The sequence below is a fragment of the Saccopteryx bilineata genome, chromosome 1 (genome assembly GCF_036850765.1).
Source record: "Saccopteryx bilineata isolate mSacBil1 chromosome 1, mSacBil1_pri_phased_curated, whole genome shotgun sequence".
Taxonomy (NCBI): Eukaryota; Metazoa; Chordata; class Mammalia; order Chiroptera; family Emballonuridae; genus Saccopteryx; species Saccopteryx bilineata.
Window position 1 is genome coordinate 393,060,372 of NC_089490.1, and position 72,089 is coordinate 393,132,460.

At 36.4% G+C, this 72,089-nt stretch overlaps 1 protein-coding gene and 3 pseudogenes across 2 annotated transcripts; 2 read left to right on the top strand and 2 right to left on the bottom strand.

Moving 5' to 3' along the window:
* Positions 1-7,302: 7,302 nt before the first annotated feature.
* LOC136320849 (olfactory receptor 5B2-like) lies at positions 7,303-14,848 on the bottom strand (annotated as a pseudogene).
* Positions 14,849-20,211: 5,363 nt separating this feature from the next.
* LOC136319711 (olfactory receptor 5B12-like) lies at positions 20,212-21,180 on the top strand (annotated as a pseudogene).
* Positions 21,181-31,425: 10,245 nt separating this feature from the next.
* Positions 31,426-36,840, top strand: OR10Q1 (olfactory receptor family 10 subfamily Q member 1). Of its 2 annotated transcripts, none has more exons than XM_066253991.1 (2): positions 31,426-31,582; positions 35,421-36,840. In XM_066253991.1, the coding sequence occupies exon 2, from the start codon at positions 35,481-35,483 to the stop codon at positions 36,438-36,440; it is 960 nt and encodes a 319-aa protein (XP_066110088.1). In that variant the 5' UTR covers positions 31,426-31,582; positions 35,421-35,480; the 3' UTR covers positions 36,441-36,840. The 2 variants fall into 2 exon arrangements, with proteins under 2 accessions (XP_066110088.1, XP_066110089.1); XM_066253992.1 differs by having other exon boundaries at positions 35,476-36,840.
* A 27,812-nt stretch (positions 36,841-64,652) lies between these two features.
* Positions 64,653-65,582, bottom strand: LOC136320851 (olfactory receptor 5B2-like; annotated as a pseudogene).
* Between the last annotated feature and the right edge of the window lie 6,507 nt (positions 65,583-72,089).

Here is a 72,089-nt window from a genome sequence, read left to right on the forward strand (position 1 = left end):
CACCTGGTACGGTTGCAGAGCGAGCACCGCCCACACTCGGGTTCAGCGAGCAGCCGCTGGCGCGCACCCGGTCCGGTTGCAGAGCGAGCACCGCCCACACTCGGTAGCCGCGAGCAGCCGCGGGCACGCGCCCAGTCTGGTTGCAGAGCAAGCACTGCCCACACTCAGGAACAGCGAGCAGCCGCTGGCGCACACCCGGTCCGGTTGCAGAGAGAGCACCGCCCACACTCAGGAGCAGCGAGCAGCCGCCGGCGCGCGCCCGGTCCGGTTGCAGAGCGAGCACCACTAACGTTCCCAGCGGCCCGAGCACTGCGAGTGAGAGTCGCCAGCCACCAGTGCCCGGAGCACCCCATTCGCACGCGTGCCCTGGGCATTCCACACGCCCAGAGCGCCCTACTGGCGCGCACACCCAGGGTGCCCCATTATCCTGCGCCTGGTGCGATCCAGCCGCCAGCGGCAGGGCAAGCGGGAGAGGCACAAGGGTGGTCTTCTACTTGGGAGATTCTCTCCGTGGGCGGGGCACCTCACCCACCCATTCAAGCTAACAATCAAGCGTTGGGGGAGGGGCGTGCGCAGGCAGCCTAAAATACCTTCAGAAGCACAGCTGCGACCCAATCACTGAAATTAGCTTAACCCATGAAATCTGCGCACCCTCGGTTCTAATTGATAAAATCTCTCTCAGTTCAGTGACCCAAGACAAGAGGCGTGATATTTTTTAGTGCCTCTCGCTAAAGGGGCGGGGGCAACTTCTGATTGATAGAGCCTCCATATTCAGGGATAAACGCTAACAAGAGGGACTTGGCAGATAATAAGATCTATACTACACTAGTTGCAAGCAGAGACTACTGCCTCTTCTTCCCAGCCAAAACAGGCTACAAAGTGTGGAAAGCCTGGGTTGAGAAGTCCAACTGAATGCTAGGCGCTGAACAGTCACCTTGACAACAATTGACTCCCACCCCCGCCTGATTACACTGGAGGCCCTGACTGCCAGAGCCTTTCCCAAAGCCTTGCACTGAGTGGGGATAGAGTGGGGATTTCCCAGCTCTTTGAGCCTCTTACTCCCCAGGCAGAAGCAGTTGCAGCCTTATAGCTGGATCACCAGGCTACTAATTCAGGAAGGGGGGACTAGGAGAGAGAATCCAGGAAAGCAAACTCTCTCATCATTGGACCCTGCAAACACCAACAAGCCTTGACTACCAGCAAGACTAAAGCCAATTATATGACATTGCCATAGAATCCCATCAACTGCAAATCCCTACCTAAGTGTGACACAGGGGCAGAGCCTGGGGTACAGAGTCACCGACCAGGAAGAGGGAGAGAAAAGAAAAAGGAAGAAGTTAACCTCTCAAAATCAAGAAAAATCCACAAACTTTACAACTTGTTCCACTAATTTTTTTTTTGTTGTTGTTTGTTTCTTCTATCTTATTGCCTTTATTTCCTCCACCTCGGTCCTTCTATTCTCTGCCCATCTTATGCTTCCCTTTTCTTGAACTACACTACCCATGAGTGTTGCATTTTATTTTTCTTCTTCATCCTCACCCTCCTTTAAGGTTATACTCCAAAACACTTAACTCTCACTCTCTCCTCTTTTGTTTTTTTTTTTGATTTGCTTTATTTTGTTTTTTTCTCTTCCTTTTTTATTTCTTCCTTCGTTTTTCTCTTTTTCTTATTTTTTCCTTTCTATTCGTTTTTTCTTTTCTCGTTTTACTTTCCTCCCATTTAATCCTCAATCACGAACAAATTAGTTAATTTGGGACTCAAGGCTTTTCTAGGCTTTATTTTTCTTTTTTGCTTTTGTTTTTGTTTTTTTCTTGTTTGTTTATTTTTGTGGCATTTTGGGTCCTCCCAACCCAAGGTCTCCATTGTATTTAGTCTTCGCTCCACTTAATACAACAGATTTTTACTTATTATTTTTATTTTTTTCTTCTTTATTATTCTTTTTTTGGTCCTTTTTTCTGGTTCCCTCTTATCCCTCTCATTATATCTCTTAGTTGACCATCACTTACAAGCAAATCATCTTATACTTGTCTGAAATTTTCTTCCTTTTTTTTTTTTTTTGCATTTAGTAGGTCCCTACTCCCTTTTTTTGCCCCTTGAACTCTTCACCCCAAATCAGGCTCTCCATTATAGGCATGATATTTCCCTGAGGAGGGGAGAGGAGGGAAAGAGAAGAAAGAAAAAAAGGGGGAAATAATAAATTATTACTGTTTTTTTTTTGTGGGGTGTTTTACCTTTTTTTTTTTTTTTTACTTTTTACTCTTTATTAATTCTAATTAGTGCTATCAACAAGACCACCCTCAGATGCCAATAAGAAAGAGGAAATCGAATATAATGGATACAAAAGAAAGAGAGGTAACACAAATAGATGTGGAAAAATCTATGGAGAAAAGACTTAACATATTGGAAGCCTTGGAGCTAAATGACAGAGAATTTAAAATAGAAATCTTAAAAATACTCAGAGATATACAAGAAAACACAGGAAGGCAATATAGGGAGATCAGAAAACAACTCAATGAACACAAAGAATATATTACCAAGGAAATTGAAACTATTAAAACAAATCAAACAGAAATGAAAAACTCAATTCACGAGCTGAAAAACGAGGTAACAAGCTTAGCTAACAGAACAGCCCAGATTGAGGATAGGATTAGTGAAATAGAAGACAAACAACTTGAGGCACAACAGAGAGAAGAAGAAAGAGACTCAAAAATAATAAAAAACAAGAAAGCCCTACAGGAATTGTCTGACTCCATCAGAAAGAATAACATAAGAATAATAGGTATATCAGAGGGAGAAGAGAAAGAAAATGGAATGGAGAATATACTCAAACAAATAATAGACGAGAACTTCCCAAGCCTGTGGAAAGAACTAAAGCCTCAAATTCAAGAAGCAAACAGAAAACCGAGTTTTCTTAAACCCAACAAACCCACTCCAAGGCACATCATAATAAAGATGACACAAACCAATGACAAAGAAAAATTTTCAAGGCAGCCAGGGAAAAGAAGAGTACAACATAAAAAGGAAGGCCTATTAGATTATCATCAGATTTCTCAGCAGAAACTCTACAAGCTAGAAGAGAGTGGACCCCAATATTTAAAGCCCTGAAAGAGAGGAACTTTCAGCCAAGAATACTATACCCATCAAAGCTATCCTTCAAGTATGAAGGAGATATAAAAACATTCACAAATACAGAAAAGATGAGAGAATTTATCAACAGAAAGCCCCCACTCCAGGAAATACTAAAGGGGGTTTTCCAACCAGATTCAAAGAATAAAAGAAAACAACACCACAAGTAACAGCTCCACCAAGAACACAATAAAACCAAACTTAAACTGTGACAACAAAGGAAAAAAAGGGGGGAGAGGATGGAGATTAACAGTAGCAAAGGACGATGAAGTGCAGAAATACTCATAAGATAGGGTACTACAATGAATATGGTAAGTACCCTTTTCATTACTTAATGGTAACCACCCTTGCAAAAACCACCACAAAAACACTTGACTTAAAAAAGGTAGCAACAGAGGAAAGAAGTATGGAACACAAACAAACAAAAACAAATGATAGAAAAACAAAAGAGAAGAATCAAACTAGATACAAAACTAACAGAAAGCAATTTATAAAATGGCAGTAGGGAACACACAAGTGTCAATAATTACACTAAATGTAAATGGATTAAATTTACCAATAAAAAGACACAGAGTAGCAGAATGGATTAAAAAAGAAAATCCAACTATATGCTGCCTACAAGAAACACATCTAAGCAACAAGGATAAAAACAAATTCAAAGTGAAAGGCTGGAAAACAATACTCCAAGCAAACAACACCCAAAAAAAAGCAGGCGTAGCAATACTCATATCTAATAATGCTGACTACAAGACAGAAAAAGTACTCAGAGACAAAAATGGTCATTTCATAATGATTAAGGGGAAGTTGAATCAAGAAGACATAACAATCCTTAATATATATGCACCTAACCAAGGAGCACCAAAATATATAAGACAACTACTTATTGACCTTAAAACAAAAACTAACAAAAATACAATCATACTTGGAGACCTCAATACACCGCTGACGGCTCTAGATCGGTCATCCAAACAGAGAATCAATAAAGATATAGTGGCCTTAAACGAAATACTACAACACCTGGATATGATAGACATCTACAGGACACTTCATCCCAAAGCGACAGAGTATACATTTTTCTCTAGTGTACATGGAACATTCTCAAGAATTGACCATATGTTGGGCCACAAAGACAATATCAGCAAATTTAGAAAAATTGAAATTGTACCAAGCATATTTTCTGATTATAAAGCCTTGAAACTAGAATTCAACTGCAAAAAAGAGGGGGAAAAACCCACAAAAATGTGGAAACTAAACAACATACTTCTAAAAAATGAATGCGTCAAAGAAGAAATAAGTGCAGAGATCAAAAGATATATACAGAAAAATGAAAATGAAAATACGACATATCAGAATCTCTGGGATGCAGCAAAAGCAGTAATAAGAGGAAAGTTCATATCACTTCAGGCCTATATGAACAAACAAGAGAGATCCGAAGTAAACCACTTAACTTCACACCTTAAGGAACTAGAAAAAGAAGAACAAAGACAACCCAAAACCAGCCGAAGAAAGGAGATAATAAAAATCAGAGCAGAAAGAAATGAAATAGAGAACAGAAAAACTATAGAAAAAATCAATAAAACAAGGAGCTGGTTCTTTGAAAAGATCAACAAAATTGACAAACCCTTGGCAAGACTCACCAAGGAAAAAAGGCACAGGACTCAAATAAATAAAATCCAAAATGAAAGAGGAGAGATCACCACAGACATCATAGATATACAAAGAATTATTGTAGAATACTATGAAAAATTATATGCCACCAAATACAACAATCTAGAAGAAATGGATAAATTCCTAGAACAATACAACCTTCCTAGACTGAGTCATGAAGAAATAGAAAGCCTAAACAGACCAATCAGCAGGGAGGAAATAGAAAAAACTATTAAAAACCTCCCCAAAAATAAAAGTCCAGGCCTAGACGGTTATACTAGTGAATTCTATCAAACATTCAAAGAAGACTTGGTTCCTATTCTACTCAAAGTCTTCCAAAAAATTCAAGAAGAAGCAATACTTCCAAACACATTTTATGAGGCCAACATAACCCTCATACCAAAACCTGGCAAGGATGGCACAAAAAAAGAAAACTACAGACCAATATCTCTAATGAATACAGATGCTAAAATACTAAACAAAATACTGGCAAACCGAATACAACAACATATTAAAAAAATAATACATCATGATCAAGTGGGATTCATCCCAGAATCTCAAGGATGGTTCAACATACGCAAAATGGTTAACGTAATACACCATATCAACGAAACAAAGAACAAAAACCACATGATCTTATCAATAGATGCAGAAAAGGCTTTGGATAAAATACAACACAATTTTATGTTTAGACTCTCAACAAAATGGGTATAGAAGGAAAATATCTCAACATGATAAAGGCCATATATGATAAACCATCAGCCAACATCATATTAAACGGCATAAAACTGAGGACTTTCTACCTTAAATCAGGAACAAGACAGGGTTGTCCACTCTCTGCACTCTTATTTAACGTGGTGCTAGAAGTTCTGGCCAGAGCAATCAGACAAGACAAAGAAATAAAAGGCATCCATATCGGAAAAGAAGAAGTAAAGCTATCACTTTTTGCTGATGATATGATCCTATACATCGAAAACCCGAAGGACTCCACAAAAAGATTATTAGAAACAATAAACCAATACAGTAAGGTCGCAGGATACAAAATTAACATACAAAAGTCCATAGCCTTTCTATATGCCAACAATGAAATATTAGAAAACGAACTCAAAAAAAAATCCCCTTCACGATTGCAACAAAAAAAATAAAATACTTAGGAATAAACATAACAAAGAATGTAAAGGACCTATATAGTGAAAATTACAAAGCATTGTTAAGGGAAATCGAAAAAGATACAATGAGATGGAAAAATATTCCTTGTATTTGGATAGGAGGAATAAATATAATCAAAATGGCCATATTACCCAAAGCAATATACAAATTTAATGCAATTCCCATCAAAATCCCTATGAGATTTTTTAAAGAAATGGAACAAAAAATCATCAGATTTATATGGAACTATGAAAATAGCCAACGCAATCCTAAGGAAAAAGAATGAAGCTGGGGGCATTACAATACCTGACTTTAAACTATATTATAAGGCCACGATAATCAAAACAGCATGGTATTGGCAGAAATATAGACACTCAGAACAATGGAACAGAATAGAAAGCCCAGAAATAAAACCACATATATATGGTCAAATAATCTTTGATAAAGGGGCCAACAACATACAATGGAGAAAAGAAAGCCTCTTCAACAAATGGTGTTGGGAAAACTGGAAAGCCACATGCAAAAGAATGAAACTCGACTATAGCCTGTCCCCGTGTACTAAAATTAATTCAAAATGGATCAAAGACCTAAATATAAGACCTGAAACAATTAAGTACATAGAAGAAGACATAGGTACTAAAATCATTGACCTGGGTTTTAAAGAACATTTTATGAACTTGACTCCAATGGCAAGAGAAGTGAAGGCAAAGATAAATGAATGGGACTACATCAGAATAAAAAGTTTTTGCTCAGCAAGAGAAACTGATATCAAAATAAACAGACAGCCAACTAAATGGGAAATGATATTTTCAAACTACAGCTCAGATAAGGGCCTAATATCCAAAATTTACAAAGAACTCATAAAACTCAACAACAAACAAACAAACAATCCCATAAAAAATGGGAAGAGGACATGAACAGATACTTCTCCCAGGAAGAGATACAAATGGCCAACAGATATATGAAAAGATGCTCAGCTTCATTAGTTATTAGAGAAATGCAAATCAAAACTACAATGAGATACCACCTCACCCCTGTTAGATTAGCTATTATCAACAAGACGGGTAATAGCAAATGTTGGAGAGGCTGTGGAGAAAAAGGAACCCTCATTCACTGTTGGTGGGACTGTAAAGTAGTACAACCATTATGGAGGAAAGTATGATGGTTCCTCAAAAAACTGCAAATAGAACTACCTTATGACCCAGCAATCCCTCTACTGGGTATATACCCCAAAACCTCAGAAACATTGATACGTGAAGACACATGTAGCCCCATGTTCATTGCAGCACTGTTCACAGTGGCCAAGACATGGAAACAACCAAAAAGCCCTTCAATAGAAGACTGGATAAAGAAGATGTGGCACATATACACTATGGAATACTACTCAATCATATGAAATGATGACATCAGATCATTTACAGCAAAATGGTGGGATCTTGATAACATTATAAGTAGTGAAATAAGTAAATCAGAAAAAAACAAGAACTACATGATTCCATACATTGGTGGAACATAAAAATGAGACTAAGAGACATGGACAAGAGTGTGGTGGTTACCAGGGGTCGGGGGAGGGAGGACATGGGAGGGAAGGAGGTAGGGAGGGAGAGAGTTAGGGGGAGGGGGAGGGGCACAGAGAACTAGATAGAGGGTGGCGGAGGACAATCTGACTTTGGGCGAGGGGTACGCAACATAATTTAATGACAAAATAACCTAGACATGTTTTCTTTGAATATATGTACCCTGATTTATTAATGTCATCCCATTACCATTAATAAAAATTTATTTAAAAAAAAACAAAACAAACTCTGAAACGAAAAAGGGGAAATTACCACAGACATCATAGATATATGTACAAAAGATCATATTAGAATATTATGAAAGATTATATGTTACAAATTTCAACAACCTAGAGGAAATGGATAAAGTCTTAGAAGTATACAATCTTTCTAAACTGTGCCTTGAACAAGTAGAAAACCTAAATAGACCTATAAGCAGGGAGGAAATAGAAAAAACTATCAAAAATCTCCCCAGAAACATAAGTCCAGGACCAGATTGTTATAGTAGTGAATTTTACCAAATTGTCAAAGAACATTTGGTACCTATACTTCACAAACTTTTCCAAAAATAAGCAGAAGCAATACAATCCAACACATTTTATGAGGTCAACATAATGCTCATACCAAACCTGGCAAAGAGAAGACAAAAAAGAAAACTACAGACCAATATTTCTAATGAATACAGATGCAAAAACTCTAAACAAAATACTAGCAAATCAAATAAACCAAACAACATATTAAAAAATAATACATCACAATAAAGTGGGATTCATTCCAGGAGCATATGTATGATTCAACATTTGGAAATTGATCAAAGTAGTACACCACATCAACGGAGTAAAAAACAAAAACCATATGGTCCTATCAATAGATACAGAAAAGACATTCGATAAGACATAATGTTTCTTTAGTTTAAAACAATATAATCGGAATAGAAGGAAAGTAACTCAACATAATAAAGGCCATATATGACAAACCGTCAACTATTATCATACTAAATGATGAAAAAATGAAGGCTTTTCTTCTAAAATCAGGAATGAGGCAAGGTTGCCCACTCTCTCCACTCTTATTCAACATAGTTCTGGAAGTTCTAGGCAGAATGATCAGGCAAGAAAAAGAAATAAAATGCATTCATATCAGAAAGGAAGAAATAAAGGTGTCACTTTTTGCAAATGACATGATCCTGTATATAGAAAATCCCAAAGACTGCACCAAAAGGCTATTAGAAACAATAAAGCAATAGAGTAAAGTTGCAGTATACAAAATCAATATACAAAAGTGTAGTGCTTTACTATATGCCAACAATGAAATTTCAGAATATAAACTCAAAAAATAACAGCAACAACAACAGCAACAACAACAAATCCTTTTAAAATTGCAGCAAAAAAAAAAAATACCTAGGAATAAACAGCAAATAATGTGAAGGACCTATATACTGAAAACTACAAAACATTATTGAAAGAAATTTAAAAAGACAAAATGAACTGAGAAAATATTCCATGTTCATGGGTTAGGAGAATCAACATAATGGCCATATTACTCAAAGCAATATACAAATTTAATGCAATCTCCATCAAAATCTCAATGACATTCTTTAAAGAAATAGAACCAAAGATTTCCACTTTTGTATGGAACCACAAATACCCCCAAATAGCCAAAGTAATCCTGAGGAAGAAGAATGAAGCTGTAGGTATCATACTACTTCAATTCAAATTATACTATAGAGTCACAATAACCAAAATAATATGTATTGGCAGAAAAACAGACATATAGACCAATGAAACAGAATTGAGAGCCCAGAAATAAAACCACATATATCTGGACAAATCATCTTCAACAAAGGACCCAAAAACACACAGTGGAGAAAAGAAATCCTCTTCAATAAATGATATGGGGAAAATTGGGAAACGACATGGAAAAATATAAAACTGGACTGTAGTTTGCCTCCCCGCACAAAAATAATTTCAAAATGAATCAAAGACCTAAATATAAGACCTGAAACTATAAATTACATTGAGGAGAACATAGATAGTAAGCTCATGGACCTTGGCTGTAGAGAAGTATTTATAAATTTGACCCCAAAGGCAAGAGAAGTGAAGGCAAAAATAAATGAATGAGACTCTATAAAACTAAAAAGCTTCTGAACAGCAGAAGAAACTGACAACAATACAAATAGGCAGTCAACTAAATGGGAGGTGATATTTGCAAACTACAGCTTTGATAAGGAGTTAATATCCAAAATGTATAAAATACAAAGCTCAGCAACAAACAAGCAAACAATCAATTTAAAAATGGAGAAAGGACATGAATAGACACTACCACCAAAAAAACATACAAATGGCCAACAGATATATGAAAAGATTCTCATCTTCACTAGCTATTTCAGAAATGCAAATCAAAACTACAATGAGATACCACCTCACACCTCTTAGATTAGCTATTATCAACAAGATAGGTAACAACAAGTGTAGGAGAGGTTGTGGAGAAAAAGGAACCCTCATTCACTGCTGGTGGGAATGTAAATTAGTACGATCATTATAAAATAAAGTATGGAAGTTCCTTCCTCAAAACATTAAGAATAGAATTACCATATGACCCACCAATCCCTCTACTAGGTATCAACCCCCCAAATGCAAAAACTTTTGTACATTAAGACACATGTACCCCCATGTTCATCACTGCATTATTCAGATGGATCAATTCATGAAAACAACCAAAGTGTCCCTCTATAGAAGACTGAATAAAGAAGATGTGATACATATATAACAATAGAATACTACTCAGCCATAAGAATCAATGACAGGGCCCTGGCCGGTTGGCTAAACGGTAGAGCGTCGGCCCAGGGTATGGAAATCCCGAATGAGATCCCAGGCCAAGGCACACAGGAGAAGCGCCCATCTGCTTCTCCAGCCGTCCCTCTCTCCTTTCTCTATGTTACTCTCATCCCCTCCCGCAGCCAAGGTACTACTGCAGCAAAAGTTGCCTGAGTGCTGAGGATGGCTCCTTGGCCTCTACCTCAGGCACTAAAATGGCTCCAGTTGTAGTGGAACAATGCCCAGATGGGCTGAGCATTGCCCCCTGATACACCCGCTGGGTGGATCCTGGTTGGGCACATGCGGCAGTCTGTTTTCTGCCCCCTCACCTGCTTCTCATTTTGGAAAAATACAAAATATACAAAAAATAAAATATAATAAAAGTAAATAAAAAATAAAGAAACAATGACATAGTGACATTTACAACAACATGAGTGGACCTTGAGAACATTATACTGAGTGATCTAAATAAATCAGAAAAAGTTAAGAATTGTATGATTTTACCCATGGATGGGATATAAAACTGAGACTTATGTACATAAAGTGAAGTGGTTACCAGGGGGAAGAGAATGTGGGGGTGGGGGGAGCAAACTTGATTAAATTGGGAGGGGTGAGGGGGTAGGGGAAGGGTGTAAAGAGGGACAAATATAAGGTGATGGAAAATGATTTGACTTTGGGTGATGGGTATATAACATAATCAACAGTTCAAATGCTATAGAAATGTTCACCTGAAATCTATGTATTCTTGTTGATCAATGTCACTCTGTTAAAGTTAATTGTGTAAATAAAACTTTAAAAAAATAATGTCCTTAACTGTAACGTTAGAATGTATACTTTTTGAGTCTGTAATCTTTCTCTTAGTTTTTGAAGCCCAACCATATTATTACTGGTGTCATAGTGAAATATATTTTATTGCAGAGCACTATTCTCTGCACTGATATTACACATCATTGATTCTATTCCACAGTCCAGGAACATTTGTGTTAGGTCTAGTGTTTGATGATTGCAAATAAAGCTGATGTAAACATCTGCCTAAACATTTTTGTCAAATCTTAGGTTTTCATGTCATTTGGGTAAATATCTAGGAATAGGATTGTTTGGTCGTACAGTAAGGACATGCTTATTTGAATGAGAAACTGCCAAACTGTTTTCTGAAAGGGCTATACCATTTGGATTTCCCAACAGCAAAGTAATCAAATTATTTTATATCTTTCTTAGCATTTGGTATTTTAAAGGTTTAAAATTTGAAATGAAATAAACCAGTCAGAGCAAGTTAAACACTGTATGATTTCACCTATATGTGGAATATAATGAACACAACAAACAAGCAAACAGACAAACAAAATAGAAACAGACTCATAGACCCAGAGGACAGACTGACAGGTGTCAGAAGGGAAGGAGTTAAGGGGCTGGGTGAAAAGGGTGAAGGAATTAAGCAGTACAAATCAGTAGTTGCAGAATAGCCAGAGAGATTTAGTTTGCAGTGTGAAGAATAGAGTTAATAATGTGGAGATATCAGGGCTTGGGTGGTGCTTCAGGCAAGAAGGGGATCACTCTGTAAGGTGCATGGTTTTCCAGGCACTTTGCTGTACATCTGAAACTGGTGTGAAATGGTATTAAATGTAAACTGAAATAGAAAAAATTAAAATAATGTAATTTTACTTTTATTTCATTTTTATTTTTTTCTCTATCTCAAAATCATCTTTAGAAGTCTCCTTAGCAAATCTCTTTCAAAAAGAACCAACCAAACTTGCCATCGCTGTTCTGGACTGGGAATTTTTTTTCCAACAAAGGAGCTACATCCATTTCTTCCTTTGCACAGATATCTCTAAACCCATAATTCTATCCTGACTTATCACACGTTTATTACAACAGACAAATGTCACAGTTACCATGTTTTCTGTGCATACATTTGCACAATTCCAATTCGCTTCACTTCAAATTAAAAAAAAAGAGGCTAAGTCATTTAGCCTCTTCAAACTTCAACTTCTCTTCCGTAAAGAAGAAAGGAATAATTATCCTGTCATTCTCATAAGATTTCATGAGTAACATACGACATATATATTAAGTGTATCAATAATTCTGTCACATATTAGTTGTTTCATAAGGTTACATATTAATATTTATTGTAATAGATATTGATATTGCATTGATCACAAGAACAGTGGTACTAAAACAATACACCTGCTTACCTATATGTACTTGCCCCTTTTCAGCTAAGGAGAGACATGCAGTAGTTCTAGACAATGGACTTTGGGAAGAATTGATATATTGGTTGCAGCATACCCACTTACCTGCACTTGTCTTTTCTCCTACCATGATAATTAGTAGGTTTACTGTCCCACAGATAAAGCTTCTCTCTTTCTGGAACACGTACAATGCTTATACCTCATTATGGTTTCTCATAAGAACTTAAGGTTTAAAAAAATTTTTTTTGCTACTCTGTCTGGATAATTTTAAATAACTCATTTTCAAGTTTATTTATTCATTCTTCTGCTTCATCAAGTTCGATTATAAAATTATTTATTAAAATTTTAGTTAATCACTGCATTCTTCAACTCTAGAATTTGTTTGGTTGTTTTTTATAGTTTATATCTCGTTGTCAAACTTCTCCTTTTGTTACAGATCATGTCCTGATTTTGTTTAGGTGTCTATGTGTTTTCTCTTATAACTCACTCAGATTCCTTAAATATTCATTTTGAAATCCTTTTCTGGCAATTCACAAATTTTTCTTTCTTTAACATTAATGACTGATTCATTCTTTTTATTGTGTCATATTTTCCAAATTTTTGTGTTTCTTGTATTCTTTGTGAACTTGACTAGGACAAGGTTTCCTCCAACTAGCATAGCTAGAGACACTGGGAGATTCCTATGCTCTTTAAAATGGCTGTGCACTCCACCCATGTCTATCTGTCCTGGAGGGGAAGTCATATGTTTTCACTTTCTTCAAATCTCACAGAAAAGTGTTGACTTTAGTAAAAAGTTTACCCCTTTCTCTCCAGCAATGCACTAATAGGTTGGAACACTGGATGCATATTTCACTCCTTTCTATTACTTTTGGGAAAGAGATTCAGGGTGTACACCTTCCCCTAAGATAACAGAGCCATGTCCATTGTAGTAAACCACTTGTCTCTTTGTCCTTGGGCACTCTACTGCAAGATGTTAGACACACACTCACTTCCCCTCCCTTCTCCTGGGGTAAAGTTTCCAGAACTAGCAATATTGCATTTACTTATGACAGTGTCCCATTCCAATAAGAGTGCTTACATGGAATACACAAATGTACCTTGGTCCATCACCTTGTTTGTGCCCTTCTTTAACATGCATATTTGTATTGGGATGTGGTAGAGATAATGTAAATGGAACAAGTAAATAAATCAGATATCATTAGTGACATATGACAAGCAGGTCTCAGAATTTCTAATGCTTTCTTTAACCATCCTCATTTAGTTATTACATTTCTGAATATGTTTGTTTTTAAAAGACAAAAACTTTTGAGAAGCTAAAGATGTCATCATAGAAATTTAAGTGCAGTGTGGGGCTTAAAATGTAATTCACTGCATGGTAAAAGTCTGAGAGAAATTAAATAGTGTTATTATGCATACTGTAAGGTTAAAAACCCAATCCCTTTGAAAAATGTGCCTTTTCAACAACAGTTTTAAATGCACTCTTGACCTCCTTGTTTCTCAGGCTGTAGACCAGAGGGTTCAGCATGGGGATGACCATAGAATAGAAGACAGAGGCCATTTTATCTGTGTCCATGGAATGTCTGGAACCGGGCTGTATGTACATGAAAATGACAGTCCCATAGAAGATGGAGACAGTAGTGAGGTGAGAAGTACAGGTGGACAAAGCCTTCTGGTGGCCTTGAGCTGAGCGCAACTTCAAGATGGTTTTAAATATGAATAGATAAGAAATCAATATCACCAGAAGAGCAAAAAAGACATGAAAGCTAGACATAAAAACAAGAAATACCTCACTTATATGTGTATCTGAACAAGAGAGAACCATGACAGCTAGAACATCACAGAAAAAGTGATTGACCACATTAGACTTTCAAAAGGAAAGGCTGAATATATCTGCAACAAAAAGGGAGGCAAATAAGAAACCACCGATGTAGGAGCCTATGGCCAAACGCACACACACGCCTGTCGTCATGGTGGTGGTGTAATGTAGGGGTTTGCACACTGCTGCATAGCGGTCATAGGCCATGGAGGACAACAGGTAAAATTCCACAACGACGAAGGCACCAAAAAAGAACATCTGAGCAGCACAGGCATTGTAGGAGATGACTTTGTTGCCTATAAGTAACCCAGTCATGACTTTGGGAGTGACAGCTGAGGAGTAACACAAATCCACCAGAGACAGGTTACTGAGGAAAAAGTACATGGGAGTGTGGAGACGAGAGTCCAAGAGAATCAGTCCAATTGTCCCAAGGTTCCCAACCACAGTGATGAGATAAATGAGAGTGAACATGATAAAGAGGGGGACCTGTAGTTCTAGGACATGGGTTAGTCCAAAAAGGATGAAGTATGTCACTTCTGTCCTGTTCTCCATCAATGCTTTTTGGGAATCATAAGATATCTTGTAGAAGTAAGAACTAAGGGAAAGAATGAAATAAAAATAAGAAATTATTGTTAAATTAAAATGTGTAAATACAATGTGCATTATTTTATTAATCATTTATACCTCAAAATTATCTTGAACTAATGTTAAGAGCCTTACATATAAATGTAAGTACTATTAATATTTTTATTTTACCATTTAAAATTAAGAATTTGGGAACTTTGTGATACTTTACAATTTTATCACTATCAAAGAAGAGTCAAGATGCAAATTGAATCCCAGTTCAAACACAAAAAAGTTCTGTGTGTGTTTAGCTGCCTTAGGGTCAACATATTTAAAGGTGCCAGTAGTAATAAAAATAACAGCATGAGAAAAAGGTGGAACTACTACTGTTCAATCCTGTAAATTAATTTTGTTTCTTTTGTAGCTTAAAGAACGGTCACTTCACATCTATGCTTTTTCTATAACCTCTGGTACACCAGTTGTTATTGAACAGGATGAAGTTACCAGCCTACCCAATCAGTGCATCATTTATCTTATATTTTTATTCATCTTCTTCAGAGAAACAGCAGGATATTACAAAAGTACCATTAAACTCCACACTAATAGAAATATTAACATTTATACTCCACCCTCAACTCACTATTTAAAAAATAGTTTAAAACACCTATTTTTGTACTGATATAACACACAGTATTTATTGCTGCACTAATAGTATATATAGATTATTTACCTTACCTTGCTCCTTGAAGAGAAGGGACAGTTAGTCCTGAATATTGAGTGTAAAATATGAAATTCATCCATGAAATAATAAAGAAATAGTGATAAATATGCAATATTTAAGGAGTTACTGAAATTTTCCAAGTTCTCTAAAATGTGAAAAGTTAGAGGAAAATACTCTAACAAGGACCCAGAACCTGGGGCTTAAGTCCTGAATCCATGATGAATTCTTATTCTGCCATTGGAGGCATCCACTACTTTGTCTTGTTTGTAAAATAAGCAAAATAAAATTGCTTCTCCTATATAATTTACAAGATTGTGTCTGTAAATAGCAAACAATAGAAAGTCTATAAAACAACTGTGTAAGGGGTTACCATTTAAAATTTTTTTTTTATCTTGGGGTGATTTTCTTGGCCATGGTTTCAGGTTTATAGCCATTCACAGTAGATAGAAGGCCTGTGTGTAATGACAACTATAAGCATTCAGATGAATATATAATGATCAAAGTCCCCAGCGTGCACTGTGGTCCCTCTAAAATAATGTTGTGTGGAGTGTTGTTTGTATTTCAGAGGATAACACAGGGGACCAGGAGTGAATTATAGGATATGGAGCTCAGAGGGAATGTGCCCCCTGAGGGCATCTATAGCTCCTCATCCTAGCTCCTTAGGGAAGAAATAATTTACCTGCCTATGGGATCCAGCTGTATAATAAAAGGGCATGCAGATTTTGGTGTTACTTGTTATTTTTTTTGTATTTATAAGTGCATATTTATAAACTGTATGATCCACACATTTTGTGTGTGTGTATAGTTCTAATAATTTGTTCAAATGTATATGGCAATGTAGCTACTACCAGAATTAAGATAATAGAACATTTCCAACATGTATACAAAAACACAAGGTTCTTAGTTGTTAACTCCTTCCCCTACCCACTGCTTCAGGAAACCACTGAACTGTTTTGTGTAGGTAACAACCTTTGCAATATCTTTCACTGGATTCTAGCGTATGTAGTCTATGAGTCTTGCTTCTTTCACTTGATATAATGCATTTATGACCCTTCAATGTTGCTACTTTTACTGGTAGTGCTAATATTTTTTAGTAGTATTCTATTTTAAGGATGTTACAGATTGTTTATCCATTCTTCAGCTGAGAGACATTATATTGGTTCTAGGGTTTGGTAGTTATAAATAAAGCAGAACTATACATATGCCTAAAGGTTTTTTTCTATGGACATAGTTTTATTTTTTTTCCAAAGAGAGAGACAGAGAAAGATAGACAAGAAAAGAGAGAGATGAGAAGTATCAACTGGTCATCGTGGCACATTAGTTGTTCATTGATTGCTTTCTTCTATGTGCCTGGGAAGCAAGGCTACAAGCAAGTCAGTGACTCAAGCTCAAGCTGGTGAGTTTGTGCTCAAGTCAGTGACCTTGGGGTTTTGAACTTTAGTCCTCAGTATTCCAGGATGATATTTTCTGCGGTAAAATGTCCTTTAAAAACCTGAAAAATTCTTATCAATTTGCTTCCGTAGTATAGTCACAATTCTCTAAATTATTTCCTATATATGACTCCCTTTCTTGCTTTAGTAATTATCCTTTTGACACCTATATCTTTATCTTTGAACTCAAAAGTGATTATTTGAATTATACATTAATGGTAATACACTGCTGAATAGTGACTTAAATAGTTTCTTTATTTGTTCTAGGTTTATTAAAATTAGATCATGACTGAAAAGATCATTAGTAAAAATACTAGTGAAATTTCAATAAACTCTGAAATTTAGTTAAGGATAAAGTAGTAATGTTAGATTCTTTGTTTTGAAAAATGCAGCCCAGTAATATATAATGATAAAACTTTAGATGCTAAGTTATAGGGGAAACTGAGAGAGTGGTGTACAGGAATTCTTAGCGCTATTTTTGAAACACTTGTGTAAACAGAAATAACTCCATTATTAAAGTTTATTAAAGGTAATTTTAGTCATAGGCTTTCTGAATGACATTGTAAAAATCTGATTAGATAGTCTCTTCAGTGAAACAACAATATCACTGGTAAAAAAAATTTAAAAAAACCTTCAACAATTTGTATTTGTCCTAAGGACTTATAGAACACCAAGAAGTTATGCAACTTGTTATAATCAGAAAGAGTGGCATTTAGCTTTGACCATGCTCCTTTGTCTTCTTCCTCAAGCTGTATGGTAGAAGTTCTACTTCAGGGAAATGTGTCCAAGAAGTCAGAAGTTCCTTCTAACTCCAGGTATCAGTGTAGAGCTACAGTTTCACCTTATGACAGGCAGGCACTGGCATCTCTTATCTTCCCCAGGTCTCTGTTGTAGAAACACTATTCCCATCAGGCAAAGCTGAGTGAGTAAGGGCTGCCATTTTCCGCTTGTAGTGTTGAAACTTTGCTGTGACTTTTTTGTTAGACAGTGATTTCACAGTTGGAAGAATAAAAGTGGTCATACAACCCCAAAATAGACTTCAAGTCCAAAACCATATGAAGGAAGACATTACCTAAGGATTTAAAAAGGTCAATTCTTCAGGAAGACATAACAATTATAAATATATATGCATCAAATACTCCTAAAATATGCAGTAAATATAAACAGAGTTGGAAGGAGAAATAGTAACACAATCATAGTGGGAGATTTTAATACCTCACATTTCCATAATAATGGAAAAACAGGTAGAAGATTGATAAAGAAACACTGAATTCTATTCAATAAAAAATACACTTATCATCTGACGAAGCAAGCCAACTCATAGGAATTATGTACATGAAATACAAACTTCTGTTTTCAGAAAACAACTTTAGACCAATAGTTAGTAAGTTTATTCAAAATAACCAAAAATTTTTAAAAAACTAGAAGTGCACTACAAGTGGAAGATGTAAATATAATCTGTGATATCTATGTAATGTAATACTATTTAGCAATAATAAAAAATATTTTATCACTGATATATTGTGGATTGCATTGTTTTTTTTAAACACTCATTTGTTGAAATCCTAACCCTCAGTACTTCAGATGATGATAAGATTTTCCACCTTTTAATTAGTTATAATTAAGTAACAATGGGGTAGGGCAAACTTTAAATGTAGTATGACTCTTGTTTTTCTTTTTTTTTTTTAATTTTGGGAGGTGTTGTTAGAAGAATGGCAGTTGAGAGGTACTCTTGACTCTCCTTGGAATTTCCAACAGTTTGAACAGATTTAACTCAACAAAGATTCCCTGCTCAATGCACCAACATGTCTGAGAGATCTGTGTATTGAAACATCTGAAGGTGAGCAAGTGGGAGTGAACTGGAGGTTGGAAGGGAGAAGAGTTGACAGGGATATAAAACTAAAAGCTACAAATGACCAAAAAAGAAGAACAAAGAAGCAAAAACTCAGAGACACAGACAATGGTGTGGTGGTTACCAGAAGAAAGGGGGTAGGTGGCAGTTAATTTTAAAGGGGTTCAAATAGATGGTGATTGAAGATGATTGGACTTTGGGTGGTAGGCTCCCAATTCAATCTATTGATCATGTATCATAGAAATGCATATGAAACATATATGATATTATTAATCAACATCACCCCAATAAATTATAAAAGAAATAAAAAATTACAAAGGAAAGATTTGAACAAAAGCAATCACAAAAGAAAACACTGTGTGAAGATGAAGATAGAGATCATGGCCTAGCAGCAACAATCAAGAAATGCCAATGACTTCTGGCAAATCACCGAAAGGCTCAGAGACAGACATGAAACAAATTCTTTCTGAGGAAATATTCACAGGGAACCAACAGAACAACCCTCCTGACACTTGTATCTCAGACTTCTAGCCTCCAGAAATATGAGTTATTAAATTTCTCTTGTCTAAGCCACAAGTTTGTGGTACTTTTCATGTCCTAAGAAATTAATACATGTAATGATATGAATGAATCTCAAATGTACCATGCTAACTGACACTAAGATTTTATTTATAGGACATCCTTGCAAAGGCAGAATTATATGGACAGAACAGTTAGTGGTTGAGGCAGTGGATAGGGTAAGGGGTTGAACACAAAAAAAAGCTCAGAGGTTTTGTTTGGCTGATGAAACTCTTCTATATGATGATTGCAGTAATGGTTACATAACCACATCTGTTTAACAAAACTTGAACATTTGTACACAAAAAAACTATAGATATTATTATTGTTTATAAATTGTATTTTAATTAGAATATAGAAAAAAATAAGAAAATAGCTGGTAATATGAAAGCATGTGTATACTCTCATTCTTTACAAAATGTTTCTTATGTTTTACTTTCTGTTGAATAAGTTTTCTATCTACATCTTAGACAAAGGTGTGAAAAAGAGTTCTCTGTTGTTTAATGTAATAGAGTATACCATACAGCAAGCAAGCTGAAATATATCCTAGAGTCATAAGATGGTAGCCACAGAGAGCAGAGACATTTTAGTATCCTTCCATAACTCTTGTAGATGCACGAACTTGCTCAAACCACCATTTAGTCCCAATTCTGGCACATGTGTTCCTGACCTTGACAGAAAGTTGATGCATGTCAGCAAGAGGCTCTGCTGATACTTCAATTCTCATGATAATCATCAAGCAGCGTTATTTGCTCATTTTTTCAGAGATGCCTCTCTTGATAATTCCTAAATGACTTTAATGGAGAACATTTCAGAGGTGACTGAATTCATTCTTGTGGGGTTAACAGATGCCCTAGAGATGCAGATTCCACTCTTCATAATCTTCTCTCTCATCTACCTTATCCCTCTGGTTGGAAACATGGACATGATCATGTTGATTCTGTTGGACTCTCAACTCCACACCCCCATGTACCTTTTTCTCAGTAACCTCTCCTTGTTGGACTTGTGTTTATGCCTCAGCTGTCACTCCTAAAGTAATTATGGGGTTTCTCACAGGAGATAAGATTATATCATACAATGCATGTGCTGCCCAGATGTTCTTCTTTGCAGCTTTTGCCACTGTTGAAAGTTTCCTCTTAGCCTCAATGGCCTTTGACCACCATGTAGCTGTGTATAAACCCCTGCATTATACCACCACCATGACAACCACTGTCTGTGTCTTACTGTTCACTGGACCTTACATCTGTGGATTCTTGGAATCTTCCATCCACATTGCCTTCACTTTTCACCTTTCCTTCTGTCATTCCAATGTTGTGAATCACTTTTTCTGTGACATTCCCCCACTGCTGGCTCTCTCTTGCTCCAGTATCAACACAAATGAGATTATCCTCTTCACGTTAGCTGCATTCAATGTCTTACTCACTCTCTTTGTTATTTTGAACTCTTATCTGCTTATTTTTATTGCTATCCTGAGGATGCACTCAGCTGAGGGACACACACACACAAAAACATCTCCACCTGTGTATCCCATCTAACCACTGTTTTCATTTTCTATGGGACAATCATCTTCATGTACTTACAGCCAAATTCTAGTCATTCCATGGACACGAACAACATGGTCTCCATGTTCTACACCATGGTCATCCCATTGCTGAACCCTCTAGTCTACAGCCTGAGGAACAAAGAGGTCGAGAGTGCATTCAAGAAGGTGATCGGAAAAGCAAAGTCTTCGTTGGGTTTAGCCTACGAATTAAAATAGCATGCAAACCATTAAAACTTCTAATAGAGTCCTAGTGTCTATAAATAATTTTTGAATTTTAATTATTTCTTGTTCATTTTAAAAAGAAGTAAGCCTTCATTTCCTTGTTTCACAAATAAAACTGGTTGAGCTGGTAATTATTTCTTATCTTTATTTTTTCTGAGCAGTTCCCCCCAAATGATATTGGTTATATTTATGCTTTGAAAATGTGACTATGCAGAAGAAAATTTAAATGTCTTTTTCCAGAAATACAATGTTACTTCTATTTTAAGATCTAGATTATAATCCCAGTTACTAAAGAATCCCACACTATTATCATTTTAATGGTCTAAAGTCTAAAACACTTTGTAGGTAAACCTCTTAAATATATGAAATCACATTTACATTTACTAAAATGCAAAAGAATTCCATGATATATATGTTATGTAATTTATTGTTTTTAGAGGACAGAAAGGAGAAGGAGCGGTGGAGTGAGAAGCATCAACTCATAGTAGCTGCTTTTCATATGTGCCTTGACTGGGCAAGCCGGGGTTTCAAACTGGTGACCTCAGCATTCCATATCAATGCTTTATCCACTGCTTCACAACAGATCAATCAAGAACTCCATGATTCTTGTACCTAGCATAGGAGCTTGGTTTTCCAACATTCTTGCTCTTAAGAATGATCTTGAGACTGTTGAAATATTGATTCCAAATAATCCAATTTAGTATATCTCTAGTGAAGCCCAAAAATCTGTATCATGATTATTCCTTAGCCACATGTACCTGAATACTGAGCGGAGATAGTAAGAATGCCAGTGGTGAGTTTGGATAATGAGGGATACTATAAAAGCAAATTTTATTTATTTCCTGAATTTCAAGAGAAAAACAAAGCTCAGAGGGCAAAAATATATCCATACTTATTCCTTCCTTGATTTTATATAAGAAAGTCTGGGTAAGGAGGACTGCCTGCATGCTTAAACTTCACCTGTATTTCAGAGGGTTGGTATGCAGATTACACTTTGAGAACTGTTACCCTAGAGCAGTGATTCAAAAGCATTGTTGCAAGACCAACAAAATCAGCATCACCTGAAAATTTTCATATACGTCAATTGTAGGAACCCCTCCATCCAGACCTACAGAATCAGAAACTCTAGGAGCATGACCCAGCCTTTTGTGTTTTAACAAGTTCTCCTGGAGATTTTAAATCATTGAGAACCTCTGGACTCATGCAACCTAGAAACATTAGCCTAGAACAATGCATCCTTCCCAATTTAGTTCAGCTAATGATTGTTTGGCCTTATAACATACTATAGTGGGCATGAAGATATTAGGATTTTAAAAAAAATCTCTTTTACCAAGGATCACTAGTCTTCTCAGTATAACATTGTTAGCTCTTTGTTAGGAAAGCATTAGAAAGACTGTGTATCCCAGTCCGATGCTCTACCCACTGCGCCACCGCCTGGTCAGGCGCATTAGAAAGACTGAAAGAGACATGGAAAAGATGAAATAAAATTGATCTAGCATTTTCCTTGAAACTGTTAACATTTTCTTTAGTATTGATATTCTGAAGACTCTCCATCACTCACCAGTTTTCAGTAGGAGCACCTTCAGCCACGTAAGTTTTTGAGGGCATTAGAAGTATATACAGGGGCTAGAACACTTCTGTTCTGTCCACGCATTGCTGCTTACAACAAAGCCCATGTTATCATGTTACAACAAAGCCATGGGAAGACTTGTCATCCCTGTTTTCAAGGAGTTGGTACTACGCAATGACAGGCCTTACTTAAAGAAAGGAAGCTGGAAAACTCACATGGTCTAGTGAACATCCACTTTTAGGAGGTTTGGAGACCACACATCTCACTTTCCAGAGGATTTCATCTAGTCTTATGGTTCAAAATTTATCTAGAAGGCTAACACTGAATGTTTTGTTTCTTATAAAAATTACAGTTTGGGTTATTTCCACATACATCACTGACCACAGGTAGGTTTTATGCTGCCAAACAAGACAATTTGGTTGTTATAACTGCAGGAGAACATAACTAATTATGTCATGTTTAAAGCATTATGGATATTGTAAAGTATCTAGTATTTTGAAGAAACCATGGTTCTTTGAATGGTATGCAGAGATGATGTGTTCTTAACCTCTATACGTACTTGCCTTGTATATGAGTTATATATATTATTCCTAAGTCAAAGGAAGTCTTTTTCAATTTACCACTGTAATAAAAAGTCAAGTTTATGTGTTGTTGTTGTTTTATATGTAATGTAGTACATGAAAACCTCTGATAATCCTGACTTAAATGATAAATTTTCAAGAAATTACAGGATTAATTGGAGATGTTGACTTTGTCTTTCTGACTTAATTCACTTAACATAGTGTCCTCAGGATCTGGCCATGTTGTCAAAATGGCACGATTTTACTTATAGTTAGAATCTAAAAAGCTGAGCTCAGGCAGAGTGTAGAGGGGTGGTTGCTAGGAGCTGGTGGGTGGGGGTATAAACTTCCAGTTATAAGATGAACAAGTTCTCAGGATTTAATGTACAGTATGATGACTACAGTTTTGTCTACTTGAAAGTGGCTATAAGAACAAATCCTAGTGTTCTTGTCATAACAACAACCACAAAATATGGGAATTATCTAAGGTAAAGTTGTGTTAGCTAATCTTGTTATGGTAAACATTTTACAATATATACATGTATCAAATCATCACATTGTACCTTAAACTTTCACAATGTTATATGTCTATTATAGCTCACTAAAATTCGGGGAAAAACATTTTCTTTAGTAAATAAGGAAATAATAAAAATAAGTTGAGAAGGCCCGGAGACAAGATGGCGATGGAGTAGGCAGACGTACTAACTTCCACTTCCCAGAACCAAAGTGGATTACAACCTAATTTTAAGAACCATCATCTGGAAAAACCAACTTTGGACTAAACTAAGAGGACTCTTCAACCAAAGAACACTGAAGAAGCCACACTGAGACTGGTAGGAAAAGCGGAAACATGGAGAGGGCTGTCCAGCTCCCCAGAGTGAACAGCAGACAGAAGAGACTCGTGTGGCAGGAAGTGAGTTTAGCAGAGAGAGAGGGTCCTGAGTCCCAGGAACAAAGCCCCAGCCTGCAGCCCCAGAGCCTGGAAGAGGTGAATGGACAGTATTTAGCTGAAAACAAGTCAAGATACTGTTTGTGAGAAAGAGACAGATTTCTCAGACCCAGGATTCTTCTTAAAGGGACCTCGCAGAAAACCTCTCTCACAACCACTCACCAGGGGTTGCAGGGGGACGGGAAGAGAGGAGAGGACCAGAGTAGCAGGAAGAGAGTGTAATCTAGGAGGCACAGGGAGAAACACTTTCAGAAACAGCCACCCTAACCCCTGAGATGAGCCACTCCCCAAATCTGAAGTGAATATTTTCCCTGGAAACAGCAATACCAGCAAAGGCAAGCAGGACACCAGCCAAACAAGCTCTCCCACAATACTTAGAGCAGAGTCACTTAGAAGAAGAGAGCTTTCAGGACTACAGTAGTACGTCTTAGGGTCTGAGCTGCAGTGCCCCCATCCACACGGCTGAGGGCTCGCTTGAGGGCAGGTAGTGGTGGGACATGGAAGAACCATTCTGTTGGCAAGGGCAGAAGCCAGCTGGTCACAACTGAGGCCCAGGTGTGAGCTCGGTCTTGGCCTGGCTGGGGAAGAGGGGAAGCGTGAAAGTGGTCAAGCCCAGCTGTGGGCCACCTAAGGGCAGGGGCCTTGGAAGGGGCAGAGACCCGTCCTTAAGCAAGGGCTCAGGAGTGCAGCCTTGCCCTGCCCGCCTGTGGAACCAAGACTTGTGGCCTGATGCGGGAGTCGACTCCTCTTGCAGTGGTGAAGCCAAAGTCCAGAACAGGTGGAGTCCCCCGACTGAGCATGGGCATGCAGCCCTGCCCGGCCTGTAGAGCCAATGCATGAAGCAGTCCCATGAGCAGGCTCCTCTTGCAGGAGTGGGGCAAAAGCCTGAATTCAGGTGGAGACCTACAGCTGAGCAAAGGTCAGGGCCGTCAGGACCGAGCATAACCACACCCATGGGGGCGGGGCGAAGGCCTAGGACACTGAAGCTTGTACACCTTAGCACATGATTACAGCCAATCCCATGAAGGAGAGGTGGAAACCACAGCAACAGTCCCAGTGGGCTGGCACCGGCAATGCCCATACCACAATGCCCTAGGCAGCAGCAGCAGAGGGGGTGACGGACCTGCAGACACTCCACTCCTAGGGAACACAGAGGCCACACTCAGTGGACTCCAGAGGCCAAAACCTCATTCTACACAGACAAAATGAGAAGGCAGAGAAATGCAACACAAACGAATCAAGAGAAATCCCCAGAAAAGGACTGAATAAGTCAGATATAACCAAATTACCCGATGCAGAGTTTAAAATAATTATTGTTAGGATGCTCAAAGATCTTAGAACAATAATATATGGTCATTACAAACACCTAAATAAAGAGATAGCAAATATAAAAAAGGACATTGAAATAATAAAAAAGAATCAGTCAGCAATGACAAATACAATATCAGAAATGAAGAACACAATGAAAGGAATTAAAAGCAGGATGGATGAAGCTGAGAATCAAATCAACAAGTTAGAGGACAAGATAAATGAAGGCACAGAAGCAGAGCAGAAAAAAAAGAGACTCAAAAAGTCTGAGGAAACTCTAAGAGAGCTCTGTGACAACATGAAGAGAAATAGCATTCGCATCATAAGAGTTCCTGAAGAAGAAGAGAAAGAACAAAGGATAGAGACTTTGTTCAACATATCATAGCTGAAAATTTCCCTAAATTAAGGCAAGAAATGTCTCACAAGATCAAGAAACACAGAGAACTCCATTAAAGAGAAAGCCAAAGAAATCTACACCAAGACATATCATAATTAAAATACCAAAGCTAAGTGATAAAGAGAAAAATATTAAAAGCTGCTAGAGAAAAAAAGGCTATCACCTACAAAGGAGCCCCCATAAGGATGCCTTCTGACTTCTCAACAGAAACACTTGAGGCCAGAAAGGAATGGCAAGAAATATTCAAAACCCTTAAAAAAAAAAAAAAAGAACAGCCTACAACCAAGACTACTTTATCCTGCAACGCTATTGTTTAAAATTGAAGGAGAAATAAAAAGCTTTACAGACAAAAAAAAAAAAAAAAAAAAAAAAAACTCAAGGAATTCACTACAACCAAACCAATGCTGCAAGAAATGCTAAGGGGCCTGTTGTAAAGAGATCAAAGGAGAAAAAGAATATAGCAAAAAAGGAATACAGTTTTAAAGAATAAAATGGCAGTAAACAATTACACATCAATAACCTTAAATGTAAATGAATTAAATGATCCAATCAAAAGACATAGAGTAGCTGTGTGGATAAGAAAACAGGACCCATACATATGCTGTCTACAATCGACACAGCTTAAATCAAAAGATGCACATAGACTGAAGATAAAAGGATGGAAAACAATATTTCACGTAAATGGAAATGAAAAAAACCTGGCGTAGCAATACTTATATCAGACAAAATGGACTTTAAAACAAAGGCTATAGTAAAAGATAAAGAAGGTCACTACATAATGATAAAAGGAGCAATCCAACAGGAAGATATAACTGTTATGAATATTTACGCACCTAATATAGGAGCACCTAAATATATAAAGCAGACTTTGATGGATTTAAAAGGCGAGATCAATAGCAATAATATAATAGTAGAAGATTTCAATACTCCACTAACATCACTAGATAGATCCTGAAGAAAGAAAATTAACAAAGAAACAGCAGACTTAAAGGACGCACTAGATCAACTCCATTTAATAGATATATTCATAACCTTTCACCCTAAAGCAGCAGAATATACATTGTTTTCAAGTGCTCATGGTACATTCTCTAGGATAGACCACATGTTAGGGCACAAAAGCCGTCTCAACAAATTTAAGAAGATTGAAATCATATCGAGCACTTTCTCTGATCAAAATGGCATGAAACTAGAAATCAACCACAACAGAAAAACTAAAAAATACTCTAACACTTGGAAACTAAATAGCATGTTATTAAATAACAAATGTGTTAATAATGAGATCAAAGAAGAAATAAAAAAATTCCTAGAAACTAACGAAAATGAGCATACATCAACTCAAAATTTAAGGGACACAGCAAAAGCAATCCTGAGAGGGAAGTTCATAGCATTACAGGCATACTTTAAGAAGCTAGAACACCTCAAATAAACAACTTGACCCTGCATCTAAAAGAACTAGAAAAAGAACAATAAGTAAAGCCCAGAGGTAGTAGAAGGAAGAAAATAATAAAGATCAGAGTGGAAATAAATGGCATAGAGGGTAAGGAAACAATACAAAGGATCAATTAAATGAGGAGCTGGCTCTTTGCAAAGGTAAACAAGATTGATGAACCTTTAACTAGACTCACCAAGAAAAAAAGAGAGAGGACTCAAATATATAAAATTAGAAATGAGAGTGGAGAAATAACAACTGACACAACAGAAATACAAAATATTGTAAGAAAATATTATGAAGAACTGTATGCCAAAAAACTAGACAACATAGATGAAATGGACAAATTCCTGAAACATATACTCTCCCAAAAATTAATCAGGAAAAATCAGAAAACTTAAACAGACTGATTACCACAAATGAGATCAAAACAATTATCAAAAACCTCCCAAAAAAGAGGAGTCCTGGGCCTGATGTCTTCACAAGTGAATTCTATCAAATATTTAAAGAAGAACTAACTCCTATCCTTCTCAAGCTATTTCAAAAAATTCAAGAGGAAGGAAGTCTTCCAAGCTCCTTTTATGAGGTGAGTATAACTCTGATTCCAAAACCAGGCAAACACAACACAAAGAAAAAAAATTATAGGCCAATACCCCTGATGAATTTAGATGCTAAAATCCTCAATAAAATATTAGCACACCGGATCCAGCAATATATAAAAAAAAATCATACACCATGTCCAAGTGGGATTTATTCTTGGTAGGCAAGGCTGGTACAATATTTGCAAATCAATCAATGTGATTCATCACATAAACAAAAAAAAGGAGAAAAACCACATGATAATTTCAATAGATGCAGAAAAAGCACTTGATAAAATCCAGCACCCATTCATGATCAAAAACTCTCAGCAAAGTGGGAATACAGAGAACATACCTCAACATGATAAAGGCCATCTATGACAAACCCACAGCCAACATCATACTCAATGGGCAAAAATTAAAAGTAATCCCCTTAAGATCAGGAACAAGGCAGGGGTGCCCCTTTCACTATTCTTATTCAACATAGTTCTGGAAGTTCTAGCCACAGCATTCAGACAAGAAAATGAAATGAAAGGCATCCAAATTGGAAAAGAAGAAGTAAAGGTATCATTATTTGCAGATGATATGATATTGTATATAGAAAACCCTAAAGTCTCAGTCAGAAAACTACTGGACCTGATAAATAAATTCAGCAAGGTGGCAGGATATAAAATTAATACTCAGAAATCAGAGGCATTTTTATACACTAACAATGAACTGCCAGAAAGAGAAATTAAGGAAGCAATCCCGTTCACCATTGCAACCAAAAAAATAAAGTACCTAGGAATAAATTTAACCAGGGAGATTAAAGACTTGTACTCAGAAAATCATAAAACATTGATAAAAGAAATCAGGGAAGATACAAACAAGTGGAAGCATATACCGTGTTCATGGTTAGGAAGAATAAACATCATTAAAATGTGTAGATTACCCAAAGCAATTTACAAATTCAATGCAATACCAATTAAAATACCAATGACTTACTTCAAATATATAGAACACATATTCCAAAAATTTATATGGAACCAAAAGAGAACACAAATAGCCTCAGCAATCTTGAAAAGGAAAAATAAAATAGAGGTATCACACTTCCGGATACCAAATTATACTATAAAGCCATTGTACTCAAAACAGCCTGGTACTGGCATAAGAACAAGCATATAGATCAATGGAACAGAATAGAGAACCCAGAAATGAACTCACACCTTTATGGACAACTGATATTTGACAAAAGAGGTAAGAGTAAAGACAGCCTCTTCAACAAATGGTGTTGGGAAAATTGAACAGCTACCTGCAAAAAAATGAAACTAGACCACCAACTTACACCATTAACAAAAATAAACTCAAAATGGATAAAAGACTTAAATGTAAGCTGTGATACCATAAGCATCTTAGAAGAAAACATAGGCAGTAAGCTCTCTGACATCTCTTGCAGCAATGTATTTGCTGATTTATCTCCACTGACAAGTGAAATAAAAGACAGGATAAACAAATGGGACTATATCAAACTAAAAAGCTTTTGCGCAGGTAAGGACAACAAGAACAGAATAAAAAGACAAACTACACAATGGGAGAACATATTTGACAATATGTCTGATAAGGGGTTAATAACCAAAATTCATAAAGAACTTATAAAACTCAATACCAAGAAGACAAACAATCCAATAAAAAAATGGGTGAAAGAAATGAATAGATACTTCTCCAAAGAGGACATACAGATGGCCAATAGGCATATGAAATATGCTCAGCAGCACTAATCATTAGAAAAATGCAAATTAAAACCACAATGAGATATCTCCTCACGCCAGTCAGAATGGCGCTCATCAACAAAACAACACAGAATAAGTGCTGGCAAGGACGTGGAGAAAAGGGAACACTCCTGCACTGTTGGTGGGAATGCAGACTGGTGCAGCCACTGTGCAAAACAGTATGGAGATTCCTCAAAAAACTGAAAATCGAACTGCCTTTTGACCCAGTTATCCCACTGTTAGGAATATACCCCAAGGACACCATAGAACGGCTCCAAAAGGAGAAATGCACCCCCATGTTTGTGGCAGCATTGTTCACAATAGCGAAGATCTGGAAACAGTCCAAGTGTTCGTCAGTGGACAAGTGGATTAAAAAGCTTTGGTACATGTATACTATGGAATTCTACTCAGCCATAAGAAATTATGACATTGGATCATTTACAACAACATGGATGGACCTTGATAACATTATACTGAGTGAAATAATAAATCAGAAAAAACTAAGAACTATATGATTCCATACATAGATGAGACATAAAAATGAGACTCAGAGACATGGACAAGAGTGTGGGGGTTACAGGTTGGGGGTGAGGAGAGGGGCACAAAAAAAACAGTTAGAAGGTGACGGAAGACAGTTGGACTTTGGGTGATGGGAATGCAGCATAATCAAATGTCAAAATAACCCGTAGATGTTTTCTCTGAACATATGTACCTTGATTTATCAATGTTACCCCATTAAAATTAATTTTAAAAAAATAAATGGAGAGGTTGAAAATGAAAATTCTGATAGCAGAATTAGGGGTAAAATAATACATAAAACTGAAGATAGATAACTGCAAAGGAGCAAATAAAACAACCTAGTTAATTGAGAGTCAAAATTATAGTTATCACCATAAAAATTAGTAGGATTAGGGCAGGGCTCAGCAGAGAGAAATATAAATATAATTGACAGGGAAAATGAGAATCCTGAAAGTAATCAGTGGGATATAAGTGCCACTAAGAGAAAGAAGTAGAAATTACAGAGTTTTGAGGTTTGAAAGGACCATAAGATTCATCTAATTCTGCCATTTATAACATCTTCAATTTTTCTAACTGGAATCATGTTAAGATATTCTATGCATTCTGTGAGCTCGGAGTTGTCATGAACATTTCCCACTGATTACATTTGCTAGAATACACTGTTCAGAGGTCTCTGTCAGGTAGAGATGAATGAGGACACCATCATGTGGTCCCTAGCCAGTAGTTATCTGTGAGTGTCACGTGGAAAGTTGCCCATTAACTTTGTCATAGTTGATCAACCCAAGAAATTTTTTCTAAATATTATTTAAATGGATTTTGTTTTAAAAAAAACCTCTGAGGAATCTTTTTCTCTTTGAGACCCATTATTTTGCTATAGGGCACTAAATTGCCTGGCTAAATTCAGCAAGAATGGCCCCAGGAGGAAAGAGGAGAATGAAGAAGAGAAGCTTGGTCCTCCTATGCAGGACTCTGGCCTAGAATGAGCTCACAGAAACTACTTTTCTGCTATCCCTCTTCATCTTGCCCTAGCCAATAACGGCATTTTAACATCTATCTCATTTCCTGAATATCAACACACTCTTTTCTTCCCACATCTAAATATTACAAGGATATCAACTATAGGTGACTTTTCATTTCTAGAGAATTGTGCACATTTGAAACTTATGTATTCTTATTTTATTTCATCCTTAAAGAACAGGATACATAGGGCCATAAAGCATTCCAGGAGAGCTCCTTTAATCACCTACGGCAGAAATGTGTAGCATTTCCAAAGAAAAAAAATTTCAACCTGTATGAATTTTCTTTGATGGCTGATGGGATGAAGTGAATTGCAAAGAGGTAAGAAAAAATCTTCAGAGATCTTTCAAAGACTGGTTGACTATTCCTTTTGCAATTAATCTTAACTTACTGTGTATAATACTTTACAGCAAAGGTTGCCAAACCAGACCTACAGACCAAGTTCAGACTCTTTTTGTATGGCGCTTGAGCGAAGGATGTGTTTTTACTGTTAGAGAAAAGAATGAAAGGAAGGAACGAATAGAGTGAGGAAGGAGAAAGGGAGGAAGAGGAGATTAAGAAAGATACACGATATAGGAGGAAACAACATGGCTCACAATGCCTAAAATATTTAGCACCTGGTCCTTTATAAGGAAAGCTTGTCAATTCCCAATTTAGAGTGTAAGAAGAAATTTCAAGTGCATGCAAGAAGTGTTGAATAAAATCAAATGGCATAATGAATGAGGTATAATTATTTATACTTCCAACATGAGGAAAATGGGGTTCAGATTGTGTCTTGTCCAGTATCATGTAACTGGGAAATAATGGATCTGGGGTCCAAACTCAGAACTTACTTTTCCAGATCTAAAATGCTTCATCTTGGCTTGACCTGTGGTGGTGCAGTGGATAAACCCTTGACCTGGAACACTGTGGTCGCCAGTTTGAAACCCTGGGCTTAACCAGTCAAGGCACATATAGGAGTTGATGCTTCCTGTTCCTCCCCCCTTGTATCTCCCTTCTCTCTCTCTTTCTCTCTCTCTCTTTCTCTCTCCTCTCTCAAATGAATAAATAAAATCTTTTAAAAATATATTTTAAAAAAATAATAAAAAATAAAATGCTTCACCTTAAACCCCAACTCCTAGTTACTAAATCTTTTGGAACTTTAGTTCTTAACCTGTAAAATAAGAATAAATGTTATCTGTCTCATGCTGTAGCTATGAGACACAACTGAATAAACATATTTGAAGGGCTTAGAAGAATGCCTTCAAATTATGGCATACACTATTTTTTTATATTGAAATATGAAACACTAGAGAAATAAGTTTTGAAAAGTTAAATTCATGCATACATTTTTTCACATCAGGATTTCCAGAGCCTTTTAATGCTTATTGCCATTATAGATCATGAAAAGAACACTTAGTGTTTTCCAAATGTACTTGAATATATATACATATATGTGTATGTGTCTATTAACCTATCTCTTTATAAAGCTATCTATCTATCTATCTATCTATCTATCTATCTATCTATCTATCACCTACTGTTCATATAGTATTTCTATCTGGGAGAGAAGATTGTTATAGTTTTTGTATTCTAAAGACCCTCACTTAGAAGAATTTTTTTTCCATATTCTGTTAACATCATGTCTCCCATACATTAGGTAAGCATAACAGCCTTATAAATGAGATATATTCACAATTCTACAGTGGTTCATAAAATGAGTGTTTTATCCAGTGGTGGAGAGAGGATGGGAATCAGAAATGCTTCATGGATTACTGATTCCTGAGCTGAAACCAGTAGAAATTAGCTAAGAACAAAAGAGAAAAAAGTCATCCAGGGACTTTACATGATTTAAGGAGTTCTTATATATTTTGAAAATTAACGCTATTTTTTAAAAAGCTGTGACGATCATTATAAATTTGTCTTAAAATTTGTCTTATGAATATATGACATATATTGATATGTTATATATGTGTGACTATTGGATTTTTAGTTATATGTAGGTTATTGTTCATATGAAGAAAAACTTTTGTGTTTTATGTAAAGTAAAAATCCCATTCATTCAAAGTAATTAAGTTCAGTGCTTGATGGGTTAATTGAAAAGGCAGCTACAAAAAATTAATTTTATATTGTATGTATTTCTTAAAATCTTTTTTTAACTTTATCTTGAAAATTAAATTTAACAGGGTGACATTGATCCATAAGAGTACCTAGGTTTCAGATAAACATTTCTAGAGTTGTTGATTCTTGAACTGTTGATTACTGTATGTTATATTCCTTAAAACCTTAATTTAACTTAAAACTATAATTGCACATTTTTACCCCCAGCCTTCTGATACTTAATATTTTCTGTGTGTGCTTTTGGTTGCTTGATTATTGCAAACTGAAGTTTTTCTTACATGAACCATAGTCACAAATCATTGCTTCAATTTGCAATAGCAATGTCTTTAACATTGAATAAAAATGTAAAGTCATTTGTGAGAAAAACATATGCTACATTATCTTTTATGATTTTTCTGTCAAACATACATAGTTCTGCTCATCTTAGCAAATTCATCAGTAAATGATTATTTGTTTGAAACTTATTTTATCAAATATTTTCAAAATATTGAAATTAATTTGCATTGAAAATTTTTTTTCACAATTCATAGTTCAACATTTCATACACGTCCATGAATTTGCACAGTATCAAGTATACATGATGTATTCACAGTTAAAAACAAACACAGCTGCCTGGTTAAGCAGAAACCTCAACTGGAAGAAGTAAAAGAGCCCAGATGTAGAGGAGTTCAGTGTGGTGTGGACGCTTACAGTGCATTTTATAGAGAGAAAGAACACGAGGTAGTTAAGTACCAATTAGATAACTTCTGGTCTTCTTAAACATTTTCCTTCTTACTTCTAATAATATATAAGTGATCTGCCTTGTGGTTTTCACAGGGACAATTAGTTGTCCATCATTTGGTGAGACAGGGGGAAGATCATGTTTTATTTCAGATTTTAAAATTTCCAGAAAATATTTTTTAAAAAGTAATAGTTTTAATAAAGCACTGTTTTATTTTTTGCCTCTTAAAAATAGTTTTTGTTTCATAAGTCAATCTGAACATCTTTATATTTTAATAGGGGTATATGTGAATCTATATTGTTCTAAATGATAATGTTTTATCCTTTTTCTGACAGCTGTCAGAAGTAAGAAGGGCTGGGGGCTGGGTGCAATAGGTAAAGGGATTAAGAAAAAAATCTCATAGACACAGAGAGCAAGGTGGTGATTATCAGAGGGGAAGGGGGTAGGAGGCCGTGGAAGAGGGGAAGCAGGATAAACGGTAATGGAAGGAGACTAAACTTTGGATGCTGAGCACACAATACAACACACAGATGATGTGATTTAGAACTGTGCACTTAAAAAGTATATAATTTTATTAAGCAATGTAACCCCAATGAAGTCAATAAAAAATAAATAAATAAAATGAGAACTGGGGTTCTGACCAAAACAATCTTATAACCTAAGTATTAGCACCCTTCTAGGTAATAATTGGGTAGTGGTCCATCATCTCCTGAATTTTTGTTACATAAAAAGTATAGCTTGTGTACAAATCTGATGGAAGTGATGACTTTGTGAAAAGTGGTTACTTTTTCTTTCTTGTTTCCCTAAGATATTTCTATTTTCCTTTTCACCTCTCTTTATCTTAGCTAGCTCCACGTTTATTTCTACCCACCATGCATTCAATGCTTCTTCCTGTTGTGATATTTGAACTCTAAAGTTTGAGTTGACAGGTGAAGTTTTACAGAATATACTTAAGTAAGGAAATAGATATAAGTGGCATACGCCAGGTAAGAGGGGCACTTTGGAGTAAAGGTGTGTTCCCAGTCCTCTATGGGACCAGAATATCCAGAATAATATGAAGAATTTAATAGTTCTAATTTTAATCTGTAAAATAAATGTTTGCAATTACACAACTATGAATTCTATGCAAAAGCAAAGAGTTAGCATCTACAAACAGATATTTAAAGGCTGATGTTTAAAGTTATTTTAGAAGTCTGTCCTTTTTCTCCCCTTCAGAAACATAGCTATGAAGCAGTCTAAAGAATACTATTCCATATCTTTTATTACAATTAGAATCTCAATCACAATTAAGTAATTTCCAAATCAGAAACAAAACTTGAAAATCTTTCTTTTGCTCAGGCAATAACACAACTCCGCAAAGGAAAAGTCAGCACGTTCTGTTCCTCTCTTGCAGGAGACATGTTTGCTAGGAGTCTGGTTCTCAACCAGACCCGCCCCGCTGAGTTTGTGTTCCGGGCCTTCACCGCCGTCCCTGAATTCCAGGTGCTTCTCTTCCTCCTCTTCCTCCTCCTCTACCTGCTGATCCTTTGTGGCAACACGGCCATCATCTGGGCGGTGTGCACACACAGCTCCCTGCGCACACCAATGTATTTCTTCCTGTGCAACTTGTCCTTCATAGAGATCAGCTACACCACCGTGGTGGTGCCCCTGATGCTCTCCAATCTCTTTGGAGCCCGGAAGCCCATTTCTCTGGCTGGCTGCGGGACCCAAATGTTCTTTTTTCTTACGCTCGGTGGCGCCGACTGTTTTCTCTTGGCAATTATGGCCTACGATCGCTATGTGGCCATCTGCCACCCGCTGCACTACACCCTCATCATGACCCAGAAACTGTGCATCCAGATGGTGGCCTGTGCTGTGGTCCTGGCCCTCTACCTGTCCCTGCAGCTCACATCCCTAATCTTCACCTTGCCCTTCTGCGGGGACCTCCGGGAAATAAACCACTTCCTCTGCGATGTGCCCCCGGTCCTGCGGCTGGCCTGCGCTGACATCCGCGTGCACCAGGCTGTCCTGTACGTCGTGAGCATCCTCGTGCTGACGGTCCCCTTCATCCTTATCTCTGTCTCCTACGTTTTCATCACCTTGGCCATCCTGCGCATCCGTTCCGCTGAGGGTCGGCGCCGGGCCTTCTCCACCTGCTCCTCTCACCTCACCGTGGTCTTGCTGCAGTATGGCTTCTGTGCCTTGGTCTACCTGCGTCCCCAGTCCAGCGCCTCGGTGGATGAGGATCGACAATTTGCCCTCATTTACACCTTTGTCACCCCCTTACTCAACCCGCTGATTTACACCCTTAGAAACAAGGATGTCAAAGATGCCCTAAAGAAGGCCTTCAATAGCAAAGGAACAGCTGAAGCTCTCTGAGATGTTAGTGGAACTTGAAGGAGGTATCTGGCATGTGACAACAGGAAACTCCTACATACAAATACCATAGTTACATTACTTCCCCACAATTTGCATTTTCATTAATTCTTTGATCCTAATACACTTAGTTGCTACAGTTCACTCTCATTTGTTTTTTAAGTCCTCTGAAGCTTTAAAACTCAGACAGCTGGAGAGGGATATTCCATAGGCTACGATTGTTTGCTTAGCCCCAAATTAAAAACTAACATTTTCTCTGAAGCAACTTCATTATCTTTGAAGCTTTCTCCTGAGAAGCAATGGTATTAATTTATGCTTTAACAATACTTTGGAGGAAAACTGTTCATAAAGATATTTTGCTCAATCTAATATACCTTATTCTTGTATTTACTTAAAAACTGTGACAAATAACCACCTGGTCAATTAACCTGTCTCTTTCATTAAACAGCTTTTGCACATAACAGTGGTCTCTGTGTGCTGGTCTAATCTCTGCCCCCATATTTAATCTCTGACCACAAATAGGTCAGGCAAGATGAAGCAGTCAGTTTGCTCTAAGAATTAACATGTGTTGAGGGCAACTGTCAGATTTATAGCATAAGACTTCTAAGTTATCATAAAATAAGAGTGGCGCTGGTCAAACTTTCTAGAGTTCACCCTCTGCATTAGTCAGTTTTCTCCAGAGAAACAGAGCCAACAGGATGTACATCTATAAAAGGAGAGATTTATTTTAAGGAACTGGCTAATATGATTATGAGGTCTGGCAAGCCCAAAATGTCCAGTCCAGACCAGCAGTCTGGAAATTCTATCAGGCATCAATTGCAATCTTGAGTCCAAAGGCATTCTGGAAGTGAAATCCATTTCTTCTCTGGGTATTTCAGTCTTTTCTCTTAAAATCTTTAAATGATTGGATAAGGCCCACCCACATTGTGCTAAGTGATCTGCTTTACACAAATTTTACTGATTCAAGAGTTACTCATATCTAAGAAAACACATTGACAGCAGCATTTTGATGGGTGTTTGACTAAACAACCGGGTACCATATATAGCTCAGCAAGTTGACACATAAAATTGAGAGTCATAATCCACTCTTTGTAAGCTTGGCATCCATAATTATCTTTTTAAACCACATTTAATCTTCATTAAAGACAATAACAAAGTCAAAGTTCTGCCTAACCTGATATGATTATCCTGCATATAACTGAAAACGCACTAACTCTATTCCCAGAAGATGATATAAAGTCCTTGAGTGATGTTCACTCTTCTACTTGATAATCTGTAACTTAAATGCTATGCTATAGAGTTAACAATACTTAAATATTATAATGCAAAGTCAATATTATGTTATACAGTAAGGAGATAAAAGAGGAAAGAAATTATACACCTACATATAGCCAAGCACATTCATAAAAAAGAAGAAATACATGGAACCTTTATAAATGTTCAATTAGTGTTATTTTAATTTCTGAAATTGGTCATATGGTTGATCAAAACTGGTATTTAAAATTCCCTTTTATCAATACCCATTCCATATTCTCTCTGTCCTCAGAAACCTGTGGGATGACTGAAACCTTCATTTCTAAAGGGTCTGGGACTTTAACAGTCTTCAAAGGCCATTCACTGTTCCATCAAGCCTGATGGCTTTGGGATTGTAGAGAGCATGGTAAGACCAGTGAATTTCATTAGTATAGAATCATTTATATACTTCATTTGCTGCAAAGTGAGTCCTTTATGCAGAAATAATGCTATATGGAACACCTTAACTATGACAAAACATCTGTAAGTCTATAGTTTTGGCAGAAGCTTTGTATGCAGGGCAGGAAAATCTGTATTCAGGGTAAGCACAATTATGCATTCTGTGAAATGAACCTGAGCTAAAAACTCCATTGATTACCTGGCCTCCATAAGTACTTACTCTGATTTGGAAACTACAGTGACTATTGGGTCTCTGGAATTAGTGCCAATTCAGAACCAGTCAAACACCAGTCTAGATGTTAGAGCTCAACCCTGTCTGGCTATTGGGATCTGACTATCCTGCACATGAGCGCACGTGCATGCACGCACACACACACACACACATACACACACATCAAAGAGCTACATTAATCACTCTAGACCCACACAAAAAGCTGTCTTTGAATAAATGGGGTACATGGGAGCATACAGTCACATACAAACTTATAAAAATGCATATACACATGACAAACCAACATATTTTTCAAGAAATAAGTGAATTTGCTAAGACATGTAAGAGTGTCTCTGTTAAAAGAGTTTTAAGCAAGGAAAGATGCTATGAAAAAGATAACATTTAATAAGTATTCATTGATGTTCTATTAAGTATACAGACAGAACTATCCTGGGTCCTATAGAAGCTACATAATATATACAATGTGGTCTTGAATTTTCAAGGTGATAATTTGGGACTTGAACTAAACCCAGCCATGACTGGTGGTAGTGAACACTTCAAAACAGGAGACTCAGATGACCTTGATTAGCGAACTTATATATTTTTCTAGAAATTATTTGGATCACTTGCTGCAAATGTTGTTCAAGAGTTTATACTGGTATCTGCTTTGACAGTCATATCCTAGACCTTCCATTGACATGGGATCCCAAATGTAAGGACAGTTTCAGTTTGGACTAATTATCTGTTAACAAGGGAGAAGATCAGCAATCACTTCACCACCTTCTGGGAAATGGAATCTATGAAGCAAACTCTAGATAAGAAAGCAGTTGACTTCTTCTACAGCCTTTGTTCAGGAAGTTTACTAAAGTCTTGGTCCCACTGGGTGGTCTCTCCAGGCTCATGATCCTCCCTTCTCGGTCCACAGGAACAGTCAGACATTACCTGCGAGGTCCTGTTCTTTATGAATATAACTGAGAAGACTGACTCACTGTATTTCTGTCCCTTTCATGTTAAAGCTAAGAAAAAGTCTTTTTCTACCTCCTTCTTGATTTACAAAGTTCCAGGCACCAGCTGACACTGAGTCAGAAAAGTGAGTAATGGTTTTATAAGTTGAGACTCCAGCATTTCAGAACTAGTTCGGACCATGACTTAGAATATTTTCTCTGAATCCATTTGGAAGTTTAATTTTTCTGAGTAGAATGGGAATAATTAATCTCAGTCAAAGAAATGTTGAAAGAATAAATGACATAAATTTTGATACAGTTTAAGGGTTCCTAAAACCCTCTCTTTATAAGTAATTCATTTAATCCTGACAGATAATATGGTAGATATTATTCCTTATCAATATTATTACTCTTTTCATAGATTCTAAGACATAAGGAAAGAATTAGCATTTGTTATGCAAATGAAGAGATTTTACATGTCCATCCAAGTGTTCTAAATATTTTATCTAATTTAATCTCATTATGACCCTTTTAGATAAGTATTATTATTTACCTCTTTTAAATATGGAGAAGCCAAAAACAATATGAGTGGTATGCCTAGAAGATATTGCTATTATTAGTAGACTGTGATTCTAGCACAATTCTGTTCAATGCCAAGTCCACGAACCTTCCTTTTAAATAACACTAATTGATCACTTAGAGAAATGTTTTAGCCTAGACTCTAGATTTTCAGAATGCAAATGGCTAATTTTTCTCATAAAATCCTTTTGACTGGGCTAGACTGGCTGGAGAGGTAGAAGGAAGATAAGTCTGTGATGTGGAATGTGACTTGGAAGCATTGAGAGTTCATGTGAGCTCATGAACAGATCTAGCCTAGAAGTTGGCTGCCTTTAAACTTACATACTTTACTATTTAGTAAAAACTTGTAAGAGCAAGTTAATGATATGTTGATATAGTAAGTTTCATTCTCCTGGACCATAAAGTCCATCATTTACCTATCTAGAATATGGGCCCTATTACTCTACCTATACCTCTTCTCCTAGTTCATTCCCATTCTTCAGATCTAAGCTTAAGTGTTACTTCTAGGAAGCCTTTGTAGAATCACCTAATCACAAACTATGCCATGTCTCATGTTGTGCAGTCTTATAATACACTATTTTTCTTTGTAGCACTTCATTAGATCTATCTGTCTATCAGTCTGTCTGTCTGTCTGTTGCCTAGCTACTTATTATCTATCTCTATATATTCCAGATTATTTAATTAATGGTGTCTGCCTCTCATATTACAACAGAATATCCACTTGAGCACAGACTGTGCCATTTTGATCACCATTGTGTGTAATGCTTGTCACTTAGCATATAAAAATTAAATGTGAGTGACTTCAGAAAAGATAATTAAGATGTGAATCAGCAAATAAAAATAAATGATTTTCTAAAAATCTCAATGTCTGCAGACTAAAACAAAAACAAATGTTTTAAAAAATAGTGGATGACACTCTGCTGTTTTGAAAATGAGAAAAGGAGATTAGAAATGTTAACAGCTAAGGAGATAAATAGCAGTCAAAATATGAGAAGAACATCAAACAAACACAAACCTGTTAATTGATCTTATTTTTATTAGATTGAAGAAATAGATTGCCCATGACCATATGGGTGATGTACAAATCTTTTTATATTGATAATTCTTAAGACCTGTTCCATGTAGGACATGTTTTAGGAAGATGTTTAAAATGAGAAGATTTTCAGAGCTAAAATTGTGAGAAATATTAAATCCATGTCATATGAGGAATGGCTAAATAAATCTGGATGAAAATATAGGACTGCATAGTATCTGAATTATTTTAAGTGGAAATTACCCCATTGTGTAAAGTAGAATGAATATATAGAAGTTGCACAGAGGTAGGTTCAAGCTGATTACCAGAAAAAACTTTTAGAGCATTGATCCTTTCAACAATGGAACAAGAGAGCCAGGAGGTAATGAGACTTCCTGGCACTGAAGGTGACCTGATGTTCAGATACTTTATTGGAGATTCAAGTATATAGTAGGGACTGAACTAAGCAATTTCTGTGTTCCCTTCCAACTCCAAGAATTTATGACCTATGATTGCTCTAATGTAAGTATTTTATTATAGATCCTAGAGTGTATCATTAAGATGATAAGTGATTGACTCTAATAAATTTCTCAGAAGTCATCATTATTACACAAATTTCAGAGCCCTCCATCATAATGTAGGTGGTAGATTAGCCTCAGACATCTGATATATTCTTATATGTGCTATGCCCTTGAATAGTGGAATGATGGTTTTTTCTACAGTGTAGCCCTAATGTTTTCTATAATTAGAGCCACTAATGTTGCTTCCATAATAGTTTTTAAACAAGTGATCTGATTATGAAATAATCTTAAAAGAAAAAAGAGAAAAGAGAAAAAATTATAAATGATATGTTTTTCACAGTATATTTATCCATTGAACACATGATTTTGAGTGTCCACAATTTGTACATAACTAGTTTGGTGATATAGGGAGATAAAATATAAATAAAGGATATAAATGCCCTTGAACTTAAAAATAATAATGATTATTTTTTTATATTATACTGCTAGGCTGCTGTTACTATGGACTAGCATTGTGGTAGATAATTTACATTATGATCTCAATTAATCCAAGCAAACCATAAAAATAGGTACGATTATTATCCCCACTTTTCAAAGAAAGAATATCATAATATGACTGATGGTTGCTAAACTTATTGGGGTAATCACTTCATAAGGTATATAAATGTGTAATCAGTATCTTCTACATGAAACTAATATATAATATTATATGTCAACTATAATTTTAAAATAAATTCAAAAATAAGAAATATTATATATTGCCCTGTATCACAGAGCCAACAGATGCAATTATTCAAACCATCAGTTTTGAAATTAAATGTAATTTTACACTGATTCACACCCTTTCTCTGCTTGTTGTATACAATGTGAAATATGCTAAATGACATTAAAAGTAATTCAAATCATTATTAAAGTTCAAAAGAGAATAAATGAAATGGATATTACTTATTAACTAATAGGAAAAAAACAGCCACTTTTGCTCTAAATAGTCGTAATATTTAGAATAGTCTCTGTACACACACACATTTTCTTCCATTATTACTTAACTACAGGTTATACACAGATTGGAAATCCAATCGGATCTATATTGTTGGATGTTGCCTTTGTATGAATATGTGTATGGCCATAAAATAAGATTAAATACACAACAAAATTTACTACCTTCAAAATATTCAGCCTGACCAGGCGGTGGAACGGAGGAGAGGCATGGGAGTGGGCAGCTGGGAAGGGGCATAAAGGGAAATAAATATAAGGTGACAGAGAATTTATTTATTTATTTATTTTATTTTTTTTTAAATAAATTTTTATTAATGGTAATGGGATGACATTAATAAATCAGGGTACATATATTCAAAGAAAACATGTCTAGGTTATTTTGTCATTAAATTATGTTGCATACCCCTCGCCCAAAGTCAGATTGTCCTCCGCCACCCTCTATCTAGTTCTCTATGCCCCTCCCCCTCCCCCTAACTCTCTCCCTCCCTCCCTCCCTCCCTCCCTCCCATGTCCTCCCTCCCCCCACCCCTGGTAACCACCACACTCTTGTCCATGTCTCTTAGTCTCGTTTTTATGTTCCACCAATGTATGGAATCATGTAGTTCTTGTTTTTTTCTGATTTACTTATTTCACTCCGTATAATGTTATCAAGATCCCACCATTTTGCTGTAAATGATTTGATGTCATCATTTCTTATGGCTGAGTAGTATTCCATAGTGTATATGTGCCACATCTTCTTTATCCAGTCTTCTACTGAAGGGCTTTTTGGTTGTTTCCATGTCTTGGCCACTGTGAACAGTGCTGCAATGAACATGGGGCTACATGTGTCTTTATGTATCAATGTTTCTGAGGTTTTGGGGTATATACCCAGTAGAGGGATTGCTGGGTAATAAGGTAGTTCTATTTTCAGTTTTTTGAGGAACCACCATAATTTCCTTCATAATGGTTGTACTACTTTACAGTCCCACCAACAGTGGATGAGAGTTCCCTTTTCTCCGCAGCCTCTCCAAAATTTGCTATTACCCGTCTTGTTGATAATAGCTAATCTAACAGGGGTGAGGTGCTATCTCATTGTAGTTTTGATTTGCATTTCTCTAATAACTAATGAAGCTGAGCATCTTTTCATATATCTGTTGGCCATTTGTATCTCTTCCTGGGAGAAGTGTCTGTTCATGTCCTCTTCCCATTTTTTTATTGGATTGTTTGTTTGTTTGTTGTTGAGTTTTATGAGTTCTTTGTAAATTTTGGATATTAGGCCCTTATCTGAGCTGTTGTTTGAAAATATCATTTCCCATTTAGTTGGCTGTCTATTTTGATATCAGTTTCTCTTGCTGAGCAAAAACTTTTTATTCTGATGTAGTCCCATTCATTTATCTTTGCCTTCACTTCTCTTGCCATTGGAGTCAAGTTCATAAAATGTTCTTTAAAACCCAGGTCAATGATTTTAGTACCTATGTCTTCTTCTATGTACTTAATTGTTTCAGGTCTTATATTTAGGTCTTTGATCCATTTTGAATTAATTTTAGTACACGGGGACAGGCTGTAGTCGAGTTTCATTCTTTTGCATGTGGCTTTCCAGTTTTCCCAACACCATTTGTTGAAGAGGCTTTCTTTTCTCCATTGTGTGTTGTTGGCCCCTTTATCAAAGATTATTTGACCATATATATGTGGTTTTATTTCTGGGCTTTCTATTCTGTTCCATTGTTCTGAGTGTCTATTTTTCTGCCAATACCATGCTGTTTTGATTATCGTGGCCCAATAATATAGTTTAAAGTCAGGTATTGTAATGCCATCAGCTTCATTCTTTTTCCTTAGGATTGCTTTGGCTATTCGGGGTTTTTTATAGTTCCATATAAATGTGATGATTTTTTGTTCCATTTCTTTAAAAAATCTCATAGGAATTTTGATGGGAATTGCATTAAATTTATATATTGCTTTGGGTAATATGGCCATTTTAATTATATTTACTCTTCCTATCTAAGAACAAGGAATATTTTTCCATCTCATTGTGTCTTTTTCTATTTCTCTTAATAATGCCTTGTAGTTTTCGTTATATAGGTCCTTTACATTCTTTGTTATGTTTATTCCTAGGTATTTTATTTTTTTTGTTGCAATCGTGAAGGGGATTATTTTTTTGAGTTCGTTTTCTAATATTTCATTGTTGGCATATAGAAAGGCTATGGACTTTTGTATGTTAATTTTGTATCCTGCGACCTTACTGTATTGGTTTATTATTTCTAATAATCTTTTTGTGGAGTCCTTCAGGTTTTCAATGTACAGGATCATATCATCAGCAAAAAATGATACCTTTACTTCTTCTTCTCCGATTTGGATGCCTTTTATTTCTTTGTCTTGTCTGATTGCTCTGGCCAGAACTTCTAGCACCACGTTAAATAAGAGTGGAGAGAGTGGACAACCCTGTCTTGTTCCTGATTTAAAGTAGCAAGTCCTCAGTTTTATGACGTTTAATATGATGTTGGCTGATGGTTTATCATATATGGCCTTTATCATGTTGAGATATTTTCCTTCTATACCCATTTTGTTGAGAGTCTTAAACATAAAATTGTGTTGTATTTTATCAAAAGCCTTTTCTGCATCTATTGATAAGATCATGTGGATTTTGTTCTTTGTTTTGTTGACATGGTGTATTACGTTAACCGTTTTACGTATGTTGAACCATCCTTGAGATTCTGGGATGAATCCCACTTGATCATTTTTTTAATATGTTATTGTATTCGGTTTGCCAGTATTTTGTTTAGTATTTTAGCATCTGTATTCATTAGAGATATTGGTCTGTAGTTTTCTTTCTTTGTGCCATCCTTGCCAGGTTTTGGTATGAGGGTTATGTTGGCCTCATAAAATGTGTTTGGAAGTATTGCTTCTTCTTCAATTTTTTGGAAGACTTTGAGTAGAATAGGAACCAAGTCTTCTTTGAATGTTTGATAGAATTCACTAGTATAACCGTCTGGGCCTGGACTTTTATTTTTGGGGAGGTTTTTAATAGTTTTTTCTATTTCCTCCCTGCTGATTGGTCTGTTTAGGCTTTCTGCTTCTTCATGACTCAGTCTAGGAAGGTTGTATTGTTCTAGGAATTTATCCATTTCTTCTAGATTGTTGTATTTGGTGGCATATAATTTTTCATAGTATTCTACAATAATTCTTTGTATATCTATAATGTCTGTGGTGATCTCTCCTCTTTCATTTTGGATTTTATTTATTTGAGTCCTGTGCCTTTTTTCCTTGGTGAGTCTTGCCAAGGGTTTGTCAATTTTGTTGATCTTTTCAAAGAACCAGCTCCTTGTTTTATTGATTTTTTCTATAGTTTTTCTGTTCTCTAATTCATTTATTTCTGCTCTGATTTTTATTATCTCCTTTCTTCGGCTGGTTTTGGGTTGTCTTTGTTCTTCTTTTTCTAGTTCCTTAAGGTGTGAAGTTAAGTGGTTTACTTGGGCTCTCTCTTGTTTGTTCATATAGGCCTGAAGTGATATGAACTTTCCTCTTATTACTGCTTTTGCTGCATCCCATAGATTCTGATATGTCGTATTTTCATTTTCATTTTTCTGTATATATCTTTTGATCTCTGCGCTTATTTCTTCTTTGACCCATTCATTTTTTAGAAGTATGTTGTTTAGTTTCCACATTTTTGTGGGTTTTTCCTCCTCTTTTTTGCAGTTGAATTCTAGTTTCAAGGCTTTATGATCAGAAAATATGCTTGGTACAATTTCAATTTTTCTAAATTTGCTGATATTGTCCTTGTGGCCCAACATATGGTCAATTCTTGAGAATGTTCCATGTACACTAGAGAAAAATGTATACTCTGTCGCTTTGGGATGAAGTGTCCTGTAGATGTCTATCATATCCAGGTGTTGTAGTATTTCGTTTAAGGCCACTATATCTTTATTGATTCTCTGTTTGGATGACCGATCTAGAGCCGTCAGCGGTGTATTGAAGTCTCCAGGTATGATTGTATTTTTGTTAGTTTTTGTGTTAAGGTCAATAAGTATCTGTCTTATATATTTTGGTGCTCCATGGTTTGGTGCATATATATTAAGGATTGTTATGTCTTCTTGATTCAACTTCCTCTTAATCATTATGAAATGACCATTTTTGTTTCTGAGTACTTTTTCTGTCTTGTAGTCAGCATTATTAGATATGAGTATTGCTACACCTGCTTTTTTTTGGGTGTTGTTTGCTTGGAGTATTGTTTTCCAGCCTTTCACTTTGAATTTGTTTTTATCCTTGTTGCTTAGATGTGTTTCTTGTAGGCAGCATATAGTTGGATTTTCTTTTTTAATCCATTCTGCTACTCTGTGTCTTTTTATTGGTAAGTTTAATCCATTTACATTTAGTGTAATTATTGACACTTGTGGGTTCCCTACTGCCATTTTATAAATTGCTTTCTGTTAGTTTTGTATCTTGTTTGAATCTTCTCTTTTGTTTTTCTATCATTTGTTTTTGTTTGTTTGTGTTCCATACTTCTTTCCTTTGTTGCTACCTTTTTTAAGTCAATTGTTTTTGTGGTGGTTTTTTCAAGGATGGTTACCATTAAGTAATGAAAAGTGTACCTACCATATTCATTGTAGTACCCTATCTTATGAGTATTTCTGCACTTCATCGTCCTTTGCTACTGTTAATCTCCATCCTCTCCCCCCCTTTTTTTTTTTTGTTGTCACAGTTTAAGTTTGGTTTTATTGTGTTCTTGGTGGAGCTGTTACTTGTGGTGTTGTTTTCTTTTGTTCTTTGAATCTGGTTGGAAAACCCCCTTTAGTATTTCCTGGAGTGGGGACTTTCTGCTGATAAATTCTCTCATCTTTTCTGTATTTGTGAATGTTTTTATATCTCCTTCGTACTTGAAGGATAGCTTTGATGGGTATAGTATTCTTGGCTGAAAGTTCCTCGACAGAGAATATTTTGACTTTGCTTCATGTTATACAACGTAATCAACTGTCCAAATGATATGGAAATGTTTTTTCTAGATCTGTGTACTCTAGTTGACCACCATCACCTGTTAAATTTAATTGTCCAAATAAAAAAGTAATATATTAAAAAAAGAACTCTTTAGAAGAGAATTTTAGAGCATTTCATGAAACATGGCTCATTTATTTTTCTTATCATCTCACTCACTATTTGTATTTCACTCTTTTGGACAAATTAATTTTTTGAAAACCACACTATCAAATGGATCATATAGAGCCATCTTAGTTCTTTTACATTAAGGTTTCTCATTAAGATGAAAGTAACATGAGATAATTTTTATTTAGTAAATTATAAAGAGACAAAATACCTGGTTCAAGTTGAAAAATACCTTTGTAAGTAATAATTATTCATTTAAGGCCAATTTTTCTAAGCATACAAGTTTTATGTACTTTCTTTCAATTGTCTTCTTTTATTAATAACTTGATTATATTACATTTGTCAAAACTAAAAAAAACACAACTTTTTCTAGCTTTTAACGTAACTTCTGTTACATTTTTATAATCTAAAATTTTAAAACTTTATTCAGATTACTATTTTTCAACTGAGGCCATGTTGCTCTTACAGAATCCAATCCACAATACAACATGGCAATATTTGTCATGTCTCTTTAGAATTCTCTGATCTGTGACAATGCCTCAGTCTTTCCTTAATTTTCATTACCTTGATAGATATTTTGTTGAATGCCTTCCAATTTATGCTTGTTTGAATTTTTTATCACGGTTATACAGAGGTTGTAAGGTTGAGATTTATACAAAGTAATTATTAATTTTTAATTTATTGTGATGACATGGTTCGCCTAGCCATACAGGTTTCAAGTGTACAGCTCAATATAACACCATTTACATTCCACATTGTGCACCCTCCTACCCAAGCAGTCTCCTTTCATCTCCATCCTCCCCTTTTCCTCCTCCTTCTACCTACACTCCGCCTGCCCTCTGGTTATTGCCACCTTGTTATCTGTATCTATATGTTATGTATATATGTGTTTTTGACTAATCCTTTCACCTTCTTTCATTCAGTTTCCTCGTGCCCTTTCCCCTATAAGTTTTAAGAAACAATAAGCAGTGAACTTATCATCATGTTCTCTCAGGGGACACATGTTACCTACAGAATTTGATTAGTTAAATGTGATGATTATGTAAACTTTTGCCAGGTTCTTTAATGTAATTCTACCTTTCCCCCCACCCTGCCTCACATACTCAAGCTATACTTTAGAAGTATGTCACCAAGTTCAACACATGCTTAAGGTGGAAGGACTACATTCTACCTCTTAGGGAAAATGTATATAAATTATTTAAAATTTCATTATTTAGGAAATGCAAATCAAAACTACAATGAGATACCATCTCACACATGCTAGAATGGTTATTATCAACAAGACAAGTAATAACAAGTGTTGGAGACATTGTGGAGAAAAAGGACCCTCACTCGCTTCCGGTGGGAATGCAAACTGGTACAGCCACTATGGAAAACAATATGGTGATTTCTCAAAAAATTAAAAATAAATTACCATATCACCAATAAATGTTCTTTCAAAAATATTGAAAACATTTATCTGCAAAAATATATGGATCCCTATGTTCACTGCAGCAATGCTCATGGTGGCGAATACATGGAAATATCCAGTGTCCTGTGATAGACGACTGGATAAAAAAGAAGTGGTACATATATACAATGGAATACTACTCAGCCATAAGAAACAATGACACAGTGATATTCATGACATGGATGGACCTTGATAACATTATACTGAGTGAAATAACTTAATCATAAAAAGTTAAGAATTGTATGACTTGGCCTGACCTGTGGTGGTGCAGTGGATAAAGCGTCGACCTGGAAATGCTGAGGTCGCCGGTTCGAAACCCTGGGCTTGCCTGGTCAAGGCACATATGGGAGTTGATGCTTCCAGCTCCTCCCCCTCTACTCTCTCTCTCTCTCTCTGTCACTCTCTCTCCTCTCTAAAATAAATAAATTTTAAAAAATTAAAATAAAATAAAATAAAATAAAGTTAAAAAAAAGAATTGTATGACTTTACACATAGATGGGATATAAAACTGAGACTTATGGACATAGATAAAAGTGAAGTGGTTACCAGGGGGAAGGGAATGTAGGGGAGGGGAAGGAGATTTGAGTGAATGGGGAGGGATGAGGTGGTAGGGGGAGGGGTATAAAGAGGGACAAATATAAGGTGATGGAAAATAATCTGTATTTGGGTGATAGGTATGCAGCATAATCAACAGTTCAAATGCTATAGAACTGTTCACTTGAAACCTAAGTACTATTCTTTTTTATTTATTTATGATTTTAATTTGTGTTTACATACATTCAAGTGTCCCTGAAAATATATCTCCCCCCAGCCGCTTATTCTCCTCAGCCCGCCCATCCTCCGTCGCCCAAGGGCCTTCCCCCCTTTTCTCCAGGATTTGCTGTATTGTTCTCTGTTAGATCCAGGGAGTGCTGATATGTTGGGGCTGCCAAGAGTGTAACTATTGAAGGAACAGGGAGTGCTGATAGGGCTCCTGTGACGCCGAGAACAAAGAGTTCAGATGAGTCAGAGACCCTTATCAGAAGCTTATGTTTGAAATTCTCCACTGAGCAATACGCCCCCCACCGTAACTGCGCTCGACCTCCCTAGCCAATAGCTAATAGCCACATCAGCTTCTGTATAATGCTTGCTCAACCTAGATAGCCACCCCATTAAAAGGAGCCATTTTAGAAGCTCGGGGCTGCAGTGTTCCCCTGTGTGGGTTACCTGCAGTCCCTGCGCAGGTTTGGGGGGCTGCAGTGTTCCCCTGTGTGGGTTGCCTGCAGTCCCTGTGCAGGTTTGGGGGGCTGCAGTGTTCCCCTGTGTGGGTTGCCTGCAGTCCCTGTGCAGGTTTGGGGGGCTGCAGTTCTCCCTTGCGTGGGTTGCCTGCAGTCCCTGCGCAGGTCTGCAATAAAACTTAAAAAATTCACTTTGTGTCTGCTGTGGCCTATCTCGTGGGATGTAACATTCTCTATAATGCTGTGTTATGTATATATAATTTCATTAATCTCTTTTCCTTCTCTGATCCCATCCTCTCTTCTACTTTCCCTCTGACCGCTTTCCCTCTGGTCCTTTTGATCTTGCCTCTGCCTCTATTCTGCTCCTCAGTTCACATTGTACATTGGATTCTTCACTTGAGTGAGGTCATATAATATCTTTCTTTCTTTTCCTGGCTTATTTCACTTAGCATGATAGTTTCCAGGTCCATCCATGTTGTCGCAAAAGGTAAGATTTCCTTCTTCCTCATGGCCACTTAGTATTCCATTGTATATATGTACCACTGCCCTTTTATTATAAATTTTTATTAATTTTAATGGGGTAGCATCAATAAATCAGGGTACATATGTTCAAAGAAATCATCTCCAGGTTATCTTATCATTCAATACGTTGCATACTCATCACCCAAAGTCAGATTGTCCTCCATCACCTTCTATATGGTTTTCTTTGTTCCCCTCCCCTTCCCCCCTTTCCCTATTCCCTCCCTCCCCCTACCCCCCAGTAACAACCACACTCTTGTCCATGACTCTTAGTCTCATTTTTATGTGGATATACATATATTCCACCTATGTATGGAATCATGCAGTTCTTAGTTTTTTCTGATTTACTTATTTCACTCTGTATAATGTTATCAAGATCCTTCCATGTTGTTGTAAATGATCTGATGTCATCATTTCTTATGGCTGAATAGTATTCCATAGATTATATGTGTCACATCTTCTTTATCCAGTCATCTATTGAAGGACTTTTTGGTTGTTTCCATGTCTTGGCCACTGTGAACACTGCTTCAATGAACATCAGGCTACATGTGTCTTTACGTATCAATGAGGACATGAACAGACACTTCTCCCAGGAAGAAATACAAATGGCCAACAGATATATGAAAAGATGCTCATCTTCACTAGTTATTAGAGAAATGTAAATCAAAGTGTATCACTGATTTTTAATCCACTTGTCCACTGATGAACACTTGGACTGTTTCCAGATCTTGGTTATTGTAAGCAATGCTGAAATAAACGTGGGGGTACATTTCTTCTTTTGAATCAGTGATTTGGTATTCATAGGATATATTCCTAAAAGTAAGATAGCTGGGTCAAAGGGCAGTTCCATTTTGATTTTTTGAGAAATTTCCATACTGTTTTCCACCGTGGCTGCACCAGTCTGCATACCCACCAGCAGTGCAGTAGGGTTTCGTTTTCTCCACACCCTCTCTAGCACTTACTGTGCTTTGTTCTGGTAATAAGCGCCATTGTGACAGGTGTGAGGTGGTATCTCATTGTGGTTTTAAATTGCATTTCTCTAATAATTAGTGATGTTGAACACTTTTTCATATGCCTATTGGCCATGTGTACGTCCTCTTTGGAGAAGTGTCTATTCATTACTTTTGCCCATTTTTTGATTGGATTGTTTACCTTCCTGGTGTTGAACATTACAAGTTCTTTATAAATTTTGGTTATTAACCCCTTATCAGACATATTGGCGAATATATTCTCCCATTGTGTGGGTTGTCTTTTATTTTGTTAATGGTGTCTTTTGCTGTGCAAAAGCTTTTTAGTTTGATATAGTCCCATTTGTTCATCCTGTCCTTTATCCTTGTTCATCCTTCACTTGCCCATGGAGATAAATCAGCAAAAATACTACTACGAGAGATATCAGATAGTTTACTACCTATGTTTTTATCCAAGATGTTTATGGTTTCACAACTTACATTTAAGTCTTTTATCCATTTTGAGTTTATTTATGTAAATGGTGTAAGTTGGAGATTCAGTTTCATTTTTTTGCAAGTACCTGTCCAATTGTCCCAACACCATTTGTTAAAGGGACTGTCTTTACTCCATTGTATACTCTTACCTCCTTTGTCAAATATCATTTGTCCATACAGTTATGGGTTTATTTCTGCATCTCTGTTCTGTTCCATTGAACTGCATGCCTGTTCTTATGCCAGTACCAGGCTGTTTTGAGTACGATGGCCTTGTAGTATAACTTGGTATTAGGAAGTGTGATACCTCCCACTTTATTCTTCCTTTTCAAGATTGCTGAAAGGTTATTCATGTTCTTTATTGGTTCTATATAAAGTTTTGGAATATGGGTTCTATATCTTTGAAGTATGTCATTGGTATTTTAATAGGAATTGCATTGAATTTATACATTGCTTTGGATACTATAGACATTTTAATGATGTTTATTCTTCCTATCCATAAACATGGTATATGATTCCACTTGTTTGTATCTTCCTTGATTTCTGTTATCTATATTTTTTAAAATTTATTTATTAAATTTAATGCAGTGACATTGATAAATCAGGGTACATATGTTGAGATAAAACATCTCTAGAGTATTTTGACATTTGATTGTGCTGTATACCCCTCCCCCAAAGTTAAATTGTCTTCTGTCACCTTCTATCTGGTTTTCTTTGTGCCCCTCTTCTCCCCCAACCCCTCTCTCCTTCTTCACCCCATCCCCCCTCCCTCCAACCCCCACCCCTGTTGCCATCACATTCTTGTTCATGTCTCTGAGTCTCATTTTTATGTCCCTTCTATGTATGGATTCATGTAGTTCTTAGTTTTTTTTCTGATTTACTTATTTCACTCCGTATAATGTTATCAAGGTCCATCCATGTTATTGTAAAGGATCTGATGTCATCATTTCTTATGGCTGAGTAGTACTCCATACTATATATGTACCAAAGCTTTTTAATCCACTCATCCTCTGACGAACACTTGGGTTGTTTCCAGATCTTCGCTATTGTGAACAATGCTGCCACAAACATGGGGGTGCATTTCTCCTTTTCGAGCCGTTCTATGGTGTTCTTGGGGTATATTCCTAAAAGTGGAATAGATCGGTCAAAAGGCAGTTCGATTTTCAGTTTTTTGAGGAATCTCCATACTGTTTTCCACAGTGGCTGCACCAGTCTACATTCCCACCAGCAGTGCAGGAGTGTTCCCTTTTCTCCACATCCTCGCCAGCACTTATTCTGTGTTGTTTTGTTGATGAGCGCCATTCTGACTGGTGTGAGGTGATATCTCATTGTGGTTTTAATTTGCATTTCTCTAATGATTAGTGATGTTGAGCATTTTTTCATATGCCTATTGGCCATCTGTATGTCCTCTTTGGAGAAGTGTCTATTCATCTCTTTTGCCCATTTTTTGATTATATTGTTTGTCTTCCTGGTGTTGAGATTTACGAGTTCTTTATAAATTTTGGTTATTAACCTCTTATCAGACGTATTGTCAAATATGTTCTCCCATTGTGTAGTTTGTCTTTTTATTCTGTTCTTGTTGTCTTTAGCTGTGCAAAAGCTTTTTAGTTTGATATAGTCCCATTTGTTTATCCTGTCTTTTATTTCACTTCCCCATGGAGATAAATCATCAAATATATTGCTGCAAGAGATGTTGGATAGCTTACTGCCTATGTTTTCTTCTAAGATGCTTATGGTTTCACGGCCTACATTTAAGTCTTTTATCCATTTTGAGTTTATTTTTGTGAGTGGTGTAAGCTGGTGATCTAGTTTCATTTTTTTGCAGGTAGCTGTCCAATTTTCCCAACATCATTTGTTGAAGAGGCTGTCTTTACTCCATTGTATTTCCTTGCCTCCTTTGTCAAATATCAGTTGTCCATAGAACTGTAGGTTTATTTCTGGGTTCTCTGTTCTGTTCCATTGATCTATATGCCTGTTCTTATGCCAGTACCAGGCTGTTTTGAGTACAATGGCCTTGTAATATAACTTGATATCAGGACGTGTGATGCCTCCCTCTTTATTCTTCTTTTTTAAGATTGCTGAGGCTATTTGTGTTCTCTTTTGGTTCCATATAAATTTTTGGAATATGTGTTCTATATCTTTGAAGTATGTCATTGGTATTTTAATTGGTATTGCATTGAATTTATAGATTGCTTTGGGTAATATAGACATTTTAATGATGTTTATTCTTCCTAACCATGAGCACGGTATATGCTTCCACTTGTTTGTATCTTCCTTGATTTCTTTTATCAATGCTTTGTAATTTTCCGAGTACAAGTCTTTAGTCTCCTTGGTTAAGTTTATTGCTAGGTACTTTATTTTTTTGGTTGTAATTGTGAAGGGGATTGTTTCCTTAATTTCTCTTTCTGACTGTTCATTGTTGGTGTATAAAAATGCCTCTGATTTCTGAGTATTGATTTTATATCCTGCCACTTTGCTGAATTCATTTATCAGGTCCAGTAGCTTTTTGACTGAGACTTTAGGGTTTTCTATATACAATATCATATCATCTGCAACTAATGATAGTTTTACTTCTTCTTTTCCCACTTGAATTCCTTTTATTTCTTCTTCTTGTCTGATAGCTGTGGCTAGGACTTCCAGGACCATGTTAAATAAGAGTGGTGAAAGGGGGCACCCCTGCCTTGTTCCTGATCTTAAGGGTATTGCTTTTAATTTTTGCCCATTGAGTATGATGTTGGCTGTGGGTTTCTCATAGATGACTTTTATCATGTTGAGGTATGTTCCCTGTATTCACACTTTGCTGAGAGTTTTGATCATGAATGGGTGCTGGATTTTATCAAATGCTTTTTCTGCATCTATTGAAATTATCATATGGTTTTTCTCCTTTTTTTTGTTTATGTGATGAATCACATTGATTGATTTACGAATATTGTACCATCCTTGCCTCCCCAGAATAAATCTCACTTGATCATGGTATATGATTTTTTTCCATATATTGTTGGATCCAGTTTGCTAATATTTTGTTGAAGATTTTAGCATCTATATTCATCAGAGATATTGGCCTATAATTTTCTTTCTTTGTGTTGTCTTTACCTGGTTTTGGAATCAGAATTATGCTCACTTCATAAAAGGAGCTTGGAAGACTTCCTTCCTCTTGAATTTTTTGAAATAGTTTGAGAAGGATAGGAGTTAGTTCTTCTTTGAATATTTGGTAGAATTCTGTTGTGAAGCCATTGGGCCCTGGACTTTTCTTTGTTGGGAGTTTTTTGATAACTGTTTCGATCTCCTTTGTTGTAATTGGTCTGTTTAGGTTTTCTGATTCTTCCAGATTGATTTTTGGAAGATTGTATGTTTCAAGGAATTTGTCCATTTCATCTAGGTTGTCTAGTTTTTTGGCATACAGTTCTTCATAGTATTTTCTTATAATATTTTGTATTTCTGTTATGTCAGGTGTTATTTCTCCTCTCTCATTTCTAATTTTATTTATTTGAGTCCTCTCTCTCTTTTTCTTGGTGAGTCTAGTTAAAGGTTCATCAATCTTGTTTACCTTTTCAAAGAACCAGCTCCTAGTTTCATTGATCTTCTGTATTGTTTCTTTAGCCTCTATGTCATTTATTTCTGCTCTGATCTTTATTATTTCCTTCCTTCTACTACATTTGGGCTTTACTTGCTGTTCTTTTTCTAATTCTTTTAGATGCAGGGTTAAGTTGTTTATTTGAGCTTTTTCTAGCTTCTTAAAGTGTGCCTGTAGTGCTATGAACTTCCCTCTCAGCACTGCTTTCGCTGTGTTCTATAAATTTTGAGTTGTTGTATGCTCATTGTCATTTGTTTCTAGGAATTTTTTTATTTTTTCTTTGATCTCATTCTTAATCCATTCATTATTTAACAACCTGCTATTTAGTTTCCATGTGTTTGAGAATTTTTGAGCTTTTCTGTTGTGATTCATTTCTAGTTTCATGCCGTTGTGATCGGAGAAAGTGCTTGATACGATTTCAGTCTTCTTAAATTTGTTGAGAGCACTTTTGTGCCCTAACATGTGGTCTATCCTAGAGAATGTACCATGAGCACTTGAAAACAATGTATATTCTGCTGCTTTAGGTTGAAAGGTTCTGAAGATATCTATTAAATCGAGTTGATCTAGTGTGTCCAATAAGTCTGCTGTTTCTTTGTTAATTTTCTTTCTTGAGGATCTATCTAATGATGTTAGTGGGGTATTGAAATCCCCTACTATTATAGTATTGCTGTTGATCTCTCCCTTTAAATCCATCAAAGTCTGCTTTATATATTTAGGTGCTCCTATATCAGGTGCATAGATATTTATAATAGTTATATCTTCCTGTTGGATTACTCCCTTTATCATTATGTAGTGTCCTTCTTTATCTCTTACTATATGCTTTGTTTTAAAGTCCAATTTGTCTGATATAAGTATTGCTACTCCAGCTTTTTTTTCATTTTCGTTTGCATGAAACATTTTTTTCCATCCTTTTACCTTCAATCTATGTGTGTCTTTTGTTCGAAGGTGTGTCTCTTGTAGACAACATATGTATGGGTCCTGTTTTCTTATCCACGCAGCTACCCTATGTCTTTTGATTGGATCATTTAATCCATTTACATTTAAGGTTATTATTGATATGTAGTTGTTTATTGCCATTTTCTTCTTTAAAGGTGTATTCTTTTTTTTTTTTTCTGTATTCTTTTCCCACTTTGATCTGTTTACACCAGGCCTCTTAATATTTCCTGCAGCATTGGTTTGGTTGTAATGAATTCCTTGAGTTGTATTTTGTCTGGAAAGCTTTTTCTTTCTCCTTCGATTTTAAACGAAAGCCTTGCTGGGTAAAGTAGTCTTGGTTGTAGGTTCTTGTTCTGCATTACTTTGAATATTTCTTGCCATTCCCTTCTGGCCTCAAGTGTTTCTGTTGAAAAGTCAGATGTCATCCTTATGAGGGCTCCTTTGTAGGTGATAACTTGTTTTTCTCTTGCAGCTTTTAATATTTTCTCTTTATCACTTAGCTTTGGTATTTTAATTATGATGTGTCTTGGTGTAGGTTTCTTTGGGTTTCTCTTTAATGGAGTCCTCTGTGCTTCTTGGATTTGTGAGAGTTTCTCTTGCATTAATTTAGGGAAGTTTTCAGCTATGATATGATTGAACAAAGTCTCTATCCCTTGTTCTTTTTCTTCTTCTTCAGGAACCGCTATGATGCGGATGTTATTTCCCTTCATGTTGTCACAGAGCTCTCTAAGAGTTTCCTCTGACTTTTTGAATCTTTTTTCTCTTTTCTTCTCTGCTTTCATGCCTTCATTCCAGTTGTCCTCTAACTCGCTGATTCAATCCTCTGCTTTATCTATCCTGTTTTTAATTCCTTCCATTGTGGTCTTTATTTCTGATATTGTATTTGTCATCTCCATCTGATTCTTTTTTATACTTGCTATTTCTTTATTTAGGTTTTCAAACTGCCCCTCCATTGTTGTTCTAAGATCCCTAAGCATCCTTACAATCATTATTTTGAACTCCGCATCTGGAAGTTTGATTATTTCCATATCACTCAGTTCATCTCTCGAAGGTGTTTCTTGTGGTTTCATTTGGATTGCACTCCTTTGTCTTCTCATCCTCTTTTTTTTTTGTTTTATTTGTAGAGTTGGTTGAGTCTAGGTTTGGTGTTGTCTGCCTCCAGTTTTCAGTTGTGTTATTTCTAGGTCTTTTTTGGTTGGTATCAGCTGTTACCTGTAATCGACTTTTGGATATGGGCAGCTTTGAAGTCTTGATTTGTTTGTTTTCTTAACAGGTGATAGTCTTGTTTACTGATCTCAGCAGGGGGCTTCCTTGAAACTGTATCCAGGTGGGTGTAACCTGAGACTCTGAAGGCCTCGTTAGCCAGCTAGACTCTCTGGGGGCAGGGTGTTTTCTCAGCTTCAGTAGGGGGAGGTGTAGCTCAGTTCTCCATGGAGACCTGAGTTACTGCCCCTCCTCCCCACTTCTTGTTTTTCACTGTGTCATGTTGCGCTGATTGGAGCTGGAGAGATGTCCAGAGGTCTCTGATCCAGAAGCACTTCAGCTCTGTTTTGTGAAAGGTTCAGTCCCTCCCCCAGCTATGGCCGCCTCCAGCACGATGAGTCAGCCCTTTTAGCTCCTCTCCTGCATTCCTCATCCCCTCACAGTCTGTCCCTCTCCCTGTCCTCTCCACCTGGGAGATAAGCTGGTCCTTTCAATGCACCTTGCTCCCTGGTCGCCAGGCAAGTGGCTGTGAGCAGTAGTTTCTGCTCCCCTCCCTCCGAGATCCTCTCTGGGCTCTCAGCCCCCCCCCTCTGTTCTGGCAAGCAGAGGAGGATCAGGGGCTCCCTACCAAAATTTCTGTGATTTCCTCTTTGCTCCTTGGTTTTTGAGAGCCGTTCTTGCAGTTCAGAGTTGGTTTTTCATGCTTATTTTTCCTAAATTGATTTGTATTCCAGTTTGGTGGTGAGAGCTGGGCTTCTGTGCATCCGCCTACTCCGCTGCCATCTTTTTCTCCCTGTTATCTATATTTTATAATTTTCTGAGTACAAGTCCTTAACCTCTTTGGTTAAAAATACTCACAGGTACTTTATTATTTTTTTGTTGCAATAGTGAAGGAGATTGTTTTCTCAATTTCTCTTTCAGACAGTTCATTGTTGGTGTATAAAAAAGCCACTGATTTCCAAGTATTGATTTTTTATCTTACAACTGTGCTGAATTCTTTTATCAGGTCAAGTAGTTTTTTGACTGAAACTTTAGGGTTTTCTATGTACAGTATTTTATCATCAGCAAATAATGATGGTTTTACTTTTTTTTTCCAAATTGGATGCCTTTTATCTCATCTTGTCTAATTGCTGTGTCTAGAACTTCCAGAACTATGTTGAATAAAAGTAATGAAAGGGGGGCACCCCTGCCTTGTTCCTGATCTTAAGGAGATTTCTTTTAACTTTTGCCCATTGACTATGATGTTGGCTGTGGGTTTGTCATAAATGGCCTTTATCATATTGAAGTATGAACCCTGTATCCCCACTTTGCTGAAAGTTTTGATCATAATGGGTACTGGATTTTATCAAATGCTTTTTCTGCATCTATTAATATTATCATGTGATTTTTCTTTTTCTTTTTGTTTATGTGATGAATCATGCTGATTGATTTGCGAATATTGTACCAGCCTTGTCTTCCTAGAATAAATCCCACCTGATCATGATGTATGATTTTTTTCATGTATTGCTGGATCTGATTTGCTAATATTTTGTTGAGAATTTTTGCATCTAAATTCATCAGAGATATTGTTCTATAGTTGCCACGGACCAGCACAGCTTCCAAATAATGGTGCGGAATTAAGGAAACACACTTTGTCAGAACAAAACCGATGGGACCGGGAGGACTCCTCAAACTGCCTGGCAGCATCTGAGTGCCTCACAGCCCCAGTTTGCTTTATTATATGGACCTATGCAAATCAAGGACTCTGATACAAAGTTGCACATCAAAGACTAAGACAGGAACTCTCCCAAGGCAAAAACAGTATACATTAGTGAATTTTACAAACATCTGAAAACAAAAAGTCAGAGGAAGGGCATGTATATTGCTTCCTGCAACCCAAGGAAGGAAGTGGAGTGGGTGCAAACACTCAGCATCAAAGCCAAATATGGAGATGGAAGGGGGAGAACTTAGCCTCCTGCCAAGCCTCGAATCTATAATGGCTTTTTGCCATTACCGGTCCACAACATATAGTTTTCTTTCTTTGTAGTGTCTTTGCCTGATTTTGGAATAAGTATTATGCTTGCCTCATAAAGGGAGTTTGGAAGTCTTCCCTCCTCTTAAATTTTTTGAAATAGCTTGAAAAAGATAGGAGTTAGTTCTTTGAATATTTGGTAAAATTCACTGGTGAATCCATGTGTCCCAGGACTTTTGTTTGTTGGAAGGTTGTTTTTTTGGTTTGTTTGTTTTTGTTTTGTTTTTTGTTTTTTTTATGTATTTTTCTGAAGCTGGAAACGGGGAGAGACAGTCAGACAGACTCCTGCATGCGCCCGACCGGGATCCACCCGGCACACCCACCATGGGGCTACACTCTGCCCACCAGGGGGCGATGCTCTGCCCCTCCGGGGCATCGCTCTGCCGCGACCAGAGCCACTCTAGCGCCTGGGGCAGAGGCCAAGGAGCCATCCCCAGCGCCTGGGCCATCTTTGCTCCAATGGAGCCTTGGCTGCGGGAGGGGAAGAGAGAGACAGAGAGGAAGGGGGGGTGGAGAAGCAAATAGGCGCTTCTCCTATGTGCCCTGGCTGGGAATCGAACCCGCATCCCCTGCATGCCAGGTCGACGCTCTACCGCTGAGCCAACCGGCCAGGGCAGTTGAGAGTTTTTTAATAACTGTTTCAATATCGTTTGATGAAATTGATCTGTTTAGTTTTTCTGATTTTTCTATATTGATTTTTGAAAGATTATATGTTTCGAGGAATTTGTCCATTTTGCCTAGGTTGTCTAATTTTATGGCATATCGTTCTTCATAGTATTTTCTTACAATTCTTTGTATTTCTGCTGTGTCAGTTGTTAATTATTCTCTCTCGTTTCTAATTTTATTTATTTGAGTTCTCTTCTTTTTTTCTTGGTAAGTCTTGTTAAAGGTTTATCTATCTGGCCTGACCTGTGGTGGTCCAGTGGATAAAGCATCGACCTGGAAATGCTGAATTCACTGGTTCGAAACCCTGGGCTTGCCTGGTCAAGGCACATATGGGAGTTGATGCTTCCAGCTTCTCCCCCTTCTCTCTCTCTGTCTCTCCTCTCTCTCTGTCTCTCTGTCTCTCCCTCTCCTCTCTAAAATGAATAAATAAATAATAAAAAAACTATAAAAAAGGTTTATCTATCTTGTTTATCTTTTTAAAGAACCAGCTCTTGGTTGAATTGATCCTCTGTATTTTTTTTTTAGCCTCTATGTCATTTATTTCCACTCCAATCTTTATTATATCCTTTCTTCTACTTCCTCTCGGTTTTACTTGCTGTTCTTTTTCTAGTTTGTTTTTTTTACATGCAGGGTTAAGTTGTTTATTTGACTTTTTCTAGCTTCTTAAGGTATGTTTGTATTGCTATGAACTTCCCTTTCAGGACTGCTTATGCTGTGTCCCATAAATTTTGAGTTGTTCTGTTTTCATTTGTTTCAAGGAAATTTTTTATTTTTTCCTTGATCTCATTGTTAGCCCATTTGTTATTTAACAACATGCTATTTAGTCTCCAAGTGTTTAAATGCTTTTCAGTTTCTCTATTGTAGTTGATTTCTAGTTTCATGCCATTGTGATCTGAGAAGATGCTTGATATGATTTCAATCTTCCTAAATTTGTTGAGACTCATTTTGTGTCCTAGCATGTTGTCTATACCTATGTACTCTTCTTATTGAGCAATATCACCTTGTTAAAGTTAATTGTTTAAATAAAATTAAAAAGAAATGTTCTTAACTGTAATCTTAAAATATATACTTTTTGAGTCTATAATTTCCCCATAATCTTTGAAGTTCAACCACAGTATTACTGTTGTCATAGTGAAATATATTTTATTGCAGAGCAGTGTTCTATATATCGACATTACAGATGATTTATTCTATTCCACAGTCCAGGTATATTTGTGTTGGGTCTAGTGTTTGATAATTGCAAATAAAGCTGAGGTAAACTTTTGCCTAAACATTTTTGTCTAACAATAGGTTTTCATGTCATTTGGGTAAATATCTAGGAATAGGATTGTTGGTCATGTTATAAGTATATGTTTATTTGATCGAGATTGCCAAACTGTTTTTTGAAAGACCTGTATCATTTTTATTTCCAATACCAATCCATTTAAAGTGTTTTCACCTTTATCAGTATTTGGTATATTAAAGATTTCAAACTTTTAAGTGCAATAAACTAGTCAGAGAAGATAAACACTGTATGATTTCACTTATATGTGAAATCTAATGAACAAAATAGAAAAAAATAAAACTGACTGACAGACACAGAGGACAGACTGACAGCTGTCAGAGGGTGAAAGCTTAGGGGCTGACTGAAAAAGGGTGAAGGAATTAAGCAGTACAAATTAGTAGTTGCAGAATAACCTGAGAGATGCGGATTGCAGTGTGAGTAATAGAGTTAATAATGTCGAGATAACAGGGCTTGGGTTGTGCTTCAGGCAAGAAGCAATCACTCTGTAAGCTACATAGTTTTCCAGGCACTTTGCTATACATCTAAAACTGGTGTTAAATGGTATCTAATGTAAACTGAGGTTGAAAAAAATTAAAATAATGTAATTTTACTTTTATTTCATTTTTACTTTTGCTTTATCTCAAAGACGTCTCTAGAAGTCTCCTTAGCAAATCTTTCAAAAAGCATTAACCTCACTTGCCATCACAGTTTGGGACTGAAAATTTTTATTCTAACAAAAGAGGTACAGCCTGACCAGGCAGTGGTGCAGTGGATAGAGCATCGGACTGGGATGTGGAAGGACCCAGGTTCGAGTCCCCGAGGTAGCCAGCTTGAGTGCAGGCTCATCTGGTTTGAGCAAAAGTTCACCAGCTTGGACCCAAGGTCGCTGGCTCAAGCAAGGGGTTACTCAGTCTGCTGTAGCCCCATGGTCAAGGCACATATGAGAAAGCAATAAATGAACTAAGGTGTTGCAATCCACAACGAAAAACTAATGATTGATGCTTCTCATCTCTATCCGTTCCTGTCTGTCTGTCCCTCTCTCTGACTCTCTCTGTCTCTGTAAAAAAAAAAAAAAGAGGTACATCCATTTCTTCCTTTGCACAGATATCTCTGAGTCCATATTTTCATCCTGACTTATCACATGTTTATTAGAACAGACAAATATCACAGTTACCATGTTTTCTGTGCACACATTTGCACTATTCTATTTGGCTTCACTTCAAATTAGGGTAAGTCATTTAGCCTCTTCAAACTTCAACTTCTCTTCCATAAACAAGAAAGGAATAGTTATCCTGTCATTCTTCTAAGATTTCAAGATTAACACATGACAAATATATTAAGTGTAGCGCTAATTCTGTCACATATTAGGTGTTTCATAAGGTTACATGCTAATATTTATTGTTATAAATATTGATATTGCATTGATCATAAGAACTTGCTACTCAAATAATATACCTACTTATCCATATGTGCTAGCCCCTTTTCAGCTAATGAGAGACAATTAATAATTCTAGAAAATGGACTGTGGAAAGAAATTATGATATATATTGGTTGCAGCTTACCCCCTTACATAAACTTGTCTTTTATCCTACTGTAATAATTAATAGGCTTACTGTTCCACAGGTAAAGCTCTCTTTCTGGGACACTTATAATGCATATACTGCATTGTGGTTACTCGTAATAATTTAAAGTTAAAAAAATATTTTTTTTTGTTTCTTTGCCTGGATAATTTTAAATAACTCATTTTCAAGTTTATTTGTTCATTCTTCTGCTTCATCAAGTCTGTTTATAAAGTCCTTTATTTAATTTTTTAGTTCATCATTGCATTCTTCAACTGCATTTTTTATTGCTTTTTTATAGTTTATATCCCATTGTCAAACTTCTTTTGTTTACAGATCATGTCCTGATTTTGTTTAGGTGTCTATGTGTGTTTTCTCCTACCTCACTGAGCTTCTTTAAAATAATCATTTTGAATTCCTTTTCTGGGAATTCACAAATCTTTATTTCTTTAAGATCAACGACTAATTCATTATATTCTTTTTGTTGTGTCATATTTTCCAAATTTTTGTGTTTCTTGTAGCTTTTATTCTTAGTGCATCTGAATAAAAAAAAGTTTCCCCCAACTAGCATAGCTAGAGACACTGGGAGATTCTTAAACTCTTTATAATGGCTGTGCACTCCACCCATGTCTATCTGTCCTGGAGAGGAAGTCTCATGTTTGTATTTTCTTCCAATCTCATAGAAAAGTGATGGCTTCTGTAAAACATTCACCCCTTTCTCTACAGCAATGCACTAATAGGTTGGACCACTGGATGCATATTGTACTCCTTTTATATACTTTGAGAAAAGATTCATGGTGTGAATTTTCTCCCAATATAATAGAGTCATGTCAGTTGTAGTAAACCACTTGCCTCCTTGTCCTTGGGCACTCTACTGCAAGATGTTAGACACACACTCAACTCCTTTCCCTTTCACCTGGGGTAAAGTTTTCAGAACTAGCTATATTCCATTTACTTCTTACAATGTCCCACTCCAGTGTGAGTGCCCACGTGGGGTACATATATATGCCTTGGTCCGTCACCTTGTTTGTGCTCCTCTTTAACATGCATATTTGCATTGGCATGTGGTAGAGACAATGTAAGTGGAACAAGTGAATAAACAAGATGTCATTAGTGACATCTGCCGAGTAGGGGCCAAAACTTCTAATGCTTTTACTTAACCATCCTCAGTCAAGTATTACATTTCTGAATATGTTTTCTTTTCAAAAGACAAAAACTTTTGAAAAGCTAAAGATATTATTTTAGAAATTTAAATGCAATATGGAGCTTAAAGAGTAATTCACTGCATGGTAAAATTCTGAAAGAAATTAAACAGTGCTATTCAGCATACTACAAGGCTTAAATCCTAATCACATTGAAAAGTGTGCCTTCTCAACAACAGCTTTAAATGTACTCTTGACGTCCTTATTTCTCAGGCTGTAGACCAGAGGGTTCAGCATGGGGATGACCATAGAATAGAAGACAAAAGCTATTTTGTCTGTGTCCATGGAATGTCTCGAGCTGGACTGTAAGTACATGAAGATGACAGTCCCATAAAAGATGGAGACAGTAGTGAGGTGAGAAGCGCAGGTGGACAAAGCTTTCTTGTGGCCTTGAGCTGAGCGCATCTTCATGATGGTAATAAATATAAATAGGTAAGAAATTAATACCACCAGAAGAGCAAAAAAGACATTAAAGCCAGACATAAAAACAAGAAATTATTCACTTATGTGTGTATCTGAACTAGAGAGAGCCATGACAGCTGGAACATCACAGAAAAGTGATTGACCACATTGGACTTAAAAAAAAAAGACTGAATATATTCCCAACATAGAAGGAGGCATTTTAGAAACCACAGATGTAGGAGCCTAGGCCTGATGCACACACACACTTGTCGTCATGGTCATGAGGTAATGTAAGGGTTTGCACACTGCTACATAGTGGTCATAGGCCATGGAGGACAATGGGTAAATTTCTATAGTGGCAAAGGCACCAAAAAAGAACATCTGAGCAGCACAGGGTTTGTAGGAGATGACCTTTTTGCCTATAAGTAACCCAGCCATGACTTTGGGAGTGGTAGATGAGGAGTAACACAAATCCACCAGAGACAGATTACTGAAGAAAAAGTACATAGGAGTGTGGAGAGGAGAGTCCGAGAAAATCAGCACAATTGTCCCGAGGTTCCCAACCACAGTGATGAGATAAATGAGAGTGAACATGATAAAGAAGGGGACCTGTAGTTCTAGGACATGGGTTAGTCCAAGGAGGATGAAGTATGTCACTTCTGTCCTGTTCTCCATCAATTCTTTATGGGAATCATGAGATGTGTTGCATAAGTGAGAACTAAAGGAACAAATAAAAAGAAGAAATTGTTAAATTAAAATGTATAAATACAAAGTGCAGTATTTTTAAATTACTTATCCTTCAAAATTATCTTGACCTAATGTTAAGCATCTTACATATAAATGTGTGTGTATGCAATGAGTAGTATTATAATTTTTACTTTACAATTAACAATAAAGAATTTGGGAAGTTGATGATATTTTAAAATTATATCACTAGCATGAAGAAGACTCAAGATGCAAAACTCAACCTCAGTTCTAACACAATCAAATTTTGTGTGTGTTTAGCTGCCACTGTTTCAGCATATTTAAACGTGTCACTAGTAATAAAAATGATATCATGAGGAAAAGGTGGAACTACAGTTCAATCTTGTTAATTTATTTTGTTCCCTTTGTAGTTTATATAATGGTTACTTTACATTTCTGCTTTTCTGTAACCTCTAGTAAGCCGATTGTTAGTGAACAAGATGAAGTTACCACCCTACCCATTCAGAGCATCATTTATCTTATATTTTTATTCATCTTCTTTAGAGAAGTAGCAGGATATTTTATAAGTACCGTTAAATTCCCCACTAATAGAAAATTTAACATTTATACTCCAGCCTCTATTCACTATTTAAAAAATTAGTTTAAAACAACTATTTTTGTACTCATATAACACAGTATATGTAGCTTCACTAATAGTGTATATGGAATAATTACCTTATCTTGTTCCTTGAAGGGAAAAGACCAGCAGTCTTGAATAGTAAGTATAAAATCAGAAATTCATCCGTGAAATAATGGATAAATAATGATAAACAACCTATATTTTAGGAGTTACCAAAATTTTCTAAGTTCTATATAATGGGGAAAGTTAGATGAAAGAACTCTAACAAGGACCCAGAACGTAGGGCTTACGTCTGGATATAATGTAAATTTGGCCCTTGGAGGAGTCCACACCCTTTGTCTTGTTTGTAAAATAAAAAAAATAAAATTATTTCTGTCACATAATTTACAGGATTGTGTCTGTAAATTTCAAATAAGAGAAGGTCTATAAAACAACTGTGTAAGAGATTACCATTTTAAAGTCCCTTTTTTATCTTGGGGTGATTTTCTTGGCCATGGTTGCAGGTTTATAGCAATTCTTCAGTAGACAATAAGCCTGTGTGTAATGACAAGTATTAACATTCAGATGAATGTATGATAATCAAAGTACCCAGCATGCCATGTGGTCTGTCTAAAACAGGTGTTGGGAACCTATGGCTTGCGAGCCAGATATGGCTCTTTTGATGGCTAAATCTGGCTCACAGACAAATCTTTAATAAAAATATGTTAAAAATATAAAACATTCTGATGTATTACAATCCATTCATTTCCTACTGCTCATGTTAATGGTTGTGGGTGGCTGGAGCCAATCACAGCTGTCCTCCAGGACAACACCAAATTTTTATTGGATAATGCTTAACATACATGGTTTGTTGATTGGCTCTCACAGAATTACATTTTAAAATATGTGGCGTTCATGGCTCTCTCAGCAAAAATGGTTCCTGACCTGTGGTCTACAATGATGTTGTGTGGAGTGTTGTTGGTATTTCAGAGGCCAATGCAAGAGACCCAGGATTGAATTAGAGAGATATGGAGTTCTCAGGGAACATGCCCCATGAGGGCATCTATAGCTCCTCATCCCACTGTCTTAGGGAAGAAATAATTAAACTGCCTATGGGTATCTAGCTGTATAATGAATGTGCATGCATATTTTGGTATTACTTGTTAATTTTTCCATTTCTAAATTCATAACTTACAAACAGTATGATTCACACATTTTTTTTCTGTGTATAGTTCTAAGAATTTGTTCGAATATGTATGGTAAGGTAGCTACTACCAGAATCAAGATAATAGAACATTTCCAAGATGTATACAAAAGCACAAGGTTCTTTGTTGTCAACTCTTTGCCCTACTCACTGCCTCAGGATTCCACTGAACTGTTTTTTGTATATAACAACCTTGCTTCTTTCACTTGGTATAATGTGTTTAAGACCCATCAATATTGCTACTTTTACAGATAGTGGAAATATTTTTGAGTAGTATTTTATTTTATGGACATTACAGATTGTTTATTCATTCTTCAACAGAGAGAAATTATGTTTGTTCAATGGTCTGGTAGTTATAAATAAAGTTAATCTAAATGTATGCCTAAAGGTTTTTCTAGGAACATAGTTATTTTGTTTGGTTCTTTGTTTTTCAAAGAGAGAGAGACAGACAAACAAGAAAGGAGAGAGATGAGAAGCATCAACTGGTCATCGTGCACTTTAGATATTTATTGATTACTTTCTCATATATGCCCAGGGGTTGGGTTTTCAGATGAGCCAGTGACTCCTTGCTCAAGCTCAGCGATCTAAGACAGAGGTCCCCAAACTATGGCCCGTAGGCCACATGCGGCCCCCTGAGGCCATTTATCTGGCCCTGCCACACTTCCAGAAGGGGCATCTCTTTCATTGGTGGTCAGTGAGAGAAGTACAAGATGTATCTGCATCCTGTGCTCCTGGAGTACTGTATGTGGTGGTGCTGCAAAGCACGGCATTGCTCACATACAGTACTACTTCCAGTGACACGAGATGCATGCATCACGACTCCAGAAGCACATCATATCACTTGTTACAGCTAGCAGTGACAAATATGGAACCGGACATTGACCATCTCATTAGCCAAAAGCAGGCCCATAGTTTCCATTGAAATATTGGTCTGTTTGTTGATTTAAATTTACTTGTTCTTTATTTTAAATATTGTATTTGTTCCTGTTTTGTTTTTTTACTTTAAAATAAGATATGTGCAGTGTGCACAAGGATTTGTTCATAGTTTTTTATAGTCCAGCCCTCCAATGGTTTGAGGGACAGTGAACCGGCCCCTGTGTAAAAAGTTTGGAGACCCCTGATCTAAGATAAGAGGCATAATTTTTTTAGTGCCTTTTGCTATGCACAGAGAGGTGAGGGTAACTTCCTGACAGCTGATAAAGGGTGAAAAACACATTTCCACAGAACAATCCTCAGAGAACACTGCAAAGTTAGACAGGCTAGGCTGTAGGCTTTTTAACAAAGAAGAAACCTGCAGAAAGCAATACCATGGAATGCTAAGGCAAATTTAACTAGATATACCTGGGGAACTGAACCGAAGTCAACACACCCCCCTACCTGCTTAAGCTGGTGGCTCTGATTGGCAGAGCTTTCATGCTCAGGGCTGTACATTAAAAAGAGGAAATTAGCAGCTTTCAAGACCTCCTGTTCTGCAGGCAGTGACTAGGGCATCTTCTTCCCAGCCAAAACAGGTTACAAAGTGCAAAAAGCCTGGGGAGAGTGGTCCCACAGAGTGCTGAGGCATACTGGACAGGCACTTTGAGAGCAGTTGGCTCTCAACCATGCCTGACTACGCTGGTGGCTCTGACTGACAGAGTCATACCCAGAGTCCTGGGTTGAGTGGGGATAGAGTGGGGATTTGCCAGCTCTTTGAGCCTCTTACTCTCCAGACAGAGAAAGCGGCAACCTCATAGTTGTATCACCAGGCTGCTAATTCAGGAAGGAGAGACTAGGAGAGAGGCTCTGAAAAAATGGACTCTATCATTGTTGGAGCCTACAAATGCTGACGAGCCCCGACTACCAATGAGATTGAAGTCTAATATATGACATCATCATAGAGACTAATCAACTGCAAATCTCTACCTAAGCGTGCCACAGGGGCAGAGCTTGGGGTACAAAGCCACCGACCAGGAAGAGGGAGAGGAAAGAAAAAGGAAGATAACCTCTCAAAATCAAGAAAAATCCACAGACTTTATAACTTTTTCCACTTTTTTTGTTTCTTTTATCTTTTTATCTTTATTTTTTTCTTCCACCTTGGTTCTTTTATTCTCTGCCCATCTTATTCTTTTCTCTTCTTGAACTACATTACCCATAAGTGTTATATTTCCCATTTTCTTTCTTTTCTTCTTTCTTTCTCTCTATGAGGGTAACTGTCCAAAACCTTTAACTCACTCTCTCTCTTTTATTCTTTTTTCTTCTTTTCCTTTTTCCCTTCTTATTTTTTCTCCATCTCTATTAGTTTCTTCTTTTCTCCTTTACTTTTTCTCTCATTCAATCCTCACTCACAAACAAATTATTTTATTTGGAACTCAAATTTTTTCTTTGTGGCATTTTGGGTGCTTTTTACTTTGCTTTTTAACTAATTAGCATTCTCTCCAACCTGGGCTCTCCATTCTATCCAGTTTATGTCCCACTTAATACAATAGTATTTTTTTTCTTTTTTCTGTTTCCCTCTTATCCCTCTCATTATATCTCTCAGACGACCATCACTTACAAGCAAATCATTTTATTCTTGATTCAAATTTTTTCCTTTTTTGCATTTTGTGGGTCCCTACCTCCTTTTTCGCCCCTTTATCACTTCTCCCAAACTCAGGCCCTCCATATAGGTAGTTTTTGTTCCATTTAGCACAATATAATTCAGATTTTATTACAATATTTACTCAAGGAGGAAGAAAAAAGAAGAAAAAAAGAAATAATATTTTTTCATTTTTTACTTTTTATTCTTTATTAATTCTCATTAGTGCTATTAATAAAACCACCCTCAGATGCCATTAAGGAAAAAGAAATCAAATATCATGGATACAAAAGACAGAGATGAAGCACAGATGATGAAGAAAAATCTATGGAGAAAAAATGTAATATATTGGAAACCTTGGAGTTAAATGACAGAAAATGTAAAATAGAATTTCTAAAAATACTCAGAAATATACAAGAAAACACAGAAAGGCAATTTAGGGAGCTCAAAAAACAACTCAATGAACACAAAGACTATATTATCAAGGAAATTAAAACTATAAAAACAAATCAAACAGAAACGAAAAACTTAATTCATGAACTGAAAAATGGGGTAACAAGCTTAGCTAATAGAAGAGGACAGATAGAAGAGAGAATTAGTGAAATAGAAGACAATTTGAGGCACAACAGATAGAAGAAGAGAAAGACTCAAAAATTAAAAAAAAATGATAAAGCCCTACAGGAATTGTCTGACTCCATCAAAAAGAATAACATAAGAATAATAAGTATATCAGATGAAGAAGAGAGAAAATGGAATGGAGAACATATTCAAACAAATAATAGACGAGAACTTTCCAAGCCTATGGAAAGAACTAAAGCCTCAAATTCAAGAAGCAAACAGAACACTGAGTTTTCTTAACCCCAACATACCTACTGCAAGGCACATCATAATGAAAATGGCACAAACTAACGACAAAGAAAAAATTCTCAAGGCAGAAAGGGAAAATAACACAACAAATAAAGGAAGGCCTATTAGATTATCATCAAATTTCTCAGTAGAAATTCTACAAAATAGAAGAGAGTGGACCCCAATATTTAAAGTACTAAAAGAAAGGAACTTCCACCCAAGACTACTATACCCATCAAAGCTATCCTTCAAATATATATGAAGGAGAAATAAAACCATTCACAGATATAGAAAAGATTAGGGAATTTATCATAAGAAAACCCCACTCTAGAAAATACTAAGGGGTTTTCCAACCAGATTCAAAGAACAAAACAAAATAAAACCACAAATAAAAGCTCCACCAAGAACACAATAAAACCAAATTTAAACTGTGACAACAAAAACAAAAAAAAGCGGTGAGGATGGAGATTAACAGTAGCAAAGGATGTTGGAGTGCAGAATCAGTCATAACATAGGGTACTACAATGAACATGGTAGGTATCGTTTTCAATACTTAATGGTAACTGCCCCCGAAAAAACCACCAAAGAAGTACATGACTTAAAAAAGGTAGCAACAGAGGAAAGAAGTATGGATTACAACCAAACGAAAACAAATGATAGAAAAACAAAAGAGAAAAATCAAACAAGACACAAAAATAATAGAAAACAATTTATAAAATGACAATAGAAAACCCAAATGTTTAAATAATTACATTAAATGTAAATGGATTAAACTCACCAATAAAAAGACACAGAGTAGCAGAATGGATTAAAAAAGAAAATCCAACTGTATGCTGCCTACAAAAAACACATCTAAGGAGCAAGGATAAAAAGAAATTCAAAGTGAAAGGCTAGAAAACAATACTCCAAGCAAATAACATCCAAAAAAAAGCAGGTGTAGCAATACTCATATCTAATAATGCTGACTACAAGACAGCAAAGGTAATCAGAGACAAAAATGATCATTTCAATATGATTAAGCAGACACTGAATCAAGAAGACCTAACAATTCTTAATATATTGATATATGCACCAAAACAAGGAGTACCAAAATATATAAGACAGCTACTGATTGACTTAAAAACAAAAACTGACAAAAATGCAATCATATTGGAGACCTCAATACACCACTGATGGCTCTAGATTGTTCATCCAAACAGAAAATAAATAAAGATATATTGGCCTTAAGCTAAACACTAGAGCAATTGGATATGATAAACACCTACAGGACATTTC

What these genes read in the sequence shown, in the direction of transcription:
- OR10Q1 (XM_066253991.1), top strand. Translation starts at nt 35,481, where the DNA reads ATGTTTGCTAGGAGTCTGGTTCTCAACCAGACCCGCCCCGCTGAGTTT.